The sequence below is a fragment of the Tachysurus fulvidraco genome, chromosome 14 (assembly GCF_022655615.1).
Source record: "Tachysurus fulvidraco isolate hzauxx_2018 chromosome 14, HZAU_PFXX_2.0, whole genome shotgun sequence".
Lineage (NCBI taxonomy): Eukaryota > Metazoa > Chordata > Actinopteri > Siluriformes > Bagridae > Tachysurus > Tachysurus fulvidraco.
In genome coordinates this window covers 9,204,982-9,277,070 of record NC_062531.1, presented here as the reverse complement: position 1 = coordinate 9,277,070, position 72,089 = coordinate 9,204,982, and the positions used below count along the sequence as shown (strand labels likewise).

At 37.5% G+C, this 72,089-nt stretch overlaps 2 protein-coding genes across 2 annotated transcripts in view; both read right to left on the bottom strand.

The window, feature by feature from the left end:
• LOC113655765 (putative helicase mov-10-B.1) overlaps positions 1-13,230 on the bottom strand; it is an 18,527-nt gene extending 5,297 nt beyond the window's left edge. The window contains exons 1-16 of the mRNA XM_027166491.2: positions 13,014-13,230; positions 12,053-12,155; positions 11,324-11,520; positions 10,259-10,497; positions 9,927-10,170; positions 9,625-9,750; positions 8,252-8,414; positions 7,583-7,737; positions 5,173-5,346; positions 4,811-4,958; positions 4,513-4,674; positions 3,584-3,681; positions 3,395-3,492; positions 3,192-3,290; positions 3,007-3,109; positions 2,800-2,917 (exon numbers count right to left, since the gene is read on the bottom strand). Of these exons, the coding sequence (XP_027022292.2) occupies positions 2,800-2,917; positions 3,007-3,109; positions 3,192-3,290; positions 3,395-3,492; positions 3,584-3,681; positions 4,513-4,674; positions 4,811-4,958; positions 5,173-5,346; positions 7,583-7,737; positions 8,252-8,414; positions 9,625-9,750; positions 9,927-10,170; positions 10,259-10,497; positions 11,324-11,520; positions 12,053-12,155; positions 13,014-13,144 (2,358 nt within the window). The 5' untranslated portion in view covers positions 13,145-13,230. The remainder of the gene's footprint in view (positions 1-2,799; positions 2,918-3,006; positions 3,110-3,191; positions 3,291-3,394; positions 3,493-3,583; positions 3,682-4,512; positions 4,675-4,810; positions 4,959-5,172; positions 5,347-7,582; positions 7,738-8,251; positions 8,415-9,624; positions 9,751-9,926; positions 10,171-10,258; positions 10,498-11,323; positions 11,521-12,052; positions 12,156-13,013) is intronic.
• A 21,205-nt stretch (positions 13,231-34,435) lies between these two features.
• Positions 34,436-49,488, bottom strand: wnt2bb (wingless-type MMTV integration site family, member 2Bb). The gene is made up of 5 exons (XM_027166427.2): positions 48,872-49,488; positions 41,251-41,471; positions 38,950-39,227; positions 37,730-37,994; positions 34,436-35,624 (listed from the first exon to the last, which is right to left on the bottom strand). The coding sequence occupies exons 1-5, from the start codon at positions 48,991-48,993 to the stop codon at positions 35,395-35,397; spliced, it is 1,116 nt and encodes a 371-aa protein (XP_027022228.1). The 5' UTR covers positions 48,994-49,488; the 3' UTR covers positions 34,436-35,394.
• Between the last annotated feature and the right edge of the window lie 22,601 nt (positions 49,489-72,089).

Sequence of the window (72,089 nt, the reverse complement as noted above, 5' to 3'; positions counted from 1 at the left end):
GATGTCGGTGAAGGCCTGATTTAAGGCATAGAGGGAGGCCGACAAGTGTGGGATGTGAAGTTGTGGCTGTGGGATGTGAAGTTGTGGGATGTGAAGTTGTGGATGTGGGATGTGAAGTTGTGGGATGTGGGATGTGAAGTTGTGGCTGTGGGATGTGAAGTTGTGGGATGTGAAGTTGTGGATGTGGGATGTGAAGTTGTGGGATGTGGGATGTGAAGTTGTGGGATGTGGGATGTGAAGTTGTGGCTGTGGGATGTGAAGTTGTGGGATGTGAAGTTGTGGATGTGGGATGTGAAGTTGTGGGATGTGGGATGTGAAGTTGTTGCTGTGGGATGTGAAGTTGTGGGATGTGAAGTTGTGGATGTGGGATGTGAAGTTGTGGGATGTGGGATGTGAAGTTGTGGGATGTGAAGTTGTGGCTGTGGGATGTGAAGTTGTCGATGTGGGATGTGAAGTTGTGGCTGTGGGATGTGAAGTTGTGGCTGTGGGATGTGAAGTTGTCGATGTGGGATGTGAAGTTGTGGCTGTGGGATGTGAAGTTGTGGCTGTGGGATGTGAAGTTGTCGATGTGGGATGTGAAGTTGTGGCTGTGGGATGTGAAGTTGTGGCTGTGGGATGTGAAGTTGTGGGATGTGAAGTTGTGGGATGTGGGATGTGAAGTTGTGGGATGTGGGATGTGAAGTTGTGGCTGTGGGATGTGAAGTTGTGGGATGTGAAGTTGTGGATGTGGGATGTGAAGTTGTGGCTGTGGGATGTGAAGTTGTGGGATGTGAAGTTGTGGGATGTGGGATGTGAAGTTGTGGGATGTGGGATGTGAAGTTGTGGATGTGGGATGTGAAGTTGTGGCTGTGGGATGTGAAGTTGTGGGATGTGAAGTTGTGAGATGTGGGATGTGAAGTTGTGGGATGTGGGATGTGACGTTGTGCGATGTGAAGTTGTGGATGTGGGATGTGAAGTTGTGGGATGTGAAGTTGTGGGATGTGGGATGTGAAGTTGTGGGATGTGAAGTTGTGGGATGTGGGATGTGAAGTTGTGGGATGTGGGATGTGAAGTTGTGGGATGTGAAGTTGTGGCTGTGGGATGTGAAGTTGTCGATGTGGGATGTGAAGTTGTGGCTGTGGGATGTGAAGTTGTGGCTGTGGGATGTGAAGTTGTCGATGTGGGATGTGAAGTTGTGGCTGTGGGATGTGAAGTTGTGGATGTGGGATGTGAAGTTGTGGGATGTGGGATGTGAAGTTGTGGGATGTGAAGTTGTGGCTGTGGGATGTGAAGTTGTCGATGTGGGATGTGAAGTTGTGGCTGTGGGATGTGAAGTTGTGGTTGTGGGATGTGAAGTTGTCGATGTGGGATGTGAAGTTGTGGCTGTGGGATGTGAAGTTGTGGCTGTGGGATGTGAAGTTGTCGATGTGGGATGTGAAGTTGTGGCTGTGGGATGTGAAGTTGTGGGATGTGAAGTTGTGGATGTGGGATGTGAAGTTGTGGGATGTGGGATGTGAAGTTGTGGGATGTGGGATGTGAAGTTGTGGCTGTGGGATGTGAAGTTGTGGGATGTGAAGTTGTGGATGTGGGATGTGAAGTTGTGGGATGTGGGATGTGAAGTTGTGGATGTGGGATGTGAAGTTGTGGGATGTGGGATGTGAAGTTGTGGGATGTGAAGTTGTGGCTGTGGGATGTGAAGTTGTCGATGTGGGATGTGAAGTTGTGGCTGTGGGATGTGAAGTTGTGGCTGTGGGATGTGAAGTTGTCGATGTGGGATGTGAAGTTGTGGCTGTGGGATGTGAAGTTGTCCATGTGGGATGTGAAGTTGTGGCTGTGGGATGTGAAGTTGTGGCTGTGGGATGTGAAGTTGTGGGATGTGAAGTTGTGGGATGTGGGATGTGAAGTTGTGGGATGTGGGATGTGAAGTTGTGGCTGTGGGATGTGAAGTTGTGGGATGTGAAGTTGTGGATGTGGGATGTGAAGTTGTGGCTGTGGGATGTGAAGTTGTGGGATGTGAAGTTGTGGGATGTGGGATGTGAAGTTGTGGGATGTGGGATGTGAAGTTGTGGATGTGGGATGTGAAGTTGTGGCTGTGGGATGTGAAGTTGTGGGATGTGAAGTTGTGGGATGTGGGATGTGAAGTTGTGGGATGTGAAGTTGTGGGATGTGAAGTTGTGGGATGTGGGATGTGAAGTTGTGGGATGTGAAGTTGTGGCTGTGGGATGTGAAGTTGTCGATGTGGGATGTGAAGTTGTGGCTGTGGGATGTGAAGTTGTGGCTGTGGGATGTGAAGTTGTCGATGTGGGATGTGAAGTTGTGGCTGTGGGATGTGAAGTTGTGGCTGTGGGATGTGAAGTTGTCGATGTGGGATGTGAAGTTGTGGCTGTGGGATGTGAAGTTGTGGGATGTGAAGTTGTGGATGTGGGATGTGAAGTTGTGGGATGTGGGATGTGAAGTTGTGGGATGTGGGATGTGAAGTTGTGGCTGTGGGATGTGAAGTTGTGGGATGTGAAGTTGTGGATGTGGGATGTCCTAGTATTTTACATTTTTCTTTTTCTTTTTTTTAAATGTTAAATTTTCCTGCTAATGACAATAATTTAAGATCGTTCATGTCATCTTTATTTGATTTCTTCTCCCTGGGGAGGTTAAGCCCAATATTCTTGGAGTCACTTGTGACTATGTGAGTTTAATTTATTTATTTGACTTCAGAAGGTAATATTTTCCACCACAGTGGACTTTGTTGTGTCCTGTCCTGAAAAATGAATAAATAAAAATATTAGAATTTATTTGCACTTGAAGTCACATAGGTGTGTTTCTTACCTTTTTGGGAAGGTGTTCCCAGTAGCAGTAGAAGCTGGTACTGAATTCATCTGCACATGGCTGCAACTCTCCATTATAAAACATCTCATTAGGACATCTCAGGATTGCCCTGTGGGACCTGCATGTCATCAGAGGAGAAAACTTTAGTTAAAAGAAGTAACTTCTAACTTAAAGAAATATACAGATAAGGTGGATGCTGGATGTGACCTGTAATTGCGTAGTAACTTGGTGACATAGTTACTGTTGAATCCATTTTCTGTTCTATTATAGAGTGAATTTTTAGTCATCAGCCTCTCCAGAAGTGACAGACCTTCAAATAAGAAAAAGACCTTAGAATAAAACTGGGTAAAAAGAGAGAGAGAGTATAAAATGAATAAATAATAGCATCTCACCCAGTCCATATTTGATAGCATTTGGAGACCTTAGAATAGGCCCCAACTGCTTCGGATCTCCGGCCAGCACAAGCATCCCTGTCTCTGCATGCAGCAGACCTGTAAAACACACAATTCAAACTGTAGTACCATATAAACACATACAGCCCAAGCATAGTACTATAAAACTAGCATTTCAGTACATCAGTTGGTATCTTTCTTACCAGCAATAGCTATAATGGTCTCACACTCCACTGCATGGCCAGCTTCATCCACAAAGATATGAGTGAAATGAGTGGAAGGCACCCCACCAGTGACCAGCCTGCACACAAACATGCTTAATAACTGTCCTAAACAAGCACTGTGTACTTTAATGATGAACCCAGCAATGATCATCATAAGGACATTTTTACCTGCCAGCTGTAACCACAGTAGTGACCACAATCTTATATGTCATCAACTCTTCTTTATGTGGAAACTCAAAAGCATCACCTTTAAGATTACTAGCTTCCTACACAAACAGAAGACATACATGAGATTAACACAAACACAAACTCACACACACACATAATCAAAAGTTGCACCATTCATTCAAAATAAAATGAAAACAATTGACATGGTTATATTTTGATATTATGTTCTACTTCATGATGTCTTAAAAATGACATACACTTCTCTTTCATTGTCTATGGACACGAGCTTCTAGTTTGTCTTTTAGTCTGTCTTTTTCTACTTCAAGTCTGTTTATCTCCAGAAGTGAAAAAGGAGAAAACTGTCTTTAAAATATTTAGTGGTTTATATTGCAATTATTTTCTATGTAAAGAATAAAATATAAAAATAATAAAATGACACATTTTAATGCAAAACAAGTCATTCCTATGATCATAAGATGTCTCTTTAGTCTTTTCTACTGAGGTACATCAGTTATGATGTTTTGCAGCTGATGCTCGGCAGCTTTTGTCTCTACATTGTTGGTGATATAATCACTAATGAATAATGAGTTCTGTCGGATAAAATCTCCCACTGTGTATTTGAATTAGAAATTTGTTCACCGTCACCTTGCCACAGTGTGTGTGATCCTGAATTATGTCACAGCTGATATTTAAACATATGATGCATTCGTCTACATTCATTATGGAGCCTAACCAATAGCTTAATCAAAACTTATTCTGATTTTATTACGGCCACAATTGTTCAACTCCCTTCTTCTCCCTCTATTAATTTATATGATGTTTGCAGAAAGCCAGCAAAAGTTCTCAAAATATATTTACATTTTACATATTTAGATTTGAATATATATAGATGTATTAAAAAAACAAAAAAAACAACAACGTTCACTAACCTGCAGAATGAGGGGCACCTGGTCGGGGTTCCGACTGCTGGCGTACATTCGGTACACTTTGTGAGTGTCGACGTGTTCCAGCAATTTCTCGCACAGCTGATCTGCAGCGCTGTTAGAAGGAGCACATGCCAGGATATGCACATCTGGCAAACATTTCTCTACCTGGCAGAGGATGACATTATATTCATATGATTAGTGTGACTTTGAGAGAGAGAGAGACAAAACACAAGTGCATGATGCCCATAACATTTTTGTGTACATGGCATGTGGTTTAAGCATATGTTAAAATCTATCCCACCTGTTTAATGGCTTCTACCATAGTAACTGTTTTTCCTGTACCAGGAGGTCCAAACACCAGGTACGGTGCAGGCTTAGACACCCCAGCTACAATGTTACGCACTGCATTGTATTGCTCATCGTTTTCCTGCAGCTTTCTGTCAAACAGGCTAATTAGAAAGACACAACAGTACATCAGTTTTTACTATTTTTCTGCTGATGGTGTATTACAAGTAATTCTGTACATACTCCAACAATCAACTAAATATGGGTGCTTATATAATGAGGACTTGCCCGAAGATACCTATTATTATGGAACATATGTACTGTACATACAGAGTGTAAATGCACAGCACTGACTTTCTCAACTGATGTGACTCTGACCTCAGTGATGGTAGTGTTGTTTCGGATGCGACATTTGATTCTTTAGGGAACAGCACATCTTGAAGGCGATGTTGGACAGCTAGATGCACGGCGCGATGCTGGAGTCTCATTGGCAGACGGTTAACAGTGAACTCTACATGAAACTTCATGTTGTCTATGAAACTGGCCAAGAACCTACAGTACAAATCCGCACTAAACATTAGACACACTGGACATCAGATAACATCCTTTATATATATATATATATATATATATATATATATATATATATATATATATATATATATATATATATATATCACATAAACACAGGTACAGTATATAGCTAGAGGACATTACTTTAGTAAACACCATACATAATGCATTTACACAAAGCAGTGAATGCTATTTTTGTTTGCTGTTTTTTTTCTTGACATTATGTATATTGAGCCATAAACGAGAGTATTAAGGTGATATCTACCATCTAGCCACTGAACCCTAACAAACAAACAAACACTAGTTAGCTAGTGCCTAACCGCATCCATCTACTGGAAAACGATCACAGGAAAAATTCCACTTTTGTCTGCAGATTTCATTTCCATGTGCAATATCGTTTTCTAAACCATGCTGATTTTATGAAATCTGAGTACAGTGTTACTTCTATTTGTAGTAACAACAGAATATTGGCAGTGATGTATAACCAAAGAGACTGGTTGTGGATGGCAAAAAAAAGATGTTGAAATCAGCACAGTGCTGATAGCTTTTAAAAAAAAATGCTTTTTATTCCTCTCCAAAAATCATATTAGCATAAGAAAGAAAATAAAAACTTGCATTCAAAATCCCACTGACTTTTTTCCCCCAGATGCCTTACGTGAGACTTCACTGACACCAGTTATCACTTTTTTCTCTCTTTATCACAGCCAGACATGTTATGACTAAAATACTGGGCCCTACTTTCCCAGGGCATTTGTTGGATTAGTCCCATTTATCAAGGAACTGGATTTAATTATAAATCATTTGTAGGATTTAGCATTTATACAATATATCTGATATTCATAGAAATTCCATACTTTCAGAAATAATATAAAAAAAACTAAAAACTTTTGTATCCTCCTCCTGCTTCTGAATGTGTGTAAATGTATGTAACTTATGTAATGTTATGTTAACTTATGTAAACCTTGATCAGTAGGTTGAAAAATTAAATAATTTGCAGTCAGCTTCTGTAGTTTTATATATTTATACAGATTATGCTGTTAGGTTTTGTGAAAACAAGAGCTTTCATATAAATGGACTTAATGAACTAAAAACATTAATCAATACAAGTATTAATATGAATTAACTGAGCACATCCTCTATGGTATAAAAGGAGGATTTGCTGCAGTGAGTATAAAAGGTTTTGTTTGTCACAACTGAAATTGACAAGTAAGTCAAGTTTGAAGAATAAGATTTGTTGGACTTTTGTTGGCATCACCAGTTCAACTCCCCTGTGCCATGTGTGTGTCTGGTCATTTACATTTACATTTACATTTACATTTACAGCATTTGCCCTTATCCAGAGCGACATACATAAGTGCTTAAATCTCTAACATTGGATACATTAATGCTGGCTCACTAGGTTAAATACTTACAGTAAGATACCATGAGTTTAAAACATTGTTTAAATTTACAGGTAATTGGCATTCTTTACCTTACACGTGTACACATTGTACAACGTGAGTACAAGGAAATCCAGTGTTTCTGGAGCTTTTGTAAATTTTGTGGAAATAATTTGTGTTGAAAGTGAAAGTGACGTGACATACGGCTAAGTACGGTGACCCATACTCAGAATTCGTTCTCTGCATTTAACCCATCCAAAGTGCACACACACACTGCATTGAACACACACCCGGAGCAGTGGGCAGCCATTTATGCTGAGGCTTTACTAGAAAGTTGATCAATGTGTCCTATTCCTTCGAAAAACTGCACTCATGAAATAACTTACTAAACAACTTACTGTGCCTTTCACAGGACCCTTCATGAAGTGTAACATGACTTAGAAGATAACAATGGCATAGGATTCACTTCCTGGACTTGTATTCACCTTCATTGGCTTAACTTCTCTTCAGTATGATAGGAGATTATGTTAATATTTTGCTACGGGTATAAAATAATGTTGCTGTGATGTTTTTCTGCAGAAATCCTGCTTTGCAGTTCACTTCAAAAGGATCATGTTGAAAAAGCGATTAATCAAAATGAGGAGATACAAAGAACTAAACACAAAACTGACAATCTGAGAAACCAGAAAAACAAGACTTAAAATTTAAAGGCTGAAATGTACAAAAGACTCTGCAATGACAAATGATAAAACAAAGGACTAACTACTCAAGTGTTAAATGGGAAGGGAACGACGGTTGCTAGGTAGAGCACAAATTACATGCCTGAGCAGCCTTACCTCTGTGAGAAGCCCAGTTTGAGCCGGTCGAGCTCCACACGGTGCACATAACCTTTGTATTTGGTGATATGCTGTGAATTCACGTCATCAGACTTAGTCATCAGCAAATGATCTCCTCTTAACACAGATGGACGATTTTCAGAAACACCTGGAACCTGGAGACCAGATAGTACAGACATGAAGAACACTAAAATAACTACAAACATGAGAATTAACATGAGAATAGACTATAGACTATCTTCACAGGTCACATTTTTTACACAAATCAGTTTTTTGGATCATTCACAGTCAATGCACAAGTGTCCCCAGAACCTGATGGTAAGTTCCTTCTTGTTCTGCCCCAAATAACAATTCATTACTAATTACTACAACCTTTTACTAAATAGAATCATTTCTGTTGTCCTGCACTAGTGTTCTTGCCATACTGCTGACATTTGATGATAATGACAACAGTAATATGTGCACACACAACAACACCCCCCCACCCCAACTCACACACCCACACACTGGAGAAAAGTCTTGTGGATTCTGATCTGACCATTCTCATTCATGTTGCATGGCCACATGTCAGATATTTAAAGAACTGGAAATGACATGGGAATAAGGCTCAGGTCTGATAAAAAAAAAATCATTAGCAGATAATAAATTTAAACACTGCACTGCATTTACCTCAAGTACCAAAAGTCTCCTGTTCTGTCGGTCGATCTGCATGGTGACATCATGCTTGTCATATTTCTTGATGTCCACCTCCATTTGACGTTCCTCCAGGTAAAGGAGAAGTTCGAAGCGCTCTGCGTAGTTATAAAAATCCAGAGGAGACTCCAATCGAAACCTAACCACCATTCACCCACACAGACAAACAGCATTTAAACTCAATAATAGAAATGAAACACTGCTAATAAATATGAAAATAATCAATGATGGGGTGGAGTGATGAAGCCTAATGCAAAGCATAATTGATTTCCTAGGGCAACTTGTTTAGAGCGGTATGAAGGGCTCTCAAGTCCTCATTCTCAATGCCATACATAATACATAATACCATACATAATAATGCCATACATAATAAATGATACATAATACATAATACATACATAATAATGACAAAGATGTCATTATTATTTTAGCTGTATTTAAAGTGACCAACATTATTTTAAATTATTATTTGATAGATATAAACCAAGGTTGCCTTTCTAGATGGTGTATATTCATGTCTACTGTCCACTAAGCTTTCACAAACTTATCATTGCACCCAGTGATGAAAATAGGAATCGCAACAATGCACATAGAGATCTTTTAGACCAGTGTCTGCCTTATGCTCAGGGGCCGGAGATACCCTCTCACTCACTCATTTTCTACCACTTACCCGAACTACCTCGGGTCAGGGGGAGCCTGTGCCTATCTCAGGCGTCATCGGGCATCATGGCAGGATACACCCTGGACGGAGTGCCAACCCATCGCAGGGCACACACACTCTCATTCACTCACGCAATCACACACTACGGCCAATTTTCCAGCGATGCCAATCAACCTACCATGCATGTCTTTGTATCGGGGGAGGAAACCGGAGTACCCGGAGGAAACCCCCAAGGCATGGGGAGAACATGCAAACTCCACACACACAGTGCGGAGGCGGGAATCGAACCCTCAACCCTGGAGGTGTGAGGCAAACATGCTAACCACTAAGCCACCGTGCCCCCCTCCTGCTGTATATGTTATAGTTATATACATGTCTTGATGCTGATGACATAAGAAAAAAAATGCAGCCTTATATACTACAGAAACAATGGAAAGTTTTCTGTCCTGAAGACTTTCCCATGGAAGAAAATCTATGGGGTAATTATAAATGTTAAATGAATCCATCATACAAGTCTCTGTGAATGAGCTGTTTCTACAGAAATAAGGAATCAGAAAAAACACATTATTATAAGCCTGTGAGTTGCCTGACAGATGAACTATGAACAATTCAGCAGTACTGTGATGTAATGACTGATGATCAATAGTTATTGATAGCAAGCGGTTGAAAAATGCTATAGCTTACTTACTTCTTTTGCACCAGAAAGGGCTTGTGAGAACTTGGGGCTTTCAGAAAGTCGATCAGGTCATCAACATAGTTTGGGCATTTATATATCGACAAGGGTACCTCAATTTGAAGACGCTGTATGACCAGGCTACAAGAAACAACAAAGGTGGCACAGGCAGTAAAAGTTGTGGGTTTTTTTTTAAATAAAATGTCCAGAAAACCAGTTCATCATTACTGTATAGACATTTGTGTAAATATAAACTTAAATCCTGAAAGTCTTAGCATGTGGCAGAAATCTACTGTAATGTACTGTGTGTGTCGTACTTGTCAGGTCGTTCTCCCTCATCTACAATGAAATCATCAGTTTGGTCTCTGCTGAGTCTGAAGGGTGTGTAGGGCTCAGTAGGTGCCAGCTCTTTAGCTAGCTGTGTGCTGAACTCAGCTTCGATAAAGCGCACAATGTGGAATGGCCTTGGCTCCATGCTTAACTTGAACTCGAAGGCCACAGTTGCATGATACATACCCACATATTTTGAATGGACCTTCACAGTGATCTCATACCTTTCACCTGTTGAACCCAACAAATACAGTCAAACAAATGCAGGCAGAATCGTAATCTAGAGTTTGATCCAACAGTGAAAATGTTTTTTTCTCACCAGGTAGTAGGCTCAGGGGATTGTTGCGTGTGACTTTCTTGGAGTCATCAAACCTGAAGCATTGTATCCAGTGCAGTGGTGAGTAGTAAGTGAAATCCACAACATGCTGCCCTGTATTTTCAACATACACCTTCCACTCATAATCATCTGCACTGTCCACACACACATGCATTCTCCCATCCACAGTCTCCCTTTCAGAGCTGACCCGAACTCCATGTTTATCAGCCACAAACTCTGATCTGAGGAAATAAAAAAATAAAAAAACAGCATTATAGTTCAGTGGCTCGGGTGAAGCTACAGGTGTTCTTATCAAACGTTTCACATAGTTTTAAAGGAGACTGCTGTAATTTGTTCAGGCCTTTTTCCAACTGGAATAAAAACAGTGGTGCGCTTGAAACTAATTTCTAGGCAAACAAATGTAAATCTGAAATGAAGAAACTGGCTACTGTATATTCATTTGATGTCAAATGTGTGAAAGGCTAAAGGCTGAAGTATGTATCTCGTAATAAGCTAGAAACACTTCATAAACATTGCAAACCCAACAGTTACAAGTTACATACATGAAAAGATGGCAATTTTAAGTGGAAATAGATATTAATCAGCAGTTAAGAGTCAATATCAACCCAATCTAAAATGTAATAAATAATAAACACCTACTTTACTTTGGCCTAAAATTGGATTTTAATACTAAAAGATGTCACATTTGGTTTATATGTATTGCAAATTGTGCCCTATACTTTGATAAACATTTAAATAATATCATGGCATAAATGTTGACAATGATTTTCATAATGTAAAACACTGTATTTACACACTGTTGACATTACAGAGGAAGGCTCCTTCACCTCCTAAACCTCAGATTTAACCCATGGTCTTAGTTGACTGTAATTCAAATCAGCACCTTTCTTCTCATACTAAAACACAGATGTTTTCATATCATGTTTATAAAAAGCACAAAACTAAATTTAGAATACATTTTCCATCCAGCATCGTCTTCTCCAGAAACTCGATTTGATATAGTTGAAAAAAATTAATATGTGTGTGTGTGTGAGAGTGTGTATTCACCTCTCATTACTGAGCTTTTTGAGGATCTCCTGAGCCAGCTTCCTTCTGGCTCTAACGCCTTCCTCCGGTCCAGGAGGTGGAGAGGATGCTGCCTGAGCATTTTGAGATGGTAGAGATCTTGAGGCACTCCGACCGGCAACGCTGGCACTTGGCTGCCTCTCTCCAGGTCTCAACCATTGGTCCTGTAGCACTCGCACCTGCATAAATAATGACACAATTTGTATACAGAGGGCACTGCTGTCATGTTATTACATTCTAGATGAAACATGATGCAACATGATGTTTACATGCTGTTTGCACACTGTTTTTAGCTCTTTGTACGTTCTGTCTTGAACATTCAGTCAATTGCATTATATCAATACCTCTTATAGCCGCTATTAAGTGTTCATTCCTATATTTCCACACATGTACTGTAGAATATACAATACATACACTGGTCAGCGCTGCTTTTGTGCATTGACTTGTAGTCTTTTATATTGTTTGTTTGCACTGTCTTTTGCCTTGCTCTGTTTGCACAGATGCATTTAACTATGTTCTTAGCTTTGTGCTCAATATAGTACTATTGTCCTGGATAAATATTGTTTCACTTCTCTGTGTACTGCATCAGCTATATATGGTTAAAAGAAAGCAAAGCCGAATCCAAAAAGACATGAACCACTTGAACTAAGGGTGACTTGTAAATTATTAAAGTGATGAATTATTAATTGTAGACTAGGGTGACAGTCTTACATTATCTTTAAAGTACACATGTCTGTCCCGGGTGACGCGCGCTTTGTTACTGTTCCTGAGGACGAACAGCAATGAAGAGAAGTTAGGATCTCTGGCACCATGCCTATGGACATAGAGGGAACGTTTAATGTTAAATAAACCTTTATTAGTGTCCAGTATAGAATAATTATTAAGGTTATGTCTTATCCTTACAGATGTATGTTATTCATTTATACATCAAGCATGATGTAAATACATATGATAAAGACGGACAGGATGTATGAAATGAATTGATGAAATCATGAAATAATGCATTTAATAATAGTTAATGAATTATAAACCAAATCATTATTATTATTATTTTGTTTTTATTTATTTATTTAGCTTCTTTGTTTAGTGTGTGAATGGCAGACCATATAGCAATAAAAGGTAATAGAACTTTACTGTTAACTTTACTGTTTCTGTTTTAATTCCTAATAACACAGAGTTATCTCATTCCTGTCTTTGTATTCTGTCTCTGTATTCAGGATGTTTACAAATATGGCAGCTTATTTTTTTTACTTTAAAAGACTTTTGCGTAACACTATCTGAGCTAGTTAGTATACAAAGTCACTCAACTGTGGGTGCAGAAAGTAAAGTAAACACACAAAGGTCATTGTGAATAGAAACAAACAACAATGTGAATCCTGTCAGAAATCAATATATTCACCGCCTTACTTCCTGTCTAAAGATTTAATGAAGGATTTTCAGCTTCTTGTTTAATGAAGGTCTTCAGTTTCCTGTCTCTCACAGATATTTAGCTGTCAGTGAACATTATCACTTTTTCTCAGAGTTCTCACTATTTCTCTCTCACTCTCTCTCTCGAATATTCACAAACTTTCTCGGTCTGCTATATGATGTGTTATTTTTCACAGAGACGCCCTGCACATACTGTATGTTAATGTCCTCATTAGCATGAGATCACAACAACACAAAATCTCACCTGTTCCTAAACTCTCTTTGGTAGATGTCTCGAAGCTCATCCCTCTGAGTAATACTGAATCTTTGCGTCTCGTGTAAAAACTCTATGAAGTCGAGACCAACAGCCCGGATCTCAGAATTAGAAAGCCGCATATTGAACAAAAAACCCCCGCTCCAGCAGGACAGTGCAATAAGAGAGTAACACGGATGTTGTCTTCAGTAATAGGTTGGGCATCAAACCGCCTTATTCCTCATAAGCCCCGTCCATAACAGAGAAACGAAACCTAACCTCAGCTCTCGCCATTATCTCCTCATCTGTGCTGAACGCATGTACAAGCTTAGCATTGCGTCCTAATTTGTTTATAAGTAAATAAATACACACGTCATGGATGAGAAATTTAGTTACAAACCTGATTTATGTCCATTTCCAAGCTTTAATCCTCAACTGAAAACGATAACAAGAGAAAAGTGCGCCATCTAGCGCTTACAACAAGACGCTACATGTTAACGGGTCGATTCTTGTTAATCGTGTATTCAGGAATTCTTGCAAATGTTTTTTTGGAACTGTGTGAAAATTATACAGTTATTTTACCTAATGTAAATATACATGCTTATTAAAAATAAAAACTGGTCTTTAAATGACCGAATTTTGACCGAATTCTGTTTAAATGACAGAGTTGTTTATTGAGCCCTGAAGACAGCTTTTTACACCACAGAGCCTGTGGTTGTATCTTTCAGATGTGATTGTATACGTCAGACATGTTTATTTGATTTTTCAGGGAATTAGCATGTTAATACGCACACAATCACATGTGAAAAACGTACGAGTATGTAAAATGGGTTTGATTTTTACATAAGGGGCAATAACTTTAGTGATTCCTTTAATTGCAACTGCTAAAATATCATCATCATCATCATCATCATCATCATCATCATCATCATCATCATCAACAACAACAACAACAACAATAATAATAATAATAATAATAATAATAATAATAATAATAATAATAATAATAATAATAATAATAATAAATTAACATTGCTTCACCATGATTCATCTGTTTTAATAGGAACGTGACCGCTTCTTATATATTGCTTGCATACATTTAATTCTACCAATAATCTAGAGTTTTTAAAGCTTCAAAATAGTTCTGATGTCGTTCAATACATCAAAATTATTCAATTATAGGATCAATCACCAATAATGTTGTTGTTGTCAGTGTGTTTGTGCATATTGGTGCTCTGTAATGGACTGACATGGCCTCCAAAAGCTCTGGATGATGACCAGTATAAAGCTTACTAGAGATGAAAGAATTAATATGTGAGTAATATGTTTTTTTTTACAATAAAATGTTGACTAAAATTCTATCAAAATCTAAAAATCGGTCTCAAGTCATAACATAAAATTTCAGATTTGTCAGATAGAACTATTCAACGCCAGTGACAATTTTTTCCTGCTTAATATCTAAATCCACTGTATACTTTACCTGAATCCACTTTTTTTTTCTTTCAGTAGCAGCAAAATTGGTTGCAATGGAACCACACAATGTTACAGAAAATTGAAAGCAAAATGAAAGAAATCTCCTGAAAAAATAATATTCCAATGAACTAAAAATGTCAATATATAACACACAATTTTAATAATTTAAGTATTTTACTTAAGTAATAATTTATTATAGTGCATGTAAATATACTGGGATCTTGGTCATAGGATAAGTCAGTTCTGAGCCCTGCAGCAGTAAGTAAACCCAGCCAACAGATGGCGCTGTACACCTGCTCTTTCAAGAACAAAGCAGAAACAGCAAAACATTGACAGGATCAAAGCAGCCTCTTATTAGCCACGTGCATTTATTAATTGATTAATATCCAAAATATCCTATTATTAAATTAGATTAATTTTATTTGTAATAGGAAATTTTGGATATTATGTTAGCTAGAAGAAATATGTAATCCATAAGAAACATATTGCTGACAAATAGTGGCCAAAGGGTTTTATGATATTGGAAATCCAGGACAAAGATGGTCCATCTCACACTCCCTGATCTTGTGAAGATATCTGGACTCAAACATGCTTAAACACATTTAAGCAGTTTCCTGCACCATACCATCTATGCCCACTTGGGCAATTTTGTTCTCCATCTCACCACCCTGTAGTTGAAAAGTGAGCCTGTGGCTGGTAGAGCTAGTGTAATTGAGGCATTGTTGAACTAGACCATTATGTCAGCCACATTTATAATCGAATTACACTGGGACAGGAGTCAGTGTACCTCAGTCACCGCTTACATTTCTTTTTCAATTCAATTCAATTCAATTCAAATTTATTTGTATAGCACTTTTAACAATGGACATTGTCTCAAAGCAGCTTTAAAGCAGAACATAAGAAATATAATACAAAAAGTTTAACATTATACAAAGATTAATATAATACAAAAATTCAAGATTAATATTAGACTTATATTTAAACGTGTTTGTATTTATCCCCAATGAGCAAGCCTGAGGTTACTGAGGTGACTGTGACAAGGAAAAACTCCCTTAGATGGAAGAGGAAGAATCCTTGAGAGGAACCAGACTCAAAAGAGAACCCATCCTCATTTGGGTGACACCGGAGGATGCGATTGTTAATATACAGTCCGACAATTGTGTATTGATGAGGAGGTTGTTGTCCTTAAAGATTACATGTAGTTGGCATCTCCTCTTAAATGTCTCCTCGTCAAGTCCAACTGGAGCTGGTACATCTTTAGATGCCTCAGGATCCTCACAGGGTTGGCTTCATCTCAATGATGGTCTAAATTCCCACATCCTGAAAGACTAGTTGCCTGTGAATCCAAACTTCTGTTAGAGTGTTTTCTCCAATTTAACACACCACAGTTAGTGGTGGCATAAATAAATACATGTATGGTGCTCGATGGTGCAATTCTTAGCAAACTTTAATAAGACTGTTATTTGTCACCATTAAGAAATGTTAGACACTCCAATTCAGTACAAGGTTTTACGTATATTCAGTATGTTTCCCTATTCAGATAAGGCATGGTGGTTGTTTATTACCGTATTTAAATGTGAAAGGGTCGATCTAGGCCATATAAGCCTTTTGAAAAAACTAAGACTACGAGATTTAGCTCAGGATAATTGAGGTTGTTCTTTACAAACAGGTAACAACTCCAATTTATATTTTTTTTAAACTCTCTCTAGCACCGCAGGTGTTCTTCAGATAACAAGTGGCTATTTTACTGTACGTCTCATGCACCAAGGAGCAAGCCATTTGGTAGTCGTCTACCTTCTTCGTATAGATTACAGTGTTCTGTATAAGGGTGAGCTCAGTAAGCGCTCCCTAGCGCCAAAACAGATATTTTTTCGGTAAAGAAACTTTTCAGGCAAGTCATAATATGTGGTACTGGCGCTTGCTGAGGATGGGAGTAGTTCCCTGGGTTCTACTGGAAATGAAAACTTTTAGAACTACGTAGAATCACATTATGCCTGTTTGGTTTTATGGCAAATATATTGTTTTGTGAAATGCGACTTAAATTACTATAACACTTATGCTAAAGGTTAAGAGTCATGAATTTAGTTTTGTCTTCCTGTTTTAAAAAATGGTTCAAAACATATATCAAACATGTCTGTAAACATTTTATGTATTCCCTCCTTTTCAATTAACATATAGTCAATCATCTCTCTTTTGCCTTTCTGTTTCTATCCCCAAAGTTAACATTGAATTGATTCCATGTTTGTCTATTTTTTCTCTTTAGAGGTTAGATCAGGTCTGTCTTTTTTCTAACTGTCTGTCAGCCAGACTCTCTTGCTCTGTGATAAAGGTGCTTGGCTATGATGGAGTGTGTTCATCTGTTGTGAAGAGGTTTCTCCGCTTAGCTGCAGTTGTCTTATCTCCTCCTGTTTGAGGCTCTCAGACCTCTCCAGCTGTCTGCTGTCCCCGAGAGGAGAGCACCCTGCCAGGCCGTCACTCGCTCATTACCTCCTTATCTGTCTCCTCTCATTAAGAATGCTCCAGACTCATGCTGCTCTGTGTGTGTGTGTGTGTGTGTGTGTGTGTGTGTGTGTGTGTGTGTGTGTGTGTGTGTGTGTGTGTGTGTGTGTGTGTGTGTGTGTGTGTGTGTGTGTGTGTGTGTGTGTGTATTTATTCTGGCTCTTTAAAAAGATGACCGACTGGGTTGAAGTGCTCCTCTCTCACACAAGCTTTGATGGCTTCCTACTCTTGGCTCTGTTCAGCTTGATAATGTCCCTTTGCTGTTTATTAGCTCTCTTCTTGTATACGAGTCTGTTTACGAGCTCGTTCCCCTCCCACGGATAGAAAATGAGAGTAGGAGCAGGACTTCACTGGAAAAAAATATTTCTCTGTCATTTCTTGAAGAAGAATGACATGTGGATGGAAGACAGAATGAATAACATAGGAGCAGGTGGAGCAGGTTTGGACTGCAGTGGGTTCCAGATCAAGCAAATTGACAATAAGAAAAAGAGATGAAGGACTTTCTTTGGCTACTAGGAGGTTAATAAGATGTAAGGGTAGGGTGTGTGACATGAAGCAGATGGTCAGCAGTAAAGGCTTCTGGTCACTCAAGCTTAACAAGACCTGCATTTTTCAGGCTGGAGTGTATAAATCAGAGCGACCATCAGAGCCCACCTTCTTTAGTTTTATGAGTGACAGTAGACTGAAAGTGCTTAAAGGATTTTGTCAAATCTTTTCAGGTAGGATAGGGTCATTTTCTGTATTTGGCAAATATATTGCTTTAATGACAATTTTTGCTTCAATTTTGTTTTTGTAAACTTGTGTATCTGGCATGGTCTGACCTTTTATACAACACACTTAACATCAGTATTTCTAATTTGCTTAAATGTTAAACAATTCTAAAACCTTCTATTTACCTTCAGTTTTGATAAGATAGGTTGTCATTATAAAACATTTATTTTCTGTTTAAAGTCAGAGAAAAGTAAATACTCATCTGACCATGAATTAAAAACTTGGGAATTAGTATGACCTGGGATCAGTGCACAGGCACAGCCATGATACAGCACCCCTGGAGCAGGGAAGGTTAAGGGTCTTGCTCAATTGCCCAACAGTGGCAGGTGGCAGTGCTGGAGCTTGAACCACAATGTTCCCGATCAACAACCCAGTGCCTTAACCACTTGTGCCACCACCGTCTCCCTGTGTATTTCATTTGTGTGATTGGCAGATCATTATGAGGTTGTGCCCCTTTGAGAGGTCTACCAAGCATCCTAGTTAGAGAGAAGTACAAAGAAGAGCACACTGTTGTGTCATGACAACAAGTACATGAACATATACAGACCATAATTAAAGCACTGGCATTCTTCTGTATGTATTATTTCTGTGTTGGGGCTTCCAAAGAAAATTTCACACAGACAGCTGTTTAATAAAAAAAAGTGAGTTAAATAAAAGAACAGCGTGATACTGAAGTGAGATATTTGGTTATTGATTCGTGATTATTAAATGTTTATAGATTCAAACACTTCATTTCATTTCCACATTTTAATTTCATTTTAAGGGGAAGTTAACCTTCCTGTGTAAAGCAATCACCTGTAATTTATAGTGATACTGTAATATGACCTGTGATAAAGTCATATCATATTTTTCATTAAAATTAATAGGGTGTCATTAATAGGCTTGTGTGTGTTTGCAAGCTGTGGTTCAGATTAATGGGAAGGAGATGAACAGGTGTATGCATGTGCAGACTGATGTAGAAACAAAATTATAGGTTTGTGCAGGTAAACACACACACACACACACACACACACACACACACACACACACACACACACACACACACACACACACACACACACACACACACACACACACACACGTATACAAGGGGTGCAGCCTTATCTCAAACTCTAATGTAAAGATACTTATTTGATACTTGAAAAACAATGACTTATTCCAACCTTTGGTTCATTGAATTGCTGGATCTTAGCTTACAAAGCAGTCTGTGTACAGCTCCTAGAACCCTTTATGGTTTTAAGGTGAACCTTTCTTTAAGGTTTAACTGTGCTACATGAGTTTCTATCTATATAAAGATAAAACGTATAAGTAATTCATCACAAATCCACACACATATGTGCACTAAGACTGAAGCACCAGTATAATGTTCAGGTCATCCAGCCATAGCTAGAAAAGCATCAGAATGTGTGAAATAACAATCTCCAACTATCTGAAACCGGTTGCTCTTGTAGCATGGCATGAGATCACTCAGGGTCACATGACTGGCTACCATCGAAACAGAACGAAACTTTGATACTGTCCTGACTTTCCCAGATTTCATGGTTTATCACCATATAATATTTCATACCTACTCATATTTATACTCACATCTGTTCCACAGTCTTTCGGCAGGATGCGAAATCTTCCTTTTTGTAATTTTTCCCAGCAAAGCCCCAGCTCTGAGGTCATCAGAAAGCTGCACGCTGTTCAGCACACTCTCCCTCAGAAGTGCGTGCGATGGATGCTACACACTCATGTGTGATTTAGACTTGGCAAATGTAATGTAATTCAGTCTGAACTGGAATGCAGTGCTTGGTGCATGACATGGTGGTCTGGAAGAAGAGTACTGAAGTGTTTCCTCAAGACAATGACCTCTGTCTCACTCTCACTCTCTCTCAAACACACACTCTTGGGCAATGAATTGTCTAAGAATTAACATAAACAAGAACATAGATAGATACTAGTAAGGACAACACTACAACACTGAACCCTAAAACTCTTTGTCTCTCTTTGAATTTGGTTACTTGGGAAGAGGCAGCATGAATATATAGCAAGTGGGCCAAGCACATAAGTCAGCAGAATGAAGGTGAAAGAGCAAAACACATTAGAGGTCTGTTTATGGCTAAATAACTGCAGCAGAAGAACAGAAGTCGAATAAGACATAACGAGGGAGAGGAGTAAAGGTATAGCATAGTAATTGGAAATAAATTTAGTGGATGTTTTGCTGTTATTGAAATACCTGGTTTCTGAATTACCTGAATGCGAGAGTTTTCTAAATTGTAAATCGAAAAATTCTAAGATTATACAATTATAGATACATATATACTTATAGATTGTAAGATTAAAAGATTATAGATAGATAACTAAAGCAATCTAGAATGATCTTATCCAATTAAATATACTACAATAATGAATGAATTTATTTATTTATACACCATATATATATATGTCCTTTATTATAAGTGTTCATTGTTGGGAATGTAGATGTCCAAGTAACTATACCTGTTCTCAAGGACTCAAGTCCTATTAAACATAATTTATATTTTTTGCTTTGCATTTTCAACTCAGACAATGTTTAGTTTCATTTTTGGTGGGTTATTTCTTCTCCTTATTTTGAAATGATAAGGTATAACTTAATATTTTCAGGAAAAAAAAAAATACTGACATGACATGAGTCACAGTAAATTAGTGGATAGCATTCCTGCCGTTCACCTCGAGGATTGTGGGTTTGATTCACATCTCTATAATATGTGTGTGGAGTTTGCATGTTCTCCCTTTACCTAGCCTGGTTCCTCAACTAGGCCAAAGACATGTGTTGTATGCTGACTGGTGTTTGCATATTATCTGTGGAGTGTGTGTGATTGTGCCCTGTGATGAGTTGACGACCTATTCAGCGTGTCCCCTGGGATAGACACCAGGTCGACCATGACCCCTGTGTTAGGATACACGTTGCAGCAAATGAATGGATGGATACTGACATGAGAAATTGGTGCAAAAATCCCTTGGATACTTTAGTAACAATGATATTACTAAGTGCAATATAGCAATGAATCCTACTTTCAAATATATAAACTGTTCTGTTCTACTGGTTTAACTCAGAACACGGTATACTCACAAAACATATATATCAATCATTTTCAAATCTATTGGAAAAATAGCTTACTGACAATATTAATGAATTCATATTTGTTGGAAAGGGCTGTATACATAATAAACTGACACAAGGAACTATGCCCCGCAAAGTCAGAATAAATATTTTTAAAGCCAGTGTGTCAACTCAGGCTGAGAGGTTGGGCGATCATGAGCTTAAATTACACAGATCACATTCCAGATTGAAGAATAGCCTTCAAAATGGTATCTAGGTGTCTTCAAGTGTCTCGGAAAGAAAACAATCAGGTTTTATAATTCATGTAATAGGGTGAGACTGGATGTTCAACTAATCATTTTGTACGTCCTGCAAAATACAATATACATATGTGCATTCATGCCACTGTGCAGTTTACATTAAACCACAGTCATTAATATGTGTACGCCTAATTTATGAGACTTAAGGTGTTTAAAATAAACTCAATTCTATCAAATGTTTACTTACAAATAATTTTAAGAATAGAGGTACGCATATCATATACAGCACTGTAGCACTGTATACTGAGATCTGCTGAAGCTGGAGTTAAATATCACAAAATTTAATTTAATTTAATTTAATTTTCATTTAATTGCAAAGACTTATCAGTGACCCAGCATTTAATGGTTAAATTTGAATACCTAATGTCAGGGAAGGGAAGACAGAAGTAGCAGTCTATCATGCTTAAGTTGTGCTGCTGTCTCAGTGTTGTGCTACATGATTCCTGTGGTGTTTTCTTCAGCAGAGTGGATGGGTGTTTATTGAAATGTTTACCGAGCCTTTCAAACATGCCGTTTTCTCTAAATTCCTTCTCCCACTCACTCTCCTTTTCACCCAGTGTTTTACAGTCTCACTCAGGAAATCACACCACACAGATTCATGGGATACATACAAAAAACATTTTCAACATACACACCAATAAACTATATTTATATTCTTGGTTTGATTGCTATTTATCTTGTAATGTAAATGGGATGTAATTGAATGTAAAAACATTATTCAGAATAAACAAATATCTGCAAAAACATATATGAAGAAGAAGCATTTTTCCATGTAACAAAGAGGTTAAAACTAAAAGGTGTGCATTTGGGACTGGGATCATGGAATATTGTCACATGAGTGGGCATTTTTTACTTTCAGTGGGTGTGAGCAATACAGAGAAACACCCTGTTCATTCATTAGCTTGCTCATCCTTAGTTATTGCCTGGTGTGGGACATGGTGGTTTAAATTAAGCTACTAGTTTGTTTAAAATATTGAATAAATATCGATATTAAATAACTGCACAGGCAGGACATCCCCCCTTAGGCTATGCTCACTTTGGTTTTAAAACTGAGTCCAGGTACAGAAATTAATATTTGGACACAGTTACAGTTAGTGATTTAGATAATGTTACAGCCATAATGTATTTATGTACAGTATGTATGTATGTATGTATGTATGTCAGTACCTTTTGAATTTTTCCTCTTACTGTTGTGTTTCTCTACACAATAGCGGTTAAAAGGTAGAAAATGTGACTCTGTAAACACATTAAATGTTTGTTTATGTTTAAATATCTGCAGAAGTTTAAACACGTTAGAAAAATGCAGAGGAAAGCATTGTTTTGGAGTCCCTGGTTGTGCCTGTTTGGAGAGTCATATGCACCCATGCACAGGATGTGGAATAATCAGCTTTAGGATGATGATGGCGATGACGATGGCGATGATGATGATGAGGAGGATGAGGATGATGATGAATGAAATGTCAGCTTTTTTTGTGCATGTATGAGAATATGTGTGTAGCAGAGGTGTGACACAATTTGGTAGTCATGGAAGTCATAAAATAAGATGTGTTCATGCTAAAGCTGAGTCAGAGATTAGCAGCAGGATGTAGGAACTCCATATTAGGAGTAAAATGAGAATTATGAATTATAAGGTTGAACTCGATGAATGTAGATAAATGTCTGGCTCTAAATGTCTGTTAACGATCTTAGTGAGGGACTGTTTCAGCAGCAACATAACTCAGGCCATATGGAAGTGTGTGTTGGATTGGTGTATGTGTGTGCATGTGTCTATGTATGTGTGTGTATATGTACAGGTACTTTAGGGCTGTGTGAGAATCACAGCTCTGATTTATGACACCTAACACAGACAGAGTGTGCAGGCATTAACAGGCACCCTCGATTACAAAACTACAGTTCGGATTAAATACCCATAAATATATCAAACTTATTGTATGATAAAACTCAATTTTATCATACAATATAATGTATCTTAAAGATAAAGGTAAATTGTTAAATATTCTGCTCATTGGGTCTGGAGGCACATAGTTTGTACCTGTATGCATCTTTATATATTTAAATATTATTCGTTGTACTCAACTATTAAGCATACAATTAGCTACCTTGATTCTGGGAGTTGTTATAACTCTAACAAAGTTTGCAATCAACATTCCCTGTTTTTACTGAGATATTTTGGGACGGTGGGATTCCTTCTGCTTAACGGTTTGCCCTGTCAGGTGACATTTGTTATACAAATGTCACCCAGACATGCATTTACATGTCTAGGTCCATACAATTACATAGACATGCATTTGTTATACAACAGGTAACTACAACTGGAAACAACTCATTTAATATGTATGCATAGTAAATACTTTCTATGAGATATGTCCTTTTGCAGGAACCACCAATTTGTAAACCTGTGTGTGTGTGTGTGTGTGTGTGTGTGTGTGTGTGTGTGTGTGTGTGTGTGTGTGTGTGTGTGTGTGTGTGAGAGAGAGAGAGAGAGAGAGAGAGAGAGAGAGAGAGAGAGAGAGAGAGAGAGAGATGGACAGAAAGAGAGAGAGAGAGTGAGAGAGAGAGTATAATGACCCTGAGTGCCTCCTCCTCAATCACTTTCTGCCTGCTGTATCCATCCTGATCTATTCACCCCTAGAATTCCCATTGGAATTTACCCACCATTTCCAGTAACTGTTGTTTGTGTCACCGTGAATTTCATCTCAGATTCACTAAAAGATTTTAAAACCACCTGCCACATCCTTGCACGGCACTGTCTGTTCCACAATTCTGCCTCCTTAATGCATTAATTGTCATTAAAGCTCTCTTTTTTCCTTTCTTTTTGTCCATCTCACTTATTCCTGTGTGTCTTGATCTCCTGTCTCTGGCTCACTCACTCACACCTTTGCACAGAGCTGGAATGTTGTGCATTTGACCCCAAGGCCTGGAGGCAGCACATACATAAACAAGAATGAAAGTAAAAAACATATACTTATCAAAACATTGCCATGCACGTCGCTTATCGCACTCGCTCTTATCAAAGCATTGTTGTTTACACAAATCCGTTGTCACACACATGCATATGCTACACTTGATCTAAATGATGCATTGTGTGTTATTTATGGGCTGTGCATGAGCTAATGTTATGGCAGTTGTGGTTTGGAAAGGGGAGTTTTGACGCAGTTTGACTCAGAGCACCTTGTGCTGGAATGTTTTATTCAGAGTGAATCGGAATGGACAGGACAGGACAAACTCATCATCCTCTGTGGTCCTCTGACTCAGATGGGTTTAGTTTGTGTATATGCTGTGGAGATGTATATTTGTTTCTGTGTGGAGGTGTAGTAATGGACTTTTTGTTGTGTTCACTGGTCACACCCGTGCTTTCACATAAACAGCAGTTAAACTATAAATCTGCAGGCTTACATTATAATGTCTCATTATAATGAGACACACCCTCACCCTCAGTATGTACGTCACTGTATATCATAAATTAACGGTACCCCTTACACACCCAGATTTGAGTATACTACAGTATATATTATATTCCCATAGACGGAAAACCTTAGTTAGTCTCACATCATCAGCACCAGAGCAATGTTATTCTCCATTACCTTTTTTAGCTGGAATGGATAAATCCTAAGTGCTGCTATGAATTAGGATCGTTCAAAGGGAAGAGCCTGCAATATTTTATTGAATGTATTGAGTCGGAAATTAGGATTCAGAAAAGCATTATTACAGTACAATTGTTACTAGGGGTAGCCAAAAAATCTTGGTTTATTAGGGGCATTTTGGGGGTAGAGTCATAAAATTTTTAACAAAAAAGACAAAATGTTTAGAAATGCTCACAATAGCATTAACAGCAATAAGTTTTCAATAGTACTAACAGCAATAGCTGGCAAAAGAGACTTAGTGAAGAGGTACAGACTAGACGGATAGAGTGACTGAATGGATGGATGACTTTTGGATTAGGATTTCTTGGAACTATCATTACCACTCTATAAACCAAACATGTTTAACATATAACAGTGAATATAGTCCAAATATATAGTATCTAGTATTTCCTATTAAATCATTACAAGAAATCTAACATTATTAAGCTTTACTTTTGTTGATTGACTGATCGAAAATTATTTTTGTAATTTTAGTGGTTAATTTCTACAAAGAAGTAAAATAAACTGCTAAAGTACTATAATACAGCGCCCATGGAGCAGGGATAGTTAAAGGCTTTGCTCAAGGGCCCAATAGTGGCAGCTTGGAAGTGCTGGGATTTTATTTAAAATTATTTATATCTCATCTAAAAAAATTAAAGAAAAAAAATATTGATACAATATAGGAAATTAAAAAAGATATTATCTATAGGGGATTGTTTCCTGGTTTCTTGGTTGATGTAGCAAATTTTGCTCATCTATTTATTAGAAATTTAGCTGGACAAAATCCTGTAAATGTCCAATTACCAGCCAAAATGCTTAACAAGTGACAAGGAAATCAACCAATCATGTCTTATTTGTAATGGGTGGAACAATTTTGTAGAAAAACAACATAATTTCAGATGAGAACTGGCGGCTTTGCTGACTGTTGAGTATATTATGCAATCAGACATTTTATGTACGGCCAATTGGCATGTCTGTGTTGTAAGTCTGAGTCGTTAGATTTGGAAAAAGTAGGTCACCAAACTTAGCTAATCATATTAGTATGTTTCTATGAAAACCAGGAATTCAGAGAGTTCTTCTGAATTTGGACATAGAAAAAAATGAAGATAATTAAAATGTCTATTGAACACCTGTTAGCAATGACACGTCAATAAATTGCACTGTTGTTTACATTACTACGTAACATAACGGTGCATTAGTTGGTCGTTCATCACAAATATTAACTAGCCTGATTTAACAATGGCTCATTCTGGTCCACTGCCTGGCTGGGATTTTCTAAAGCTCGTGTTGAATTGTTTTTGTTGGCTTTGAAAGAAAACATCCTTTTCTTATTTTAGCATAGCTGTTTGTTTTTACATTTTCTGAGTCTGATTGGCCTTTTGTCTATTACATCATGGTTCTGTGATGCCGGCTGTAATTCAAAAGCATTAACGCACTGATAAAATATTGTTTTCTTTGTCATAGTCATTCATAGAGACTTGTTTAGAGGACACAACACATAATCTAAGGTTAATAATAAACTGATTCTAGTTGTTATTTAACACAAATAAATATGTAATATGTAATTCTGTAGTCTCAGATATCCATGCTATGTGGACCGATGATGCTTTGTGTTCAGATGTGACATTTTCACGATTCTTTGTTTGTTTTTTATTTGTTTTTTTTAAATATTAACAGATACTAACATATTTCATATATGTTCCATAACATTAAATGTAATTATAAATTGTTAAAATGTACAACATCATTCATTAGTTAAAAACTGGAAGAATTTGCAAACATGCACTGATTTGCCATGTTATGCCACTGATGAAAATAAGGATGGATAGACAGATAAATGGATATGTTTAATATTTGACAAAATATACAGACATACAGCCATTGAGACACAAGTAACAAAGGAATGTCGGTTCTTGGGTGAACTGTGTGTATGTCTAATCTATGTCTACATTCCCAGTCTAGGCATTGTGTTTTTACCTCTGGGGTGTGAGTGTGTGTGTATGTGTGTTTATGTGTGTGTGGGCAAAATGCTAGTGATATAATGAATCCATCTGACCTTTTCAACCTCCGCGTCATTTAGAAATCCTAAAGACGATCTCAGCACTGCTTCAGGGCAGCATCAATACTGGCAGTGACACTCCAAACCAAACATAAACACACAAATACACACACACAAAGAGAAGCCACCATCCAGCAATTAACCCTGAGAAACAGTGCATAGTAAGAGAGAGACAGATAGAACGGAAAGTGTAGGGACAGAGCAGAGTTAATGAGTAGAAAGGGGTCAAAGGAGAGATGGATGAAGTGAAACGAAAGCAAGGGAGAGAAAGAGATATAGGAAGAGAATGTTAAGGGTGAGGTGAAGGAGAGGGAGGGAAGAAAGTAAGAGACGGGATTGAGAGACATGTTGGTAAAATCTGTTGACGTGGCATCGCTTTGAGAGAGGCTGGTGATTTGAATGATTGGCTGGTGTCACACACAGTGGTAGGTCCATGATACAGATATCTGCAGCCTCAGGATGTGTGTGTGTGTGTGTGTGTGTGTGTGTGTGTGTGTGTGTGTGTGTGTGTGTGTGTGTGTGTGTGTGTGTGTGTGTGTATATGAATGAATGTGTGACTCTTCACAAATGACCTGGGTATGTGTGTGTGTGTATGTGTGTTTGTGTGTGTGTTAATGCTGGTTTTTCTGTGTGTGTGTTTTGAAGAGTGGTTCTTCCTGCCTAGATTAAGATCATGAGTGCTGATAAATTTGCCCGTGAGGCTGCTCAGTAACTCTATACTGCTCTTGCTCTGTCTCTCTCTCTGATGCCTTTTTTTCGCAATCCACAACCAGATCATTTTCTGTAATATTTCCTGATGTTGTCTATTCTCTCTCTCTCTTCTCTTCTCCTTTCCTTTCCTTCCCTTTTCTTTCCTTTCTTCTCCTCTCCTCTCGTCTCCTCTCCTCTCCTCTCCTCTCCTCTCCTCTCCTCTCCTCTCCTCTCCTTTCCTCTCCCCTCCCCTCTTTTAACCAGCAGTGTGCGAGTTTCTTCATGTCCACCCTCTTCCCTGAGGCTGCATCATTATACCCCGTCAGTCTTAGTGTCCTACATAGTCTAGTTCAGTCAGACAACATATCGTTCCACCCCACTCCTCCACAAACTCTTGGAACTGTTTAAGTTTTTTTAGGTAGGCTTTAGGTAGACTGTACTCAGGAATGCAAATTTATATAAATGACACTAGCAAACTCTGGACTTTCCTTCAGAGCTCACTACAGGTTTAGTTATATACTTTTACAGCAAATTAAATTAAAATGCAAGTTATAATTTCCCTTCTTCTTCTTCTCACTTTTTACATATTTCTGTCCACATATACACCATATGATGTTGCTTGTGATTATGGATAGAGATACAGGCAACATGTTATCCGAAGCAGGGGTTAGTCTAATCGTACTACATATTTGTGCTATGTAGTTTTTTTTCATTACCGCTTCATAATGCACCACATACCATTCATTCTCCGCGACTGGTTGGTTCCTCCCAGAACACCATCTTCTCTCAGTATTTCAAAACAACCACTATTACCTGACTAGAGAGCAGTTGATATCATGTACAGGTAAATTAGTACAATTTCCATTAGCATGGAGATCTGTGTCTAGATTTAGCTTTCCCACTACACTTGTTCACTAATTTCCCTTGGATGGTTAAAGACCCATGCAACATATGGTGTTTGAATCTCTTGGAATCCAAAGACAGGGACCAGCTATGTGCTCACTGCCTTGGCATCAAATTTAAAAGACACACTGTCTAACTCGGATGTTGTCTGCACGCAGAGATTTAGAGCCTAATTTAGTGTACAATATGACTTAAATCCCACTCACAGTTCAAAACAAAAAGCTGTAACTTAACTCACAGTTCAAATCATAGGACTCAAACAAGCTTCCTTGTTCAGATTTGAGTGGGATCTGGTTCATAAAAAACATCTGTTTTATTTTCTAAGGCTTCAATTCAAACCATGCAACCACATGACTACAGGTAGATGATGGTAAACTTGCTTATTTTGCTTGTTCTTTCTTATTCTAATGTCCATGTTGTCCTTAGTTTTTCACCAGTTCTGAGACATTTCCATGTGTAGGTTCATTACAAGTTGTGATGGTCAGCTATATAAATCTTAAACTGGGTACATCCACAGTCATGCTCACTAAGGGCAATGTATATACAAAGGTGCAGCAGATGCACTATTAAGGTTGAACATCAGGAATTGGTTGCCCAGATCAGGGAAAGGTTTTGGGAAGCACAGATGGACACTGATGCCAGGACCCCATTCTCCCTGGCAGAGTCACATTCCTGCTGGGAAACACTTCTGGACACAAGGGACCCTAGCACATGGTCGATGTATGCCCCTAGATGGAAGTTTAAGGTCACAGAATTTTGTGTCTATTTTGTCTGACCTTGAGAGTTACATGAATATGAATTTGTGAGTATTTCTTGCTATGCCTGATACATGACCTACACTACTATTTACACTAGAAAGGGGTATCCTCAGGTGGGGCAATAGTAGATCAATTGGTTAAGGTTCGGGTTCAAGCCGATGCAACTTTTGAGCCCCTGGGCAAGGCACTTAGCCAATCACTTGGTCATACTGCATTCTCTGTGCTCTGTCCCCAACTTCTAAAGAAATGCGAAGTAAGAATTTCACTGTTCTGTAATGTGAAAGGTTTCTCCTAAAAAAATACATAAGTTCCTTTGTCTAAGTACAGGTGTTAACACCATGACCTATACTGTATATGGATGCATGACCCTTACTATGACATGGTCGCTATAAAGTGTGCCTTTACTTTATTGACATAATTTAGTGAAGTGCTATTCCAGGATGGTTGATACTACCTGTGCTTACGTATCTGATTTCACCAGATCCTATAAAATTAACATTGATTAACAGGGCCATCTCTGTGCCCTTTTCCCTTACGTTCTAATAAACAAATAATCTTGTTAACTGTTTGAAAGTGCTGGAATATGTTCTTCTCACTGTCTTGTGGGTGAAATACTAGTTATGATCGCTAGTTATGTATATAGCGCTCATACTATAAACCTAGATCTTTGTGTGCATTCACATGCAACAAGAGATTATCCTGTTGATTATCATTATCCCTGGTACTTAGCTGGGACACTATTAAAGAACACCATTTGCATACATATTTAGTATTCCAGGCCGAAAGTGCACGTCCACGTTCCAGGCCGAAAGTGCACATCCATGTTCTGCCTCCAGTCTTTTAAAAAATAGTTTTAAATAGACATAAAATCTTGGGACCTTTGGCTTACCAACGTACCAAGGTTCAATGTAGAATTTTATTTAGTTGAGATAGATGAACATATTATAAAATGATTTGAAGCATTTTTATAAATAGTGTCAATGGCAAAATGGAAGACATTTAAAGATGTGTCTTTTCCATAATAGCTTCCAAGTAGAACCCATTAATGAAGCAAAGAACTGCTATCCAAATACCCCTCATTGTTCGAACCAACTAAACTGTGGTTTAGATAGAATATTAAATTTTTTGTGTGCAGTGCAAGATATATAATTGGGATGCAATGCGATAATATACTTAATATACTTATTACTCCACTCAGTTTTTTACATTACTCATATGGTCTACAAATAACCTTCTTTTAAGTTTACTGCACCAGTAGAATATGTGCAGTAGCTCATTTTGCATCATTCACTCCTAACCCCAAATCTGGTGGGATGCGTCCTTAACAGAACATACCTGCCCTGTTCTGAGACAGCCCTGCTCCTAGATTCCATCTCATCGTGCTGCAGAGCACAGTATTTCGTTTCATGAATCAAATCTGTTTCTGATTTTGATATGAAGTCTGATATGACTAATACTTGTCTTCTAATTTGTAAGAAAAACACATATTTATGAAAATATGCAAATGGAAATCCTTCTTTGGGTATCCTCCTATGAGCAGGTTTGTTTGTAAATATGTTATTTCATGTCAAAATGACCTGACAGTCCTAAAGTACAACTATGCAAAAGTACAACACTTTTAGATACTTAGGTAACAACAAATGGTGATAAACAGGGTACAGTATAACATTGTTACTGGAGACAACTCTAAGCTCCCCAGTTTGCTCAGGTTTTTCTCTGTGTAGATTTTTTTCCAGTTTCTCTCCTTGTTAACTCGCAAGACATGTCAGTAGGTGGACTTGCATGAGAATGCATGTGTGACTGTTTATTTCTTTTAAATTGGACAATTTATTCTGAGCAGAGTATAGCAGCCTAATTCAGTCTTAATACTTTACACTAACACAGTTCACTTTAAGTATCCTGATAAGAATATATGATGATATGTGAAATTAAAGCTGTACAGTGAATCACCAAACTGAAGACTTTGGTGGATGTCTCGTTGCCAAGTCTAACAGCTACCAAATCAGTAAGAGACCTGGATGACTGAGAAACTACAAAGACTAATGAGGCTGCATCAGGGTACTTTAAGTCAAATTTTACTAACCGTCTCCTGGTCCATAATTAACTAATAACAATCCGGTGTGAATCACGGAATATCAGGTCCTCTGTCCATCTGTGTGTTGGTGATGACAGAAGAGTTTGGGCAATGCTGTATCATTCATAGGATTTGCTGTCAGCTCCAGCACTGTGGCTATATATCTGAAAATAAAACCACCACATAGTAATGCTGGCAGCACTGAAAGATGCAAAACTGCAGAGCAAAAATCGTAATGTCTCAATGCTAGTGCAAATAGTTTCTTTTCTGCTAAAAACAAGGCAGTTTTGCAAGACAAATGATTAACAGAAGGAACTACGTATTCTGACAAACAATGACAATGAATTTGGGATTCGTTTCAGAGAAGGAATCAACTAGATTCTGTGGATTTGAAAGACTTAAAAACTGTCCGGGTGTTGGCTGAAGTGGCATGCCATGAGCAGGCGTATTGCTGGGAATTGGTGTTTTTGGTGCCAAGTGCAATGTTTTTTTATCCTTTAAATTGCCAAAACACAATTGTACTCCGTTAATGTTGGTAAGTGAATTGATAGAACAGGAAATTACTTCTTTCTTCATTATTACACAGCTTGAGTTGGGAATTTACTAATATTTAGTTAACCACATGTTGAAATGTGAAGTACAGAGATTTTGACATTAATCGAGAGTGAAACACATTAAAGGTATCCATTTCAATGTTGAGTATACAGTATGGATCGAAACAAATAAAAGGAGCAAGCCTGCAAAGAAACAAATAAAATATGAAAAATGCTCAAACTCAATGTAGTTTGGACTTTGTTCAGAAACGTAGAATAATATGGCAGGTTCAGCAATAAGTTCAACTGACAAATATGAGTTCCCCAAATTGTATGAAATTGTAAGACTATGAATGATTCATGCACTGTGCATGACACAGCCTCTCTGATTTTTTTCCATTAATCATGTGGAAAGTGAGGGCATATGGTAAACTGGCCAGTCAGCATGTGCCACATGCCGGGCTGCCTATTTTCTGGCTGGTGACGTAAACACTGTCTTTCTCTTTCCTTTTATCCCACTATCTATCTATCTTTGCCTCCGTTTGATTCATTGCCTTGCCAACTCCCTCCTTGTGTAGTCACGCGGCCCTTCATCAAAGCCCTGTCCCTAGGGTCACATTACAAGCTTTTAAGAGTGCTTCTAATTTCCCTTTATTACGTAACGACAGTGATTAGCTGGTAGAATGGCCCATAGCATCCGGATCAGCTTGAGTGAATTCCAGGCTTAGCAGTTACTGGTCTTTAGAGGGTCTGCTAACATATTGTTGCCATATGAGACCAAACCAACACCAGAACATTAAGTCACACAATAATGGCAGGATGCAAAGCAGGCCTGTAAGTACTGAAGCAGTGCAAATGCAGAACGCACCAGGGTTTGTGGTTTGATTCATAGTTACTGAATTTCAGTGACACTAATGCTCATAACACTGATGTCTTATTAAGGCATGCATGAATGTGGCTGTGTATTTGCAATGTCTGTTTGGGTCTCCAAATTTACATCTACAAGAAAGATAAATGATATAATTAGGAAAACTAAGTATTCCTGAAATTTAGATGGATGGCTTTAAGTACTGTACACAATCCTGAGTAAACTCTCCTGTGCGGTAGAGTCAAAAAAATCCCTTCCTTCGCTAATGTAGCATACTGTATGAACACTTCCAGACAGAGGAACCGTGACCTCATTGCTATGGAAGACCTATACATCTGCTACCTCATTTTTTAAGTGATACGTGAAGGAAAATCAACAGCTCCTGTAGACTACACTTCTCACACACGCAAGTGCAACTCTAATAATGCTGAAGGTCAGGAAACACGACAGTGCTAAAGACGAGTCTTCAGTCTTCAGTCTTATATTTTTTATGAATCATGATAAACATGGTAGCTCAAGCATTGTACTGTACTGTGATATTCATGTACAGCTCAATACCATACCAAATTTATAACAAAATAGTTCCTCTATTTTAGATTTTATGTACAAGTAGAAAGATTTTTTCATTCATTAATTCATTTATTTTCTACAGCTTATCTGAACTCGGGTCACGGGGAGCCTGTAGAAAGATTTTTTTTAAATAAAAATGAAATGTGAATGTATACTGTAACCAAATCAATGTAAGGCAAAATAAACAGAAAATAATGTTAACAAATAAACAACCAAATTTTTTTGTTCTCTCTGTCTACACAAGGATTTACCAAATTTACCAAAATTACACATGGTTTGCCAAATATATCAAAAACATTTAAACAATAATATACATATTATGAGGATATGTATGAGGTTTTTATTTTAATCAAATGTAGTTATATTAACTTGTCCTTCCAGACATTAGATTTAAGGTAATTTTCTGTAAAGGCTCTTTCATTAAAGGCTTTTCTTCCAATAAAACACATTATATCTAATAACAGGGAGGAAAGACAGGAAGGACAGCTGGACACTATGTGCTTTGATAAACTTGGCTTTGAAATAAGTGGGGAAAAAACACACACACAAGCAAACACAAGCCCTACTGTGAGGGAGCATTTATAGCTGTCACTATGTCCTGCTGTCCTGCTATTAAGATAATTGGCTGGATATTAGTTAATCAGGAGTTTCCCTGGCCTGAGAGATACCCTGTGTTGATCTCTATTGCTATAGTCCATAAACAGTGATTGCTAGGGGTCCCCCCTCTCTCTGTCTCTGTCTCTGTCTCTGTCTCTCTCTCTCTCTCTCTCTCTCTCTGTCTCTGTCTCTGTCTCTCTCTCTCTCTCTTATATTCTTATATATATGTATAGAGAGAGAGAGAGAGAGAGAGAGAGAGAGAGAGAGAGAGAGAAAGATATAGATATACATACATACTGTATATTTGTACAGTATCTCTCTCTCTCACACACACACTGTTTCTCTCACTCTCTCTCTCTTTCAGGGTACCTTTACACACACACACACACACACACACACACACACACACACACACACACACACACACACACACACACACACACACACACACACACACACACACACACACACACACACACACTCACTCACTCACTCACTCACTCACTCACTCACTCACTCACTCACTCACTCACTTTTTCTTATTTTGTCCCATAATAGCAGTTTCTTTACATTTTAACATTATTCATTATGAACTATATCATTCATATAGGGTTTATGACAACACAGCTTACAACAGCTTAATATTTAATATTTTTATGTGAACTTTTGCTTAAATATTAATGCAATATACAGAAGGTATACAGAAGAGCCAAAACATCAGCATCTAACTGACACAATAATTCCACTATAAATCAAGCAGGTACTTCAGTTTGAATGGATGCTTTGGACCACATAGTTTGTGATAATGCTCATACACTTATGCGTTTCCTTTTATTGTAATTTATCCATTAATATTTACATTTTTGGTTAGATAGTGTTCTTAGTGCAGGCTCATGTTTAGTTTAGACATTTTCTCTTTTTTTAACTCCCAATCTCTCCCTCTGTCTTCATCTTTCAGAAAGTTCTGTAAAATCCTTTGAGGTCTTCTGTCCAAAATCTGGCCACTTTGTGAGTGGAAAGTGTGCAAAGCTCAAGGCCATTTCTTCTCTTTACTCTGCTTCCTCCATTCACATTCATTATCAGTCAAAGCAAGACAATGTTATAGGGGTATGACTGATACATAGGGCATAGTTGTGTTCTCAATAACAAGTAAGTGATATTATAGTGAGGCTTAAAGTTCTTTTATAAAGTCCAGAAAGCATTTTAAATGCAGCAGAAAAACACTACTTGAGGAACAACATATCTTTCAAATTCACATAAAACAATACATAAAAACCACCAACAAAAAAGTTCACAGTTGCAACACAGCTCATTCTTATACTCTTACTGTCCTCTGCCCAATTCAATACCATAAAATAAAGAGCAAGAGAGAGGCAGAGTAATGTGCCTGGTTGGACATAGTGTGCAAGGCGCTCATGGGAAATGCAGTTTTTTTTAGTTGTAGTGCTTTCACAGAGAGTTATAATAAAGCCATGCAACAAGGAATAGGGATCAGGGAGAGGAGCCATGAAGGATGGACATCATATCCCAGATTACCATTGTTCACAGGAGATCTTGAGGAAGATGAGGGAAGACAGACCGTAGCCAGGTCTCAGGTCTGGTCCAGCCACTCGGCTCGTTTCGGAGCTTTGCATGTGTGTATATCCACGGCTTCTTCGCAGTCTTTACATTCAACAGCGCAGCACCATTTAAACTTACATTCACACTTGGTGATGCGCTTCACACGTGTTGTATCGTAGCCCCGCCCACAGCACATCACCTCACAGCCATCTGTCCCTCGAGATGATTTATTGCAGATGCGACCAGCCGTGCCCAAAGAACCTTAAAAACAAAACAACACACAGTTTTATGTAATACAATGTGATTGTGCTTAGTTCTCAAAATATTTAAGTGTTGTGGAGTTGTTTGCCATTATTAAATTCTTCCTCTACACTGACTCTCAGATGCGTGTGCCTCATGCATTCATTGTTTTTTTGGGGTTAAACAGGTGCTGGACAGTGAAGCTCCTGTGCTAAAAGAGTCAGTGCCACTGGAGTCTCCCCATTCCCTGCAGCCATGCTCCTATCAGCTCAAGAGCCATGTTGGCAGGAAGAAGGAATGACTTTTGAAAAATGAGCCTGTTGTATCCTAAGGCGTCCAAATACCACCAGAAGGGTGGATGGTAAGGGGGAGGTGTGATAGGGGAGGTCACTGAGCCACTGAAAAAACTAAGCTGGTAAGTTGTCTGTCTGAGTCAGACACAAACCCAAACCAAACACAACTCAGACGCAACACACACATCAATATGAGTCATGCTCCATTGCCATTAGCCATGACAGTAATGCAATACTGTTCAGTGCAACACTGCTGCTCATGCCATGTCTTCCACACCTGCCTGATGCAGGTGCAGTGTTTATATGACTCAGAAATTGATGAAAACTGTGTCACAGCCACGAAAGGAAGGGTTGTCTATGCTGTGGAACTTAATAACTTGATAGCTGATATGATCCTGCTTCAGCCTTATATGTGCAATGGCTTCAGTAAATAGGACATAGAAAAATATGAAGATTCTTGTAAAATATTTTCATGATATAAGTCTTTAAACATAGTGTATCACATAGAGTGTTGTTTTGCTTGGGTTTTGCAAGTATATAAGTAAAAAAAATGTTTAAAATATGAAGTATAGTATCGTCCTTAAGTTGCTCCCTGTTTAAGGTTGAAATAAGATATTATCCAATCTGCATATTTAGATTTGAGCAAACTCTCAGTTGCTGAGTCGGTTCCCTGTCTGGGAATCAAGCCCAGGCTGTGGCGCTTAGAGCTCTGGATCCTGCTGCTGGACCACCAGTGACCTACAAGTCTAGTCAAAATACAAGAACTTGATTTGAAAGAACTTGACTTGTTCATTGTAACATCAAAACAGCAATTCCAAGTAAAATTTCTTGTTACCCGCAATCAATACAGTACAAGTCAATGGCTTTACCATTAGTTAAGAATATCCATCCATTCATCTATCCATCCATTAACTGTACCATTTATTTATACAGGGTTGTGGGGAAACTGGAGCCCATTTACATTTATGTCATTTAGCCCATCCTAATGGAACTTGGGGCACATGGCAGGCGACTTTCTGGACAGGGTGCCTAATCTTTGCAAGGCATAATCACACTCACTAACACAAATTCACACACTACAGACAATTAAAGATGCCAATCAGCTTCAACATATGTCTATAGACTGTGAGAGGAAACTAGAGAACCCAGAGAAATCCCCAGAACCATAGGGAGAATGTGCAATCTCCTAGCAGAGGCAGGAATCAAACCCTGCCCTGATGGTAAAGGGGAAATGTGATAACCCCCATCAAAGATATGGAAATATTTTTATTGTGTACTGTCTTTTACATAATTGCATGCATTAGGAATGTTAATTATTATGTTATCATAAGACTCAATCCTTCTGTAGCATGCCTGGAAATTGATCCACAAACCCTCCAGATATTAGCACAGAATCGTATTTACTAAGCTACCACAGCCCTTAAGTAAGTGTGCTTATAGGTGTAGAGGTGTGCTGTAGATGGGTGTCTAACTGCACTCCCTGCGGGCAGCAGGGTCACTGTGCGAGAGTGTCAAGGATTAACGGGGCAGAAACATCACGCTCCACCTCTCATGACCTTTTTAAAGCCTTTCACTCCCTTGTTGCCCCAGGGCATGTGTGGCAGAGGCCAGGAATGGGGCAGGTGTGAGAATCGGCTTACTGTCAGCAACAAATCCTATCCGCCTTACACTCTCTCATGCATACATTCCCTCAATCAAACTAGCTTTAGGCACCTTCAGTGACAAAATCAATGGTGCTGAAACACCTCTCTGATCCAGTAACTATGAGTTCTGAGTATGTTATTAACGTTTAGCACATTCGCGGTATCATCACTCATTATGTCACTGCTATACCTGCAGCTTTGTCCATTAAGCAGTAGTCAGGTGAGTTCTCAAAGTACACCAGATCATTTTTGGTGGCATTTCGGAAGTCCTTGTGAGCCACAGTGAATCCTGCTCCATCTTGGTTCACGGTGACTTCAATGGCTCCATTGTATTTTTTGCGAAGGTAATCTCCGGTCTTCCGGAAGTCAGACATCGCCAACCAGCAAGTCCTTAAGGTGCAGGAGCCACTGACACCATGACACTTACACTCAAGCTTCATAAAGCGTTTCACTGACTGGAACAAACAGACAGAAACATGGAGACAAAGTTTAGATGGTCTAGAGAATAAACATTACAGTGTACACAGATTAGCTTTTGCATCTTTTCATATAATTCTATTTGTATGTAATCAAAGGATAAAAAGGATATATATACGTATATATACGTATATATATATATACGTATATATATATATATATAAGTATATATATATATATATATATATATATATATATACGTATATATATATATATATATATATATTGCTTTTTGTCTTTCAAATTTACCCATCGGACAAGTACGCCCAGTGAACTAGCAATTACTAATGTTTTCTGTTACTTGTTCAACAGCCAGAGGCACTACTTATTACTGAGCTTTGCAAAACAAAACATTTACATGAGATGTACTGTACATTTAAAAAAAAATTGGTTTATGGTGGTACAACACAAAACTGTAACTACAGCATGCAGTACTGTTTCTGAACCTCAATGTCTGCTGCACTAAACACATTGTCTTTTGTTAGCTAGATTAAACAGCTTGCACAGATGACAGACAACTTATTCGGGTATGAAGTGAAGAGAAAACACTAGAGATTTTACTTGTCCAGTGGGCCACTAGATGAATATCCCATTATTAGCCACCTGTTTGTGTTTGTTAGCAGAGGCATTTTAAAAATAAGAAGTATTGTAATGAACAATACTATTGATGGACACAATACTGTATACAATACAGTATTTCCTTCTCTAGCAAATCTGAAGCAATTTAAAACAGTTTAGTGGCAAAATATCAGAAAAGAGATTCCATCAATAGTCTTGGCCATTCCAATGTTGACAGTTTTCAAAATAGCCACCAAATCACACAAGAATGGTTATAATGGAATTTATAGTAATGGTAGAAATTATATAAAATGATCAACTCAGAAGTAGAAAAAGTACAAAAATCAGATATCCTACTGATTGCTTGCTGCTTACCATTCTTCCACAGCGATTGTTATGAAGGTTCACAAGTGCTCGTGCATCCTTCACTGTCCGTTCTTTGGCATCTATGAAGGCTTTAGCAAACTTTATCCCATAGTTAATATTGTCGCTGCAGCCGCCCCAATCAAATTCGCCTCTTTCATCCCTTGCTTTGCCACGCTTGTGCGGGTCACAGTTACATGTCCTTAGTTCCCCCTGACTGCAAGCGCGGGTGATGGCGTACACGACACCCGCCGAGGAAATTGCGTACACAAAGGCGGCCTCTCGACTGCCTGCACAAATAGATGCTGTTAGAGAAGATGACGACAAACACACACTCATACACAATGGCTCACTACCTCACTCACTCAAACTTATAATCACACACTCCATCTTGTTTAAGAAAGAGCCTTGCAATCCCAAACAATATCACACACACCCGGGTAACTTATTCATCTGCTCCTGACACAGCTGAAAGGATGCATCAGCAGATAGTGTAAGTGTTACTTTTAAATATTAGTGCAGGAGTAATCTCTCCGGGATGGGTTCCGCTCTACTCACATAAACTGTCTAAAGCCAGGCATTGTGATACCCCACTCACTGCTGTTCCAAGGAAGTCAGCTGAGGTAGGCTGCTTTTCCCAACAGGCCCCTACTCCCACTGAGAACAGCCCCATTGTTTGGCTTCCAGTCACTCACACTGATTAAGCACTGATTTCTAGCTAAACTGAAAATAAGAGAATATAAATCATTCATTTCTCTACACTGTTGTGGGAGGGCAATGGAAGTTAAAGAGCATTGTTTATCCTCCTAGAATCTGAAAAAATAAGTAATTTTTTTCTATTAATAAATAAAATTCAGATTTGCAATGTGGTCTCAGACTTTTGGACACAACTTACATTTACATTTACATTTACATTTACATTTACAGCATTTGGCAGACACCCTTATCCAGAGCGACGTACAGAAGTGCTTAAATCACAACTGAACATAACAAATTCAGCTTTTTTAATGATTAACATTAACATAGTAGGTAACATGGTTATTATTGAAACTATTGTCTAATTTTAAGTATAATAAAAAAAAATAGCAACCTAGACCTAACCTAGCAATCATTATAAATATTGAATTGTCCTATTTTATATTCTGGGATTTAAGATATTCTAAAACATTTTGTTAATTACCATTCATTGATTCATTTTCTACCGCTTATCCAAACTATGGGAGAACATGCAAACTCCACACACACAAGGCGGAGACAGGAATCGAACCCCCAACCCTGGAGGTGTGAGGCGAACGTGCTAACCACTAAGCCACCGTTTTCAATAGTCATCTCAGATGTTTGAACCCCATTGTATGTTTCTTTACTTGACTTCTTCAAACGGTCGATGTTTTGCATTTTGGTCCATTTTGACTTTTTTTCCCTGATAAGTCTTAAAATTCTGCAGGTACCTGCTATAACTCAAGCCTATCTCACCCTCAAATAATATATAACAACAACTTTCTCTGTTGTGTATAAAAGGGCTATAATGAGTTGGGGTATAAAGTATTTGACATTATTGATGCACTAGTTGTTTTTATTTAGTAAAATATCCAGGTTGCCTATTGTAGAGTTTTAGAGTTGTAGATTTTTTCATTTTCCGTGACATCTAATTATTCATAATCTGTGTTATATTTTACATAAATCTACAGGTATAAGGCATGTTTTACTTTCTAGACACAAAACTACTGTATATGGCTATAAAAAACATTTAACTTATGAAAAATCCTCTCCAATCCAGTCATTGTTTATAAATCACGTGTAATTAGCCAGACTGCACACATAAATCAGTCTGTTTATCAAGCCCCTGTGCAAATCTGTTGATCTGAGGTTTTTGTTTTTTACCGTACATATCATACTGAGACTATTACAAAGCAGGCAGTTCATCTGAAGGCAGAGCACTTGCATTGAGATACTTCATAAATATGGTCCTGGGTTTTCTCAAAGTGCAAACAAATCCCCCCAAAAGGAGAACCAGATACATGTGATTGGCTGAGATAAGCAGGGACTGGATATATTATGTGAAGCTTGAATGGATTGAAGGCTGAATGTCAGCTGCAGGAACAGCAAAAAAAAAAAAAAAACTTAAAAGAGTTTTATGGATTTTACTGGCTGGAAGACAGCAACTGTCTCGCATTTCCAAAACACTCCATTATGTGGTAAATTCAAGTTTGGTGGTGCAGATCTCCAGGTCCGTATATCTCATTTAGCTATCAGCACAAGCGCTACCTCACTCACTGTTTCTAGAAAAATATTCCCACAAACAGAGAAACTCACTGCGTTGCATGACCCTGCCAAAGACAGTATGGTCACGCTCGATTGTGCTGCAGTTCCAGCGGTGGTGTCTGAACTGGTGCTGGCACTCACGGATCCACTCCTTTCCTCCCTCGCTGATCGACTGCATTACATCTGGATACTTCTGACACAACTGTCGCTGCTTATTCACCAGCCCTGGTACATTATCACATATTACTCGTGCACCCAATGCACCAATGTACCTAAAACACATACAAACATAGATATGGGTATTCCTAATAATGTAAGAATTGTTAATTGTCGTCATTTTTTAACTACCCATTATGTATTTTTAATTCTGCCATCACCATGGCTCCGGCTTGGTTGGAGTAAAAGCCTGCAGTCCCACCAACACCAATGTAAGTCGTAAATTGATTAAGACATATGACTATGTTTAGTGATATGAATACAATAAGTCATTTACATTCACATCACGTGTCTTTCTGTACAGCTGTATTTCTGTACAGTTTCGTAGATGATAGTAAGTTGAAGCTGTCTAACCGTGAGAAGACAGCGAGAGGCTCCTGCCTGCTCTCCAAGGCTGTGCTACAGTGTTATTGTAAGATTTATTAGAAGTGCACAGCATGTTCATGGTGGCAATGAAAAACAAGTGTTGAACAAACTGTTCGTAATATCACCGTTCTCAAATTATATCTGTGATATAGAGTATAGCCAGTTGTTTGTTTTTTTTTTGCTTTATTAATACATTTTATTATTGTGGTGACAGTGGAAATGATTATCAGCTAAAATGTTATGTTGGAGTTCTACTACAATTGCATATTTATTAAATATTTGTTATATGTATGAGCTATCTAACTTGTATTGATTGGGTTCAAACTTATTCCTGTCATTCAAACAAGCATAATAAGCATACATTTTATATTTGAAATGACATGAAACTAGAATAAATGCTATTTATATTGTAAAAGTTTCAAATACTCTCTCACATGTAACTCCATATCGTTCCTATTCATATCATTCTCGATGCTAATTTTATAGTGAACATGGAAGTACAGTGAAGTAAAAATTATGCCTTACGTTGAGCCAACTAATAAAACGCTTTAAAGCTACATACAACATGAAAAGTGATGTTTCTGAGTGGCCATGAGTCGTCACAGGCAATTCTATAGTAATAACAGTAATTCATATTTATTGCTGTATGATTAGAGTTGGATCAGAATTGGTAGGAAATTTATCTAAGCATCATACAACAGCTCATATATATAGGAAAGAACTTCAGGCATGAAAGGAGGAGGGTTAATATAACACTATAAGAGGGAAGATAAGGTTCTTTGCTCTTGAACAGGTACATGTAAGTCATTTGTCTGATGTTTGCTCTCTGATTATGTGGAAAGGAGTGGAATGTGTATCATTAGCCAAATCTAGAGAATTCATGACTAATAGGAGTTGTTTCCCTATATTATGGGATTTCATACTCATATATACTATATATATATAGAGTCATCTGAAGCCATCGTCTCAGTGTGTAACATATTTTATGACTAGCACGCTTTCACTATCTGGCTCGTGCCTTACATTTTTGACAGGTTGGAGAACAAAATTAGGTAAATTTGGTTAGATATGGTCATATAAATGTATACATCAGAACCATCCAAAGGTGACCAGGTCTTACAATTGGTTTTGCTCTTTCACCTGGTACTTAGTCACACTGATATGCACAATAACACTTTATAATATTCTGTAATAAGAAGGGAATTCAGCAAAGAATCATATGCAGCTGATTAAGGCTTTATTACAATATTGATAGTTTTTGTATGTAGGCATAATACTTAGTGTTACTGAAGCTGAAAATGTACTGAAACTGAAATTATAAAATGTTCATCTGCAGTTAGCTTGCAATAACATTTTTCTCCAAAAGATTGTGAAAATCTGAAATCTTAGACCCAGCAGCTATAATGGGTTAACACCAAAGTGAAACTGTGTCGAGTGTTGTGGGTGGAAAGTTCAGTAATAAATGTTCTAACAGTGTCAGAAAATAAATAGTTGATAAAATAAAACTTGTATATGGGGCCGGTGTTGTTTTTTTCCACACTGAGATCCCATGTCTCGATCAATATGGCATGACCGATGGATCCCCACTAGTATCTGAGATGGATGTGCAAAATTATTTCATATGAAAACATTGTGAAATACTGAGTGGTGTCAAAATGCAGTACTGATATTGTTCTTAGGTAATCAGGAACTTGTGGTAACTCTGTCGCACTCTCACAATTTAGCTAAAGCTTGAAAGATAGCAGGACCCTTTGCTCTCACTCTCTCCAGTTTCCACTCCTGTTATGGATGTTCCCATTCCATCACAGCCCACCGTATGTTTACCGTTACTCTAACGTGCTTTCACCAAGACTGGCACAAACTATACACAACACACTTTTTGTCTATGACATTCCCACCATGTTTTTATCTTTAATATTCCTGTCTACAGCTGCTGCTGGAAATACATCATGGTATTATCTGTCCTTACACAACACTGTGGAATACACACATACACACACACACATGCAGATTTTATATATTAACACTCGAGGTTCTGTTCACTATGTAGAAGTTATAGTATCATTAAGAAAAATTATATATATTGATTTCATATTTAACCAATTTTAATATTTTTTGATTTTAAATGTCAAAATACATTTCTTAAAAATATATGAAAGAAATATTCACAGAAGCAAGAACCTGGACTGGATTAATAATACAAATTTCAACATAGTTATATTTCATTCGATTTCAAATAAGATGTATTGTACTGTATTGTACTGCAAATTTCTCTGAGCGTCCTATATTATTATTATTATTATTATTACTATATATATATATATATATATATATATATATATATATATATATATATATATATATATATATATATATATTTAGAATTGAGAAATGCTACAATTGTAAAATCTGCAATGAGGGAAAGGCCAAAATCTATACCAGGTTAAACTATAGCAAAACATTTGAAACACAAAGTGGTAAAAATATTTTCCAGGACATTTAAACAAATGTGTATAAAAATGAACTTTTATTGCATAAAAATTCTTCTGAAATTGCAAGCATAATGTTGTAGAGTATTATTTAGAAAGATTCAAGATTCACGATTCAAGATTCATTCTAAATAATATTCTACATCATGGTATCAAGCAGCAAAGATTAATATTGATGATATGATGGTTCATCCTTTATTTAGCTCACACTGTATGTTGACAGCATTTATAGGCAAATCACAGCATCTGAATTAAGTATAAATTTCACATTTTGTCAATTTCAATTCTCTTTTTAAATCCGATTATCTTGAGTTGAAAAGTGTACCTAAGCCTATAATCTAAACGTTAGATTCTGGTCATGGCATTAAATGATTTAAACTCAACCTCTTTCCAATAACATGACAGCTTTATATTTTAGTTGAGATTATGACTTTATGTTATTTTGATTTTTTACAGTGTTGTCTGTGTTGGGTATTTGTCAATAAATAGGTCAATCTGGCACAACTTTGAAACTTTATTGTATTATTGCTGTAAATCAATGTTAGACATCTGTCTTTACTGAAACAATCATCTATAATTACAAAAATCTTTAATATACTGTGTATGCAACTAAATTCCTTAAAGTAACATTAAAGTAAGGTGTTAAAGATGAGGATAAATGAATATGCATGACTTGTGACATATATAATGGCTGGCAACATATTTTTTATATGTATTTAAGAGATATTAATGTAACATAGATGACCTATCTTCATTGTTTAGAAAAGAGATGAACTTTTTACATCGGGTGTATTTTGGTGCTTCTGGAGAATTAAACATTAGATACCATTATAATACAAAAAAAAATACTTTAATGATTGTCTAGCTTTACACACACCTTGCTTACACATAAAAATCAAACAAATTTTGATTTAAAATATATTAAATTAACAAGCTAAATACCTGTCATAAGAAAAAAAGACATCTTCCAACTTCAGCCATAATTTGACTACCAGAACAAGTTGTATTCCAATGAGTATGTATGTGAACTGAGCTGTTCACTGGGCAAAACCTTTACTACAATTCCACTTACTGTAAATATTAAAACTGGCCTTTGCAACTTAAATACAATTGAATTCAACTGAATTCTAAATGCAATTAGATCCCCAGGTGTTTCTCTGCAGTTCATATAAAATTCATTGTGGATTAGAGTATGGAGGCTGATTCTCGCTGACACCTGGTCTGCATCACTCCTCTGAAGCCCTTTCCAAGTGGAACCTGTTCAGTTATGTCTGGTCCTGCTTTGCTCATGTGGCTGACTGGGTAATACAGAGAGGGTGGTACCTCGTATGAAGCCCACACACACACACACACACACACACACACACACACACACACACACACACACACACACACACACACCCCACGGAGGTTTCACACATCACACATGACGATGGGATGGAGAGGAGCTTTTACTGCTGCGGTAAATCATTATCCACAGGACTGTAACAACACACCATAAAAACACACTCTGGGACCCCTATCGCATGTGTGTGTGCGTGAGAGAGCGAGGGATCAGATATGGTTAGGCTTGACTGGGTAAAGAATGCATGACTGTGGTGATTTGCCCCTCGTTAGGGTGGCTAAAGAGCCAATAAAGCAGAACTTCTCTCTCTCTCTCTCTCTCTCTCTCTCTCTCTCTCTCTCTCTCTCTCTCTCTCTCTCTCTCTCTCTCTCTCTCTCTCTCTCTCTCTCTTTCTCTCTCTCAGGAGGCCACCGAGAAAATTAAACTGCTTGCTTATAACAATATGTCAACTTTGGTTTACAGAACTAACCTAATCTGCCCAAACAGCAAGTTAATGGTGGCCAACAAGGACATAAACCCCAAGAACTTGCAGCCTTTCAATGTACTAAACATTCACAAAAGTAATATGATTTCTAATATGCATAAAAATTATGACTATGTCTGCTATAAACATTAAGCCATTTTTGCTTCATTTCTGAAAAAGGTCCTTTAGCATTCATCATCCATGACTAACAACAATCAAATTGATTAAGGCCAAATTTTCTGTAATTTAAAAGCATCGATTATTATGAAAGTTCCCTGTGGTTGCAATTAAGTGTAAAATTAACCACAAGGATACATCAAGAATACATGCATCTGCAGTTACTTTCCCATACCCACTCTAGCTAGTTATATTTATTAAATAATACTTTCAGTGGTGTTGCTAAAATATGCTTTAAGAGGAACGAATGAGATCTGGAATATCAAGGGATTCTCCAAATGAGACGAAGCCCCATAATCCATCTACTCAAATATTAGGCATAGTATATAAATGTGTGCAGCAATATTTTTCCTAGTTATTACATCCATAAACTTTTTTCATTTAAAAAGAAAAATGTAATTTGCCAACTGAAAACAATAGTTCCAAGCTCTCATAGTTTAAAGGGCTACTTGTGTTTGGGTTACTAATGTTTGGAATGAACATGTTCAGTTCAAATGACGTAAAAAAAGCAAATTACAAACTCAAAATTAAGAATAAGGCGTGCTAAAAAAAACCACAGACCCAATGACTATTTAAAAAGAAGTGCTCTATGTTGTATAAGCTGCATAAGTTAGCAAAGGTTAGTTACTATTTTTAGTCTTCTTGTACATCTCATTCTCAGACATTTTATTAATTGTAAGAGCAATTATAAAGGGCGCATACCAGGAAAAACACATTTCTAGCCATTTTTAAGACATATTACTATGTTTAGTGATAAGTTTTAATCACTATTAGTATAAGACGAGTGACTTATGAATATATATATGTATATGTGCATGCTTTTGATTTAGTTTGTCTCTGCTATTGAAAAAAAAAAAGGGGGGGGGGTTCTCTATAGCTGAAAAGATGGCAGATGGGCCCTTATAGTGTGGTGAAGAAATGGCAAAAGTATTTAGTGATATAATTATGAAATTCTGGAAGCATTTGTTATAGTTCTCCAAGTAAATCATACACGTTAGATTACTTCTTGTAATAGTTTTCTAAACAATTTGTTGTAAAGATTCCAATTCCATGTGCATGATATCATCAGAAAAGCTGCACACAAATATTTTAACTGTTTGTGTACGTTGATATGAGATTTGAAGTAAGTTTAGGTCTGTAAATCATAGGACATTTGAACTGAATGTAGAACGCTTGCATATCAGGAATGTTATGCTAATGTAGTCTTGTCAACCTCATAAACTGTTCATTCAATTCTAAATTTTGAGTTATTTTTGACATTTATTCTGTTTATGTGCTTATAGCTGTATACGTGTCTATATAATTACTACTGTATTAAAACGATTTCTCTGGATGTCTCCTTTCCGCTCATTGTAAGTGTGTGTGTGTGTGTGTGGGGGGGGGGGGGGGGTGAAAGAAAGGAATGTGAGACAAAGTCTTAAAGCAGTGGTCTGACCACAGAGTCCCTTGATCTACAGGAAGATTGACTTTAACCCTGATGAAAGTGTATGCACACATACACACACAACACAAATGACACACATAAAAAAACACTTTGATTGAAGTGTGTGTGTGTGTGTGTGTGTGTGTGTGTGTGTGTGTGTGTGTGTGTGTGTGTGTGTGTGTGTGTGTGTGCACATATGTTTATGATTGTGTGTACTTGTGTGTACAAGTAGGCAAGAAACACACTTAAGAGATAGAGTGAGAGAGAGAGAGAGAGAGAGAGAGAGAGAGAGAGAGAGATTCAGCTCCTCTATATATTTGTCTCTCTGAGATGAGTGTCACTGGGTCAGTGTCTCTTATTGATAAGGTCATCTAACATTACAGGTTGAATCTTTCCACTAGGTACAGGCTAAGGTACAGACCAATACATTGTATTATTGTTTAATGCTATGTTACTGTACATGTGGATTTAATTTTTTTCCAAGGTAAATATATTATGTTCATGCATGCACCCACATAGAAATATGGAAATATGTGCACATAACGAGGGTTATGCCTTATTGTGTTGGTAGTCTCCAGCTGAGCTGAGAGTATGAGAGTATGTGTCTAGCCAAGCAGGCCCGATAGAGATTACATTTATTATGCTTCATTTATTTCTCTATTAGTCTATTGCTGTGTTAGCTGGCAAAGCACCAAAGAAATGTCCCAAAAACAGACCATAATTCTCATACAACACTGCACCACAGCTGAAAGTGTAGATATTGAGTTAGTATTGACATTTAAAGGAGCAAAAATAGTTCCAGCAATTAGTAACTCAATTTATAATGCAAATAAATATAATTTCTAATTATAAATAATTTGTAAGATCATATATAGGGGAATGTATTTATCATGATTATCTTTCATTGAAATGTCATTTTCTCCGTTCAGTACATAATAAAAAGAAGTAATTGCAAAGATAAGCAGTAAAGTGGGAAAAAAGATTAGTCAGGTTGATCAATTATCAAATATTATTTATCTACGTCATGTATGTCAGATGTTCGCTCTTATGGAAGTTTAGCTAGTGGAGAATATTCAAGTGTTCTGATGACATCCAGAAATGCACATCTTATATGATGTGTGTCCACATGAAGGGTTTAAAGAATAGGGGATAAGATCATCGGTCAGGATACAGACAGAAGAGAGACTACTTACCACCAGGACGAGTCCACGCGTGGTGTGAGGAAGAGGATGAGAAGGATAAATGCGCAGTAAATGCGCGCGGCGGATTCACCGAGGATCCTGAGCGAGCCGTGACTCTTACTAACACCAGACATCGCTCAGTCTGTCCTCCAGTGCGCGAAACTTTGGAATTAATAAACCGCTATGTGTTTAACTCCGTGTGAAAACTTTTGTGCGTTGTGAGGACGTGTAGAAAGTGAGCGCAAATCACGGCTGCTTGCACAACGCGCTGGGCTGCTGACTCTCTGATCTGCTAATGCCGCGCGCCATTTAAAAGTATTCCCCAACAGCTGGCACACGCACCAGAAATAATCCGAGCCAGAGCGCTGGAGGAAGCGTTTCCCACTCGTTCCCTCTTTTCTCCCACCTCCTTTTTTTAAATGGTTATAAAGGTCTCAGTGAAGCGCAGGATGCGTGTGCAGGGAGCGCGCGCTCTCTTCCTGTCCGCCGGCTAAATGTGTGTCCGTTCCGCTGAGGTGTGATGGTGTTCCTGCAGTTGTGCAACAAACAGCTGGCGAGAACCATCCGCTCTTCCATCAGTACTGTACCTCTTATTCTCTCTCTCTCTCTCTCTCTCTCTCTCTCTCTCTCTCTCTCTCTCTCTCTCTCTCTCTCTCTCTCTCTCTCTCTCTCTCTATGTCTCTCTCTCTCTCTCTCTGCACTGAGCTGTGAGGGTGGGAGGTGTGTGTATGTGTGTGTGTGTGCCTAGGCTTGGTTGTGTGTAGGACACACCGCGGTCTCTGTCATTGGGTGGAGTTGGATGCGCTGGTTCTTTCTCGGGATGCACAGCTCACTACAAAGATGCAGTACCTCTGAGGTTGACCTTCTGCTTAGAAGCTATAAGAATATTATATAAAAAGAAAAAATATCGGTTTCATCAATTTCATCATCATCATCATCATCATCATCATCATCATCATCATCATCATCATCATCATGAACAACAAAACCAATACAATTATTCACATGCATATTTAAGTGATTAAAGCTCAAAACACATGATCCCATCCCATCTCCTGGAGAACCCCCTGTACTGTACAGTACATGTTAGTCTTTTCCCTGCTCTAACACACCCACTTCAACTCATCGTCTAATTAACAGCTCTTTCTGAGGTCGGTGTGATAAAGAAGGGAAAACACTCAATTAATCGGGTTAGTGGAATCTCAAGGACCAGGGTCTGCAAAAGAAACACAAGCACATGGTCTGGAAGACTTTTATATATATATATATATATATATATATATATTACTGAATACCAGCATAAAGTGAGAAAAGAAGAGCTAAAACATTAAAAATGTGGGATCATTCCTTTGTAGAAACCCTTATGCTCTACGTAGATTCTACATAAAACACTATAACAGATATCCCTGTTTGAGAGGTTTATAACTAGAACCCTGTGGAATGTTTAAATTAATATTAACCTACCATTCATGTTACCATTCAAGAACAACCTGTGAAAGGAATGCACATCTCCTTATTAATTTTATATATAATATAAATAATTTTAATACATACTTTTATTATACATATATGCTTATTTAAACAATAAATATTCCCTATTGTTATTCCATTCTCAAATAAAGGAAGCTTTCATGATATATAAAGACTTATGGAATGATTCAAACCTGTACAGAAATTTAACAATTGGCTGCGAAAAAGACCTCTGTTCACCCAGTGACTTCAAGGGTATGACACAGTCTTAAAAACTTTATACAGACTTGGTGATAGATGTCAAAGCAAAGCCACATGCTGAATAAAGATGCCATGCAAGCTTGTTTGGCACCAGCTCTCACATTGTGCTCTCAGCCATTTCGCATGAGAACGTATACTCAGAGCATGGACGCAATGTTCAAAGTGCAAGAAAGGAACCTTGAGAGGAACTGAAACTGAAAAGAGGGAAGTCACTCTCAGGATGGTTGTTCATTGTCAGTCAGACTTGAACTCGTGTGACATGTATCTGTGTAAATCATAAGGTCAAGCTGACATCATGTTGCCAAACTACATTTAACCTGCTGCTATTAACACAGTTCAGACGTAACAGTGAATTACAATGCCGTGCCTCTGAGCTGTGGGCTGCCTACTGAATTGGAATAAACTTGACACCTTGTACATGTGAGCTAGATCACAGGCAGCTGCTTTAGAATATAATAGCTTAATTGTTGTGGTATGCCAGTGAAAGTGCTTACACCACAATAAAGTATCGAGTGATCTACTAAAAATAGGCCGAGGTGTCTTGAAGACTAATTAAAATGGCTGCAAGCTGAAAGCCAAATCTCAAGACGGTGATTCCATAACAAGACCATTTGTCATGTCAAACTGCTTAATTCTCTTCATGATATCATTGTCATGTCCTGTTGTCTGTCAGCAGTTTTTTTTTAAGACTGATTAATAACTCAAGGTGACCATTATGGACTGAAGCACCTGGGGCTGTGGAACAGGCTTCTGTGAGCTCATGGTCTATTCCTGAATGTAGAATGAGTAAAGCCTTAACTGTTCAGTGTCATCGGGTTTGGCTCGGATTCAGGAATGGGGACGCTATTGGAACGGGTGTCCTCGCTCCTGCAGAGCCGTGAAAAAAACTCACTCGCATATTTAGTTCTTTAAAATGTCCATTCTTGAAATCATTACTGTGAATCATTATTCCTACTGATGTTCATATGTATGCTCTCGGAAATCAATGACAATGACAAAAAAATACTTTGTGCTGCTTAATGCCAATATTGTGGTATACAGAAGTCTTCTTGTGCACTCATTAGGATTATCACTGACAGAAAAATTAAACACACACACAGACACACAGACACACAGACACACACAGACACACACACACACAGACACACAGACACACACACACACACAGACACACACACACACAGACACACAGACACACAGACACACACACACACACACACACACACACACACACACACACACACACACACACACACACACACACACACACACACACACACACACACACACACACACACATACACAGACTCACAATGCTGACAGACAGATACAGCAAATAAAAAAAAACTTCCACATGCTTAGCTATTATTCAGCCTTTATTATTTTTAGAATCTTTTGTTACAGTTTTTAGAAAATGTTAACTGTTTCCGATAGTAACTGTCTCCAGGATTATGACAATTAGCACAAATTACTGTATGAAAATGTAATTTTTACTATTCAAAAAAATATTTTGTAGGATTTTGTAGTAAGTCATAGCATTTACTAGTTCCAGAAGTAAACTGCCATATGGTTCACCACTAAGCTTTTCTTGATCTAACATAACGTAACACATTTTGTTTATCCCAAAATCCTACAAAATATTTTTTCCACCGAAACGACACAATGACTGGTTATGAGCACACTTACTGATTATTAACTTTAAAAAAAAGTTGTATGTAATACTTATCACTTATTATTTAATCGTTAAATTCAGATTTATAATTTGAATGTCTTACTTACTTACAGTATTACATACAAATATTGGCCAAATATTCCTTTTATGATTAGTGTTCAAACAATACAACTTTGATTACCATCTCTAGAGTGTCATCGACAGTGCATGTTCTTCACAGATAACTTGACAATTGGTATGTAAACAATTTACAAACCAAATGAATATATAAGTCTATAATGTCTGTTTTGCTTTATTTGCTATATTTTTTTATTATTATAATTTCTACATACCAATGCATGTGAAACCCTAGAAATATTGAAAAGTAAATAAAAATATTTCTGTAGTGTTTTGGTCTCAATTCTCCATGTCTGTGGAATTGTACTGGAGGGATTTTCCCTCACTTGGTGCTTTGATGAGTAGTGGAGAACGCTGGCTAAAACATCAATCCAAAACTATTGTGTTCAAGTTGGATGAGATCTGGTCACTGCAGTCATAGCATATGATTTACATCATCATCATACGAAAACCATTCAGTGAGTCCGCGTGCCCTGTGGATTGGGGCTGGAAGAGACCATTCCCATAAGCATACAATGATTTCACCACAGGCCAGTGGAGATAGATGACATCATATTTACTGCACATTTGACTTTTGCAAAAAGTTCTGCAGGCTGACATGAGTGATGGTCAAAAAGCAGGGAGTTGCTGGGTAAAGAATACTGGAGTGGGTTCTCAGCTCTCTAATGGACTCTTGCTTTAGACAGGGAATAGCTTCAATAAGATGAAATTCTATAAAGATGAAGGGGGGTTTGCCAGAGTAAACACATTCATGAGTGATTTGATCACATTAGTCAGTATAAATCCATGTGCATTATTGCTAAACTCAGCTGAAGGTCATCAACAATAAAACACCCTAAAAATACCTGCATGGATCATGGGGCTAGAGAGCATGAAGGAGAAAGGATTTTCCCACTGCCACCCTTCTAAATCGCTACATCACACACTTGCTAATTTATTGTCTCATATTTTTAGATGCTCTGAGATACTATGAGGTTTTGACATTTACACTTACTCAAGTGCTTTATGGAGGATTCTGAGAAACTCAACTTGCTCTCTCTCTCTCTCTCTCTCTCTCTCTCTCTCTCTCTCTCTCTCTCTCTCTCTCTCTCTCTCTCTCTACTTTACTCTTTCTCCAATGAAAGCAAAGTCCCTGTGCTTTTGGTTTGGACTATATGACTATATAAAAGAGTTTCTCACTACATTAACAGCTAACATGATAACATTACAAAAAATTAAAAATATTTATTGATGTGTGTGTGTGTGTGTGTGTGTGTGTGTGTGTGTGTGTGTGTGTGTGTGTGTGTGTGTGTGTGTGTGTGTGTGTGTGTGTGTGTACCCACTCCAGAGCATGTATCACTGCCTATATTGTGCTAACTATCCTGTAAAAATGTTAACCTCTTAAAAATAGTTTGAGAAAATATTCAAATGATTGCCTTAAAAGGTTCAATTATTTATGTTGTAAATCTTTTCTATCTCACAGGTTTATTTTATATATCCTAAGCAACTATATTTGCATAAAAGCAACATTTAAAAAAGCTAGTGACATACATAACATGTTTTTATTCTCATTAGAAATATTGCTGTCCATATGACTTTCCCTGTTCTCTATTATAAAAACAAATGGTATGTTCTGCTCTATTAGCTTTAGAACAAAAATTCATATATATTTGAATTCTTAGACATGAATATGTTATGAATATGCTTCTAACCATACTTCAAGAAACACTGATCATATATTCCAGTATTTTGATCACTTGCAAAATTGGTGGGATCAAACAAAATGTGCCGTGTTGAAATTTTGATTTATATTTCAATATTCATCTCTCATTTAACAAACATGGCTTTACTGTACATTTATAGCATTTTGGCAGACACCCTTAGGTTTACCTCATTTATACAGCTAAACAGTTGAGGGTTAAGGGCCTTGCTCAGGGGCCTATGAGTGGCAGATTGGTGGCCCTGGATTTAAACTCACAATTTCAAATCAATAGTCCAACACGTTAACCAATGAGCTACCACTTTTACTGTCTGAGTATATAGTAAACAAAATAGAATTGAACTGTGATCCTAATATCTTGGCGAGCCTGTAAATGTCATTATAAACAATCAGATATAATATATTTTTGTCCCTCTGAGCTCATATCCCTACCTCCACGTGGATCTGTCTAGTTAGAATGATGTGTTATTTAGAGATTGTGGCACTTACAGTAAGTAATTGGCAAATACAGTATATTTTAGCAGTAATATATATTATTGCTAATATATAATTAATTTATTTTCATATATATATATATCTAGTCTAGTCTAGTATTTCTGCATGTCTTAAGTTACACCAAAAATGTTTGCACTTTTGATTTAAATGGGCATGCATTCACTTACTGCAGCTTTAAATCTGTGAATGAATTGGAGCTTCATACTAAACAAATGAGTGTACAAATTCTTCCTGGCTGTCTCTCAGCATGACCGCCATCACACCAGATTACTGTGTTTATAACTAACACAAGCATTTATTTGGTCAAGTAAACAAGGCCAGAATACAACAGGCTCTCCCTATCCCATTTGTAATGTTCACGCTTGCCAAACTATGAGTGTCAGAATGTCTCCTACAGCAGAAATTTCTCTGTCATACCATAACTATAGCTTGCTTTTCCAGTCAATAATATAACATTGTGTATAAAGAAAACAGAAGGATTTCTTCCTCAGTCTCCTTTCATTATAAATGATCATACAGGGGTAAAATATTGTGAATGTTGGGGCTGGCATTGCATCCCTGTGTGGGCTGTAATGGGTTTGTCACTGTTTGAGTCATCTGATGGATGCCAGAAGATTGGTTTGTTGTTTTTCACACTGATTTCTTCCCTACATCAATGCAAGTCTCTTGTTTTCACTCTTCTTCTCTTTCCCACTACATCAGTGAACTCCACAAGTTTGTGTTTGATGCTTCAATAGAAGAGATTAGATATGAGCAAGATCAGCACATTTATTCTTATAGTACAGAATAGTGAATATTAAATATAATATATACTATGCATTTATTTTCTTATATATTAAATTCATACAAAAAAATCTGTGTGATCTCAACTGTAAGATTCTACTGTATATATTTAATTCAAATTCAATTCAAATTTATTTGTATAGCACTTTAAGCAATGGACATTGTCTTAAAACACAATACAAATAGTTAATTACACAATACAAAAAGTTAATTACACAAACCCGAGGTGACTGTGGTGAGAAAAAACTCTATTAGATGGAAGTGGAAGAAACCAACTGGAGCTGGTATATCTTTAGATGCCTCAGGATCCTCACAGAGTTGGCCTCATCTCCCTGAAGGTCTGAAATTATGAAACAAAATACAACTGGAGCTGATATAATCTCTGGATGTCTCAGGATGGGTAGAGAAAGATATATACATATATATATATATATATATATATATATATATATATATATATATATATATATATATATATATATATATATATATATATATATATAAAATTGCTTATATGAAATAAACATTTTCTAGTCCTGTGCTTTATGTTGTCAAGAAAATCTTCCATGATTCTGTGAAATCATGTTATGTTAACATTAACTATAGTGTCTACAAAGAAACACATAAGTTTTATTTTCTTTTCCTTATAATATTGCTGGTAGAATTTATTTGTTAAAAAAGGAAATTTCTTTTGTATCTGTGATATAATTTTTTATGAACACTACCACTACTAATGAATCCTGTTGACAATTCATAATGTAAAGGTAGCTGTAAAGCATAATGCATAATTATGCATAATTAAAGCAATGTGTATAATGGTTTAAGAATGCATTATCATGTGACTTAAATGTGTCCAGAGTTCTTTATGAATAGAATGTTTTACTGTAGGTAAAGTGGAAATATCATAAATGTTAAGCACTTCTTATTCTTAATCTTACAGATTTATTTAAAAATAAATATATTAAATAATTAACAAATTCTTTTTCTTCTTCTTCTTCTTCCTCTTCTTTTTCACCTTATTACATTACCATAATAATAATAATAATAATAATAATAATAATAATAATAATAATAATAATAATAATAATAATAGACTATACTAAACTGAACAGCTAACTATTTGTATTATTTTAATTAATTAATATGATATTTCAATTTTTGATTCAAAAAGCAAAGGAGAATCAACACAAGACTTAAAGTGCAATGGTGTTGGAAGGGTCCTGAAGTCTCTTTAATTAACAATGATTCCTTAGGTGGGCCCTGGACCTGTAGCTTGTGGGTTTTGATGTTGTTTGTTTGTTTGTTTGTTTAGATCACACATTGCTCCATTTGGTTATAATACTAATAATAACATGCAGTTTATCATTTATAAAAGTTAGATAAGAAGCACATGCTGAGCTAACACAGAGAGAGGAGACTGGCTGTGGTCAAATTTTTCAGAGTGTGTACCTGATCGAAACCGCAATCTGCAAAATGACATCACATAATGCAGAGTGATCTCAGTCTTGACTTGCTTTTCCTATTGTCTTTGAGCAGGCTTCAATTTGACAGTCACATTCTACTACAGTATAAAAACGACTATTGGCCGCATTTCCATCTGATCTAAGCTCTCCTGCCGAGGGTCATGTCAGCTCTCGCCGTGCAGTGTTTTGCGACTTTCTATTTACAATTTGTCTTTTATGATGGAGTCTGTGCTGCTTGATAACGCTCATATGTGCTGTTAAAGATTTAAATATAATCCGAAAAGTCAGCACGTTATTTTTCAAAACTGTCTGTAAGTCTGAGAGACTGTCTTTTTTTTGTTTTGTGGTTGAAATACATAATCCCAATACATGTGTTCTTTTCCTTACGGGTCCGGCTGTGACTGAAAGATCAGGATAATGTATAGCAGAGCTGAAATCTCCCCGTTTGCCCTTTCACTTGTCTTTCATCCCTTTCGCCTCTCTCATCCCTTGCTATGACTTCTGCCTGGGCAGAAAGGAGAGTGGGAGACTAGAATGGATTTATTTCTTCCATACCAATGTTCTCACCCATAAATCAGAAAGTCCTCTTTTTTCCTATATCAAGAGGTTTGTCGAGCTTCTGGATGTGCGTTACTCATACTTCATTGTCAACTAATAAGTACTGTAAATGGTATGAAAGACTAATCAATTATGTGGTATTTGTGCCAGAAAAGAAAAGAACATCTTTCAATAATCGTCTGCACCATAAGTATAATAAATAAAAGTAACTATCTATTAAAAAAACTGTTATTTACTTTGTGATTTAAAATAAAAGCTTGTATAAGAAGCTATAATCAACCAATTAATGATTTAACCCAACTTTAAGAGAACAAGTTAGTAATGTGATTCATCAGTAACATATCATTCTGCCGATTCTGCTGCAACTTCACCACAAAATCCGGACCGAAATCTGGGACTAAGATTCTCTTTCCATATGAATCTGCACTGGACAATGCTCTTTCCTTTTCTCCCACTCTCACTTTCACACCCTCTATGTCTTTCTCTCGCTCTCTCTCTTTCTGTCAGCTATGAGGTGAGTTCAACAAGATTTATCTGGCCCGTCCTGTGCTTGAGTTCATTTGAAATGGAGAGTGGATTCATGCTGCTATCGAGCCATAATTCTCTTCCTTCGGGGCGTGCAGCAGCCAGGAACTGGAGCAAGAAGAGAATCTTCGGGTGTAAATCCAGAGACTAGAAGTGGCCTCTTCATCTTCACGGCCAGAGAAATGCGTAAGTACAGAAGGTGCGAACACAGAAGTGCCGATTAATCCGTTTAAACCATTGGAACACCTATTTGGTGTGACTTTTAATGTAGTACGCACATTTTCACACATAGTACTCAGGAAGACCCCATAGCTCCATCCACACCCTGCTTTATCCCCTAACAAGACAATCACGCTCCAACTTTCAGTCTTCACCCTGGACTGTGCCTTGACTGATCGGTTACAAAGTGAATGAAAATGAGTGACCTTTCAATCTGTGAAGCTGGGAGCCAGGAGCTCTTCATCAGCCTGCCTGCTTCTCCAGGGAAGCGTGGGAGCCAGGTTTAGGTTCTCTCTCTCGCGCTCTCTCTCTCTCTCTCTCGCTCGCTCTGAATAACACTATAAAACTCTACGTTTCACACAGCAAACTCACACCGGCAATACTTTACCTAAACTTGCACAAACAGAACAACATTAAAATAATGAGCATTGCATCAAATACAGCATCCAGTTGCAGCTCAAGTTCATTAGGTCAGTGCTCTTTATTTTTAAGAAATTTAAAATAAAAGAATAATAATGGTGTTAAATTACTTAATCAAGCGGAATTGAGTTCAATGGAGCAGATGGCTCCTCATAAACTAATAACAAAAAAAGAGAGGAATAATTGACATGGTGAAATTTTTCCAAAAAAAAAGCACATATTAACAGTCAGAGGTAAAGCTTTAGGAGAGAGAGAAGACTTTAATGTTTTTCAGTGATATTGGGAGCTTTTTTTGCATTAAAATCAAGAGAGAGACAGGTGTGATATATATCTTCTATAATGGAACTGATAACAGAAGCTAATTTTTGGACACTTTAGAACATTAAAATTTAACTATACTAAATAATAAAATGTACATTATTTGATAAATTGTTAGTATTGTCAAATTATAGCATAAGAGGAATAAAACATGTTTAGCGTTGATGTTATTGGAAAAGAATCAACTTTGGGGTTTGCTTTGCATCAGGCCATATTACCAATAACATAATGTCATGAAATGTTCCATTGAAAGTTCCATGTGGGTTTTGTAAATGAAAGTGTATGGTATGTGCTTTATTACAGAGGTTTTAAGTTCTTTCACTTTCAATGTATTTTTGTAATAATAAATGCAAAACAACAACAAAATACTCTGTTAACTGTCCTGCCTAATGATTAACTGTAAATAATAATAATAATAATAATAATAATAATAATAATAATAATAATAATAATAATAATAATAATAATAATTTGTGTTTGCATATCAGTGACATAATCTGACATAACATGTAAATACTGCTAATACTTTCTCAATGTCAGACCTTTACTTCAAATAAGACCTGTCTGTTAAATATAAACAAGAGAAATCAATAGTAAAACAGCAAAAGCCAGGAAAGTATGGTTTATCTGTCTCTTGAATTTCCACTTTATTCTAACAAGGACTTGATCTGTTCTTCTGCTACAAAACTACATTTTGTAAGAACGAACCATGGCAACAGAAAATACCAACAGAATAAAAAGAATGTTGCCTTAATGGTAAAATAATTTCCGTGCTAACTTAAGCCAATGATAATGTTGACACAGGTTTAATATCCAATTTAAGATCCAATTTTATTTGATAGGTAGGGGATATGATATATGATAGACGTGGCGCAGCTTAGAACAGGAACATCCGCGATTCAAGACAAACCAATAGACAGAAAAAGAATGTAAAAACATAAACAAACAAACAAACAAACAAACAAACAAACAAACAAACAAACAAACAAACAAACAAATAAATAAATTGTTGCCTCTTACAACCCAAATACATAGCAGTAAATAATTTTCAATTGCCACTGTGTGTGTGTGTGTGTGTGTGTGTGTGTGTGTGTGTGTGTGTGTGTGTGTGTGTGTGTGTGTGTGTGTGTGTGTGTGTGTGTGTGTGTGTGTGTGTTTGGACTGCAGTTTTTACACTTTAGTCACTGAAGTTATTATTAAGCCCTATGTCAGATATCTTTCTGTAACTATCAGTCAAAAAGGGATACTACATCATAATTAGAGTGGGAAGGAACCGTAGAAGCTTCATACAAAAACGCTCATCACAGTAAATGAAAAGTGGAGCGCCAAGCTTTATGACCACCCAGTTTCTGCAGCCCAGGAAATGAAAACCTCCAGATGCAATCTTAAGGGATTGCTTCTCCCAGGAACACAGTATGTTTACACTAGAGCAAGGGGTTATGCTGGATTTTCTGACATGCCAATATGCAAAGCATAAACCCAGACTGATCAGTTGGTATTTCCCGTTTTGCTTTGGTGTTTGTCAGTGCTGTGGTTAGGGTCATATTGATGGGAGTCAGAAAGCAGTGCGGTCTATATGAGGCGGGCAGCGTCCCAAAATAAGTGAGGTCTCTGCAAGGTGCAGGATGAACACCAGTTTCAGTTCCAGCCATCATGAACTTGGCAATGAGGTCTGGAAACAGACACATATTGGAAATTGAGTGTGTGTGTGTGTGTGTGTGTGTGTGTGTGTGTGTGTGTGTGTGTGTGTGTGTGTGTGTGTGTGTGTGTGTGTGTGTGTGTGTGTGTGTGTGTTCTACAAAGGGATGTAATGAGGGGTTTAAAGGGTTCAGCATGCATGTGTGCATGTGTGTCTGTGTGTGTGCTGCATTAAGGGATGTAGTGGGGGTTTAAAGAGTTCAGTGTGTGCAGGTCTTAAAGGGTTCAGTATGTTAGAGTACAGTTTGTAGTAGGAGCTTTAAACAGAGCTAGAGTTCACTGCTCTCTGGGTCATCTCTCTCTGTTTTCTCTCTACAATTCCACTCTTCCTCTCCACTCTTTCCATCCTTTCGCCGCAGTCATCACTCATTCTCTGTCTTCCCTCTTCCTTTCTCCCTCTTTTGTTCCATCCCCAACACCACCAGCACCAGCACCACCACCACATCTTTCCCTAGCCTCGTGCTCTGTCTCATTTGTGGACGATTGGTCTGGACTGGTTTATTTTCCTGTGTTGTAACAGCAAATTCATCTTCATTGACCTGACAGTCAAGTTTCAGAGTGTACAGCCTTGTGCTATTTGTGAAGCTACAGTATATAACCCATTCAAAAGTTAATATCCTCTATCCAACAGCAAGAGATGGAGTGTGCAAATACTGTCCTAGTAGATGAACTGTCCACTAAGGTTAACATTCGAACAAGTCGAATCATGCACAGATCTTTTTGGATTCAACGAGAACCTGTGTGTGTGTGTGTGTGTGTGTGTGTGTGTGTGTGTGTGTGTGTGTGTGTGTGTGTGTGTGTGTGTGTGTGTGTGTGTGTGTGTGTGTGTGTGTGTGTGTGTGTGTGTGTGTTTGTTTGTTTGTTTGTGTGTGTGTGTTTGTGTGTGTGTGTGTTTGTGTTTGGGAAGATTATGATAAAGCAATACCAAACTATAAAGCAACACACTCCACAGGCCAGGCAAAGCACACACACTCCACTCGCACAAACTCTTTATTCCATCAAAATGATAGCAGAGAAAAATCACCCTGTCAAGAATACAAAGGTGCTTCAGTTCTCCAGCATCACTGGGCAGCACCTTTGACACACACTCAAGAATGCCAACCTGAGATGAACATCTCTCTTTCTGGAGGATGATGAAAGAGGCACAAATTTTCTCCTGTCATGGCTTTTCAGATAAAAAAATGGTTGATTTTCTGGAAATATTATTTATTTTGAAAGAAGGAATAATGTGGATGGTTGGTAAATGAAATATGACTGCAACCATATGCACTAATATTTCAAATGTCAGAAAACCACAGAACCCACTTCTCTGTCAACAAACGTTTGCAAATGCCAATGGTCTTCAATCTCCACTACCAGCTCAAGCACAGAGATTTGTGTTGAATAATAAGAACCTTTCCGAACATTTAGCTTAGGATTATCCTTTCTGGGGAAAAGTTAAATCTGTCCAGCTATATTTTTTAAGGAATATTAATAATAATCGTAATAGTTTTGTATACCAGTTACATAAGGCCATTTGTTTTCTTTTTCAATTTTTTAAAACTTTATAAGATGTCAGTCTCTGAAATAAGTATCTCTAGTGTGAGTCAAAATAAGAAAAAAAAAAAAGTGATATTTTTACTTAAACTTTGGCCAGAATGCAAAACTACCAAAATCATTGAACATGTACTTTAAATTCAATTTATTTTCAATAAGGTTCAGGGGACACTTAGTGGCATAGTGGTGAGCATGTTTGCCACATGTTTGTTTTAATTAACAAAAAACTTGTGCATTGGGTGTTTTCTCTGGTCACTCTGGTTTCCTCCCCCAATCCAAAGACATGCACTTAAAACATCTAAACCCATACACACACATCTCTAAATTGTCCAGAGTGTGTGAATGGGTGTGTGAGCAAAATTGTGCCCTATAATGGGTTATCACCTTATATTCCCTAAGTCGTCTGGGATAGGCTTCAGGCTCCATATGAAAAATAGATGGATAGATCAATTCACTTAATTTTCTTTGCAAAGGAAATGGATATAAATTCAACCACTAAACAACAATGATTAAAAATATACTGGATTTACAAAGATTCCTCACAGTATTCAATAATGGTCTCTTTAGCTAGAATTCTCACTAACTATAATTTTAAAAATGCTGTTTTGTTTAATAGTGTAGATTGTTCTATCTATCTATCTATCTATCTATCTATCTATCTATCTATCTATCTATCTATCTATCTATCTATCTATCTATCTATCTATCTATCTATCTATCTATCTATCTATCTATCTATCTATCTATCACAAACGAAACTCTGAAACTAACTAATTACAAGCTCTGACTTTAATTGAAGCCACAGATCAGAATCTAAAAGCAGTGAATGTGGTACAGAACATATCAAAAATATATAGCTAATTAAACAATAATCCAAAGACAATTACAATGTTGAGGATATGTTACTGTTTGTGCTCTTTTTACAGAAACGTGTCATTTGACAGAAAAATAATGTTTGTGAATAGGCATTATATTATATAATCTGTGCAAAATATGCTGCCCCACATATAAGAATTTATACAGGTGTGTGTGGTTGTGATAAAGAGTGAGCATAAGTGTGTCGGTTTGTGTGTTTTGTGTTTGAAGCGAAACAGTGTGCTGGCTAGTGTGGGTTCTGTGCAAGTCCAAGTTGGCTTTTACTTCAAAGCGCTCCTGTTGCCTGTTCACACTCACACACACACACACACACACACACACACACACACACACACACACACACACACACACACACACACACACACACACACACACACACACACACAAACACACACAGACACCTGCAGGATGTTAGAAATGGTGTCATCAGATTACGTGTGGAGATGGGTTTTCTATATTTCTCAGAGGTCTCTCTCTCTCTCTCTCTCTCTCTCTCTCTCTCTCTCTCTCTCTCTCTCTCTCTCTCTCTCTCTCTCTCTCTCTCTCTCTCTCTCTCTCTCTTTCATCATATGCAGTCATATATCATACAACCTCTCATTAACCTCTCATTAAATTTGTTTGGACCATAATTAGAGACATAACGAAGTATGTGTGTGGCTTTATAGTATACCACTTGTAATGTCAGATTGCATTGTAAACCTGCTAAAAAGCCTGAAAAAAGCCATGTTATTTTCAAATCAAATAAGCTCTGGAAGGTACTATATACTCTGTGTGTGTGTGTGTGTGTGTGTGTGTGTGTGTGTGTGTGTGTGTGTGTGTGTGTGTGTGTGTGTGTGTGTGTGTGTGTGTGTGTGTGTGTGTGTGTGGACAGCTCATGCCTACAAGGCAAGCTAAAAGTAATGTGTCGCTTCCTAGTGTGAATGCAAAGTTACACACCGAAGGATCTCATTTTTTCTCATATAGTGTCAGAAAATACTAGAATTTGCTAAATCTGTAAGTAAATACTGTAGATAAATAAATAAATTCAAGGCCAGTTTTATGGCTAAATCTACATACTACATTCTGCAGCACCATACATGCCACAGGGTACATCTCTGACATACCATTTACTGTTACATAATTAGTTTTTATCTTTACATGTTCGAATGAAACATAGCATACATTTGCTTAGTCAACTACTTGAGGTCAGAATACACAGATAATTTCGACCTTATTGTCCACTGTAGAATCACGTAGACTAGTCGTTCAACTGCAGCACAGCAAACCTCATTTTGATGAAAGAAAGAATAAACTTGTGTTCCATGAATGAATTATCTTGAGATATTTCAAGTATGAGGCAGCCTTACTTGGCTTTGCATGATGCGTGCAACCGATCAGCCTCCACTTTATTCCATAGGCAGTTGTTCTGTAGCCAGAAGTCTTTACATAACTCATGATGATGGAGACTGTCAAGACTTCAGTCACTCTTACCTATACCCTTAGTTATACTTCGTCCTTTACATGTTCATGTTAAGGTAGTTTCTTTGTTCTTCTTCTCTTACCCATAATGTACAAAGATCACCTCAGTGACCCGACACTGAAGAAGAAATTTGCATATTATAATATGTAATATTCAATCATCTAAAAAAATTATGAACTTAAAGAGACCAGTGCGGTAGTGTTTTTATTCTTTTACTCAGTCCAGATATCCCACCTTCACATCTGTACTCTCTGCTCAAACAGATCAGCTTCCAAACGTCCAGCTTTCATCTAATACCAACAACATTGGCAAAAATGTCCTGTCTCCACTGCTTCACCACTACATCTATGGTGGAGTTCTTATTAATATGATATTGGATATTATTATAAATTTCAATGTATGCCTGGAAACAGGTGAAAGTGAAAGTTTCAGATAATTGAATCATTTCTTTACCAACTTCTCGAATGAATGATAAAACCACCATCAGCGCATCACATATAAATAAATATGAACATATTTCATTTGTTTCAAAGTGCTTTCCTTTAAAACCAAACTAAATCAAAAGACTGTGTTTTGTATACGCATTTATTGAACTCTCATGACTGTGTTTATGTGTTTGTGCGAGTTCTTTCAGCTCGCGCGCCACAGAATGTTTTTCTGCACTTATCTCTTTACTCCAAACAACGCCGCGCTCTCTTGACCCAGCTCGGCGTCCGAAGGGCGATCGGAACGCCAAACCCAAACAATGTTCAAGTCACCCTGTCAGCGGCCCATGCTTGTTTGTAAACAAGCATTTGGGCTCGTTCACACCTCATCACAGCAAACTGGATCAGAATATCAGTAGCGCTCGCTGTCAAGCTGTATAGGCTTAGCCATGCATGTCTCCCCTCCAAAATAGAAAACAGATTTAGTGTTTTAGCTGCTGGCACAAAGAGAAGCAGGTCATTAGGCCACACACACGCACACACACATGGTCTTGAGTGTATATGAAGTAAACCTATATTAAAAAGCAAGACATAAAACAAGAGGAAAGAAAGAGACAGAGGTCCAGTGTTTTGGTTTGATGAGTAAGGTCTTGTTCTGTCCCCTTTAATCCTTTTTTCTGCTCCTCATCCTGTCTTCTCAGTTCTTCATGTTTTGAATGTGGTTAGTAAAGTCTGATAAAACATATGGAGAAAATCAAATGCCTCTCTCTCTTTCTGACCGCTTCTGTTCACCCGTTCCTTCTTCTTTCCTCCCAACAAAACAGGCTCTGAGAAGGTTCATGTAACATTATGAAAATGAATGTGTTCAATTGGGCCTTATAAATGTGCGCTTCTGACATAAGAAGACAAACTGATCATGACTGGCTGGTAGAAATAAGCTGGCTGGTAGTTATGAGCTATGAAAGAAAGGGCTTACCACAAAATCTGTAAAAGATTCTACAGTATATTGAAAAATATTCATTCATTTTTATGAGTAAATAGCACTCTTATTAAAACCTTAAGAAATAATCATCAATAAAGTTTTCTTTATTTATAATTATCTTCCCAATTAAATTTCACAGATAAGATTTTTATTTAATTAAGTGTGCTTATACTGCACATGTATATTTGTACAGTATATGCATGATGATTTATTTCTCAAGGTTTTAATAAAAGTGCTATAAATATACTCATATAAAAATGACTATTACTCATAGAAACTTTTCAACATTATGAGAAAAACCTTTTAATAAAGGATAGGAATAAAACTTGTGAATGCGGATCAGGACAGAGATTTTTAATAGTATAGAAAAAATATTTTGAGAAATACACTGATTTAAGGTGTTTTTAAGGAAAATGATGTATATTATAATGTTATCGTGAACTACATTTGACACTAAGTAGACAAAGCCACATTTGCATGAAAGAGCGGATACATTTTTAAAGAACTTCCAGTATAAACATATTTGTAAGAATAACAGCAATCATCATTACTAGACTGGCCATCACTCAAAAATCACTCTATTCACCTGTAGTATCCTTCTTATAAAAGGTGTTGCTGTGATTTTGTGGAAACCTTAATATGTCTGATAATGTCCTGTAAAAACTTTCTTAGAACACTGGGACAATTTAACAGATTCTCGAATTTCAGAGAACCAAAATTTCCATCCGCTATATAATTTAGAGTGCATTTTGCTAAACTAAGTTGATTCCTGGATCGCTTCTATCCTCTTATTTTCTCTTCTTTTCTTCTCTCTCAATCATTCACTCACTCCTTTCATCTCCTCTCATGTTTTCTTTCCTTTCCTTTCGTTTCTTTTCCTTTATTTTTTCCTCTTGTCATCCTCAACTCCAGGGAAAGAGCACAGAAGGTCCCTCAGCCAAAGAATCTCAATAGCTCTAATATACTAGCAGTGTAAGAGCATAAGCACAGTAGCTGTGTAACACAATGTAAAAACACTATATATTAGACTTAAGCTAAATAACTATATAGGTCTTGAGGGGCACTACTAGGCTATATGTTAAGGCAAGTTTCACTTTATATCCACTCCATAACCTCTCTGAAACCTACCGTGGTCCAGTGCCTCAGTCCCCCTTCTCTCTCCCTCTTTCTCTCTCATACACACACACACACACACAAACCTGTATAAATCATGGTCTGCATCTTGACATTTGTTTCTTTTCAACTGCCAACTCTCTTACTCCTCTCAACGGGTGGGTTCACGCTAGCCATGGTGTTTTTGAGTGTGTGTGTGTGTGTGTGTGTGTGTGTGTGTGTGTGTGTGTGTGTGTGTGTGTGTGTGTGTGTGTGTGTGTGTGTGTGTGTGTGTGTTTGTGTGTGTGTGTGTGTGTGTGTGTGTGTGTGTGTGTGTGTGTGTGTGTGTGTGTCTGTGTCTGTGTGTGTGTGTGTGTGTGTGTGTGTGTGTGTGTGTGTGTGTGTGTGTGTGTGTGTGTGTGTGTGTGTGTGTGTGTGTGTGTGTGTGAGAGTGAAAGAGGATGGCAGCAGGGCAATTTAATCTGTGATAACTGAGCTTAACTGCTGCTAATGAAGCAGGAAAACATTCTGCACTAGTTACAGATTACAAATTTCTCTAGAGTCTCTCTTTACGTCAGTTGCTGATTAATTGTGTGCATATGTTGTGTGTGCAAAATCTTTTGACCCAGTGCTTACGATCAGGGGTTTTATCACCATATTGCAACCCTAACTCTAACCCCCAAATCACTAAAAACAAAGAAACTATGAAAGCGCTACAGTAATGTCATTATGTAGCCAATCATTTAAGTGCAGCTACATGTAAACTTAAATGTTAACTCTTTCTTTGCTACTCCATGTATAGTCTCATATAATCTCAGACACTCCGTGAACATATATACACTTTTCCTGTTACATATACACAAATTGGCAGTCTGATTCACTGTACTTGAAAATTCTTGCTGGGAAACAATCTTTTAAAACTGTGATGCTATATTTTTATATAGTTACTGGTTCATGGATTCTTGTCTTATTCGAAACTATAATTATTACATTTTTTTGTAATGAAAAATTATTTATACATTTTTGTAATGAAACATCACAGACTCTCTAGCAAACCTAAAGGTCTGGTTTTTCGAAAGTACACCATGTATAAAATCCTGAACATTGTGTTTCCAGTAAATGGATCAATTAAAAAAAACTGCCTGAACATGTTAACTGCTTAATTTTCTTTTGACATGCCGTCTATAAAATACACTCCCCAAACTAAATACAGCACTCGCCACACTTCCCTTCCCCCAGCACGCAAAACAGATACAGTATGTACAAACTTAGTGCCAAGATCAGGTGGAAAAAAGCATCCAGATGTAGGCCACGTTAGCGTGCAACAGTTCTGTAACCCCAGACACAATCAGGACACACACAAACACTGGTTCATTTGCTTTAATGGTACATAACGTTCCTTTGATACAAATCTTGTTCAGGCTCTGATCTGAGTATGTGCTCTTGGGTATTCATTTATCCCATTTTACTGAACTAATGTCATTACAGTTCTGCTTCTCGCTACATTTACACCTCCTGCTCTTCTCCATAGATATCCATAAATTATCATTCCATAGTGTATTGTTTACATTTAATTAAAAAATGATCATGCACTTCGTTATGCTAAAATGATTTTTTTTGTACTTGTTTTAAAATGTAAGAAGAAGGGCATAAAGCAGTCACATCCATATGTATGTATATATGGATTAAATCATGCTTAAGTTGGTGCTTAAAATCCATGAACTCTGTAAACTCATGAGAAGCAGATGAAATGCATTCCCCTACTCAGAGTGTAAGACTGAGAGATGGAGAAGCCAGAATTAGTCACCCTTAGAATCTGGGTTGCATCAGATGAATGCAGAAATCCATGCAGCTGATTCTCCTGCTGGTGCAAATGCTCTATCCACATGCTGCAATATTTATGTGAACTCTGTCGCCAGTTTCCCATTGACAAACAGATTTGTCAATTTAAACCTGCATACAGAATTTGTATAATTAATTTTGTTGTCATATTGTACTGGAGCTGATAAAACCTTTATTATTTATTACAACCATTATTTCTCATATTCAAGTGGTTTGGGTTCTCATGTCCCATTTGAGATAAATGTCACTTTGAATCGATACTAAGTTCTTCTTATGATCTGCATGATCATCCTACCCTGTGTGATCATCCTCACTGTATGAAAATCATGTGTTATGGCTTTCACAGTCGCCAGATCTCAACTCAGCTGAACGCCTATGGATCAATATATTAGACAGCACTCTATCACCACAAAAACATATGAGGGAAAATCTTTTAGATGAATAATGTCCATCCCTCCAGAAGAGTTCCAGAGACTTGTGGATTTAATGACAATGTGAAACAAAGCTGTGCTGGAGGAACATATGCTGGCCTAACACACTAACCTTAAAATGCTTAGGCTCCTTTAATGTGTCACCTGTTTTATTTTATGTAACACAACTGGTATTCAAATAGGAGTCAGAGCAGCAGCATCAGTGACAGACTGTAAAATGTAAAATAAAAAACTGAAAATGTAGAGAACAAGTGGATAATTGCTATTTAACCAACTACACCAACTACACCAACTACACCCTCTTCTCTAAACTGCAAAAAACAGTATACACAAAATCCGCTGCTGTTTGTGGCAATGCGATATGCAAATAAAAATTTTTTAAATTTAATATTTCCTAGTCATAGATGCAATTTTTTTCTTTTTATTAGCAAATATATTTAAATATATTGACTTTCCAGTCATATAGGGTATTACAGAAACCTACAGTATATCAACTACTACACTGTACTGTGCTAACTACTGTATACTAGATCATATTGGACAAGCTATTATTATTATATAAGTAATCCAAGTGACTACATTTTCTATTACAGCAAAATCATTACAAATAATAAGCCTGGATCGAAAGTAAACACAGAGAAAGTTTATTATCAATTAACAACTGATTGGATTTGATCTTGAGCTATTAGCGTACATTCCATCTATCCACTTATTCCAGAGAACACAGCTGTACTGTCTTTGTATATGCAAAGAACAATTTCTCGTAAGAAAATGTGAGTCATATTGGTGGTATGGTGTCATGAGACACAACATACTATAGACCCCTCTTAATCACTCTTTTATACACACACACACACACACACACACACACACAGACACAGACACACACACACAGACACAGACACAGACACACACACACACACACACACACACACACACACACACACACACACACACACACACACACACACACACACACACACACACACACACACAAACACACATGCACTCACTTATATCCATAAGTCAGATTATAGTGTGTTATAAAGCACTACTTTTCACACACTTCCATATGTCATGCAGAATGTGTTACTCACACAACCTCTCATTTGCACTTTAGAATTCATCACTCAGAAACATTCTGTATGCTTATTAAACTCAAAGAGAGAAGTTATGGTGAATTATGGTGGGTAAGTAGCTCAGAGAGGGCTGATAATGGCCAATGGATCATAGCTTTATAAACACAATTTCTCCTCCATTCTCCATGTCCAGCTCGTGTGTGAATATTTTTAAAGCTTTAGTTTAGCTTTAGTGCAGTAACTTTGGAAGTCAGAGAATTCTCAGACCAGTTTCCTACAAGTTTGATATTAAATTTTGCTTTCTGGATTGGACAATGTCCCAAAAGCTGATAGAATTACTGGTCATTTCAGGCACTTAAAAAAACAAAGTGTATAAATTCTGCTTTGAACATTTCCTACACCTCCAACACATTAATTCATTTCTCTTTTATCCCGTTACAACGCAAGGTATATGTATTATACATGATAGACAACTCTCATATTTATTTTCACTAGAAAGCAGTATATGGGGATCAAATATTCTTTAATTGGTGTATGTCCAGGTGAAGGATTATTTCACACACTGCTACGTCCACAAACGTTGTAGTATGAGCTGATTTTGAACTGAGTTTGTGTAGTGTCCACTGAATAAGACGAGTACAGCCTGATAACAGTCAGGAGTGACTTCCTGTAATTCTCCATGCTACATCATGATTTGTATGTTTTGACAAGTACACTATAAAGAGGATAAAAGACACTGTTTATGATGGTCATCAGATGGTAATTATGTCCAGTATTGAAGAGTTCACAAATGACAGATCTTGGCTTCTTGATGAGTTTATTAAGTCTATTGACCATAACCTTTTCTCTTAAGCACTACATGAAAGTACTCTAACTGACTTGGACTATCAGGGCTCTTCAGAGTCAGTAATTATGAGTTGGAATTTAACCTTGACCTGCCATTAAGGGTCTGGGTCATTCAAAAGAGAGAGAGAGAGAGAGAGAGAGAGAGAGAGAGAGAGAGAGAGAGAGAGAGAGAGAGAGAGAGAGAGAGAGAGAGAGAGAGAGAGAGAGAGAGAGATTGACTTTATCTTGGCACTTCCTTCATGTGGAGTGGATGTCACTGACATGTCACCTTAAACCATCTACAGATTTTTTTCCCCAGGAGTCCACTTAAAATAACCCTTTCAGGCTTTAGTGCACACACACACACACACACACACACACACACACACACACACACACACACACACACACACACACACACACACACACACACACACACACACACACATGCACATGCTTGTGAGAAGACAGATAGTACTTGCTTCTCTTGTCCTGCTTCCCTAAACACCATCAGCAAAAATAAACGCCAGAGGGTGTTGTGATGTTTTTACCGTCAAACAAAGCTGACCTTCTGTCCTCATGCCACCCCCTATTCAGCCTCGTTTCAACTCCCCCGACCCCTCTCATCCCTCCCCACCTGCATGCAATGATCTGAAGATAGTATATCTTTAGAGGCTTTGCCAGGTACTTTACTGCAATGTCTACTGATGCTGGTCTCATGATTAAAGAGGAATCCTGCCTAACCCCGACCTCACCCGCCACCCCCCACACACAGACAAGGATTTTAACATAATAAAGTTCCATGTGCTGAAGGAAAAATGTGAAAACCTGCTTACTTGAACCTCAGTTGTAGTGGACAATCAGTAGACCCTTAATATACTGTATGTGAATACAGAATGTGAATTCCTAACTACAGCTGTTACAGTAACAGGAATGGTTTTAGGCAGGTATGGGCAAGGCAGGCTTTAAGACACTGGTGGAATAC

What these genes read in the sequence shown, in the direction of transcription:
- wnt2bb (XM_027166427.2), bottom strand. Translation starts at nt 48,993, where the DNA reads ATGTCTGGTGTTAGTAAGAGTCACGGCTCGCTCAGGATCCTCGGTGAA. An exon ending in CGCGTGGACTCGTCCTGGTG is followed by an intron (nt 41,472 to 48,871) that starts GTAAGTAGTCTC and finishes TATGTGTTTTAG; the next exon opens with GTACATTGGTGCATTGGGTG. An exon ending in CTTAATGGACAAAGCTGCAG is followed by an intron (nt 35,625 to 37,729) that starts GTATAGCAGTGA and finishes TTTGTTTTTAAG; the next exon opens with GTTCTTTGGGCACGGCTGGT.